The sequence below is a fragment of the Heterocephalus glaber genome, unplaced genomic scaffold (genome assembly GCF_053883595.1).
Source record: "Heterocephalus glaber isolate CG9 unplaced genomic scaffold, H.glaber_assembly_v1.0 deba00001461, whole genome shotgun sequence".
Taxonomy (NCBI): Eukaryota; Metazoa; Chordata; class Mammalia; order Rodentia; family Bathyergidae; genus Heterocephalus; species Heterocephalus glaber.
In genome coordinates, this window is record NW_028258308.1 from 43,692,938 (window position 1) to 43,757,437 (window position 64,500).

At 40.9% G+C, this 64,500-nt stretch overlaps 1 protein-coding gene and 1 pseudogene across 9 annotated transcripts; both read left to right on the forward strand.

The window, feature by feature from the left end:
* Positions 1-7,835: 7,835 nt before the first annotated feature.
* On the forward strand, positions 7,836-10,207 carry LOC101715268 (nucleolin-like; annotated as a pseudogene).
* A 6,142-nt stretch (positions 10,208-16,349) lies between these two features.
* On the forward strand, positions 16,350-30,148 carry Gins4 (GINS complex subunit 4). Of its 9 annotated transcripts, none has more exons than XM_004855305.4 (8): positions 16,350-16,465; positions 17,041-17,141; positions 23,128-23,214; positions 24,013-24,126; positions 26,966-27,063; positions 27,220-27,308; positions 29,561-29,651; positions 29,771-30,148. In XM_004855305.4, exons 2-8 carry the CDS (start codon positions 17,046-17,048, stop codon positions 29,865-29,867), a joined length of 672 nt encoding a protein of 223 aa, XP_004855362.1. In that variant the 5' UTR covers positions 16,350-16,465; positions 17,041-17,045; the 3' UTR covers positions 29,868-30,148. The 9 variants fall into 9 exon arrangements, with proteins under 9 accessions (XP_004855362.1, XP_021092429.1, XP_004855363.1 ...); XM_004855306.4 differs by having other exon boundaries at positions 16,395-16,490; XM_004855303.4 differs by having other exon boundaries at positions 16,443-16,902.
* The last annotated feature ends 34,352 nt before the right edge of the window (positions 30,149-64,500 follow it).

Below are 64,500 nucleotides of genomic sequence, written 5' to 3' on the forward strand. Positions count from 1 at the left end.
TTGTTTAAATAGTAATCAAGCAGTTTAGTATTTATTGCCCCTAGAAACAACGTAGTTAACTTTGTACTGTCACATTTACCTTGGAAGTAAATCTTAAATCTTCAGACTCACAAATCACCTTGTCATTGAAGAATTTGTTTTCCTTACCAAAAGTTTTTAAGTTACGTCACTGCGCTCTTTCGGTGGCCTGCTCTCACCCTCCAGAGTGTACCCTACCTGCTCTAATTGGCCATACTCACTCTACAGAGCAAACCTCTTTTCCTACTTTTAATAAATGTGAAACATCACTATCTTCTGTGCTTGTCTTGTCCAATTCTTTGTTCAGGACAGGAATCGGAAAAATCTCTAGAAGGAGCCCCCAGCACCCCAGACAGACCTCAGTAACAGTCTTGGTGAGCCCAGCCAGGAGGTAAGAGTGGTTGTTTTGTTTGCAGGTGAGAAAAGTGGCCCACGTCTGGCTACCTGCACCCTGCTGCATGTGCTGCTTGCCTCATACCTCTCCCCACCACCACCACCACACCTCGAAGGTAAGCTTGTGCCACTTCGTGCAGGGCTGGGCTCGTGCCCTGATAGCAAACCATGGGTGTTCTCCATGGTTGCACAGGTTGCAGGCTGCCAGAGAGCCTGGTATTAACCCAGTTGCAGAATGGGCCGTTCAGTTCCATGTGTGCGATCTAGGGCTTAGTATGCCTTTTTACCCTCATGTTTTTTCCTCCCTCGTACTTTGTTTAGCATTGTCACTTTTTTTTTTTTTTTAATGTACCGAGAATAGAACTCGGGCCCTTGCCCTTGCGCAGCAGGTGGCAAAACCACTGAGCTAAATCCCCGGCCCTAGCATTCTCACTCTTAAAGAATAGCTTTTGGTAACTTGGTCTCCTTCTTGAGTAGCCGTCTAGCTCAGCCTGCCCCTTTTTGTGCTCAGAGTCTCATCTGCACCAGGAAATCTCACCCTTAGAGATGAAAGCTAAAGCTTCTGCTTCCAGGAAACATGAGCCTCACCCCTCTTCTACTCCAGAATGGGTTAGATCCCTCCCTGTTCTAACTGAAATTGAGATAGTTTAGAAACATGCACCCGATGGCCTGAGTGGGGAACAGCCAGTGACAGTCAACTCAACCAGCAGTGAGTATACAAAAGTAGAGCTGGAATCAATAGATAACGACCCTGTCCCTGTACTTAGAACTTTTTAAAGGGTTTGGGTTTTTTGGATTTTGGGGGATTTTTACCTTTTTTTCACCTCATAAATGCTGGTGGGGGGAAAGGTTTCTACTTCTACTGCCTTGAAGTAGTTACCAAAGTTTCTATAATCAGGATAAATACCAGGGCTACTGTTTCTCAGATAGCCAGATGGAGCCCTGAGGCTCCACCCTTCCCATTAAAGAGTCCTATTGGGCTACCAGGTATGGAGAGTTCTCAGGAAAAAAAAAAAAAGGCACCTGTGCCGCCCACTTCATCAGAACTATCTGGTGGTAGAGTTGAGTCCCATGGAGGATGCTTCTGGGACTCAACAGGTCTGCATCCTTCAGCCCTCTGAAGGACCTGAGCCCTGATCTCTCTGTCCATAGGCTCCATGATGTGTGCCATGGGAAGCACCCTGCAGACCGTACAACCTCACCATTAGGCTGTCCTTAAAAATTGGAAAGAATTTCACTTTAATGATCTGCAAAAAGAACAACTTGTCTTCTATTGTAATACTGTTTGAGTCCAGTATAAACTTGAAAATGGTAAAAGATGAGTACAGAATGGCAATCTACATTACAGTACTATTCTTAAATTAGATCTTTCCTGCAAAAGATAAGGAAAGTAGTGTGAAATCCCTGTGTTCAGTCTTTTATGACTATCTCTGGAAAAGTCCAAGAACTATGGTACTTAAGTCTCCAAGAAAGAGGAAATCAATATCATTGATGAGCCTGTCCTCAGCTGCCCACCTGTCTCAGGGATGTGGGTCTTTCCTACCTGTTTAATGAAAACTACCATACTATGTGCCTCCTCAACCTCACCCTCCACCTAATAATCCTCTGGCCAGTAAATCAGTCCCATTCTCTTCAAGTGACTCAAACTCCACCAAAACCGGCTCCCCAGGGAGACCTAGTATTCTACAGCCCTCTCCCCATGTTCCTCAGATAGCTTTCAGCCCTGCAGGACATACACAAAGTGGAGTTTTTTATCCTGACTCATAGCTATCCTGCCCTAGAGGCTCACAGGAGTAGAGGGGACTACTCGTCCAGATTCCTTTTTCAGTGACTGGTACCCAACAATGCAAAAAGCAGGCCAATTTTTAGAAGATCCTGGTAAGTTTGCAGAGGGTTCCCCAGACCTCTAGGACCCAATAACTAAACTCAGCCTCTTCTATGTTCAACAGTCAGGATCTGGATGTGGATGAGAGAAGGGCTGAGAAAAAAAAAAGACCAAAATGTATGGCTTTCACAAATGGCAGTACTTTAAGCAAACTGAAGGGAAAGAAGTCAGCCATTCTCCTCGTGGCCACTATAAGCTACTTTCTCAATCAGAGAAAAGAGTTCCTGCTAATAAAAGAAAATTGGACACTGGGCAGGTGACTGTACACCTGGGCCCTGCTCCAGGTGCCCGGTGTCAGGTGGCTGATATACCTGAGGATTGACTCCTTACTCCCAGAGAGGCCAGACCAGCTAAAACCCTCACCTCCCACTCTGATGAAGAGGACTGAAGGGGCCCAGGGAAACCTACAGTGGCCCTGTCCACAGACATCTCCATCTCCTATGAGGAACCCCAGGTGACTCTGAATCTCATGGGATAAAGCCAGCCCCACCTGAATTATCTAAGGGAAAACGAGCACCCAAAAGAAGAAAGTTACTCCTGTGAACATCTGGAAGACCTGAGGCTCCTCTTCAAAAAGCAAGACCAGTACTGCCCCAAGTGCTGATAAATAGTCATGAATGACCCCTAACCCACCACAGCTTAAAAGGGTACTGTACTGGGACTTCTGCTTTTAATTGGATCCATAATGTGAGTAATCTTGCTAGGGCTATGACTCTCAGGTTCTTGGTAGTCTATCTAATATCCCTCTTTGCCATGCTTTCTCCTCCACAGGAAGTATGGAAATTCTAATTACTAGATTTGGCATAGTCCACCTTTTAAGACAAACAAAGAAATAATCTGACCTGCCCCTTCATATTTAGGCCCTGCATCCTCAACCTAATAGTAAAGTCTATCCATTCAAGGCTTCAGATAGTGATCCAGACTACAGCCCATGACTCTCCTGACAAATTCGTTAAGCTTTTGCCCATTTAACAGGCAGCTCAGTAGTTCATTTTTTAAACCCAGCCAGTGAGCCACAGCACCCCAAGGTATATGGGGGGCATATAATCTCCAGTAGGTAGGGCCTACAGCCCCTTCCAGATTGAAGTAGCTATAGAAGACAGAGACTTCCACTTCCTCAACAACCCATAAAGAATTATAGGAATCTATGTCTCAAGGGAATGAAGCAGATTAGGGCATAGACAGCCAGCTGGGCAAGTGGACATGACCTGTTAGTCACAGAGCTGTAGGACATACATGTAGAAAAAAAAAATAGTTCCCAAGCCCTGCAGCTGGGACCAATCAGAAAGTGCTATCTTCACTTCTGGTGCAAAATCAAGCACGTTTTTGATAGGATGGCCTAGATCTGGCATCAGAATCAGGGATACAAAAGATGTCGCCCACTGGATGGGCATGGTGGCACACACCTATAATCCCAGCACTTGGGAGGCTGAGGCAGCAGGATCAGTAAAAGTTCAAGGCCAGCCTGGGCTACATAACAAGACCCTGACAAAAAAAAAAAAAATGTCAGCCACTACCCTGGTGGCCTCTAAGTTCAAGGCCAGCCTAGGCTACATAGTAAGACCCTGACTCAAGAAACAAAAATTTTAAAAATGTCAGCCACTAACCTCGTGGCCTCTGTAAGCTCTTTCATTGGCTGCACTCACTCTACAATGCATACTTCTTTTCCTACCTTTAACAGATGTAAAGCCTTGCTATCTTTTTCTAAAAATCTTAATAATCCCTGGCTGCTAGATCTACTATTCTTTATCTTTACATTTCTGTTTATCTGTTGTGTTACCTCATATTTTCACAGACAGGATTACGTCCAGAAGAGAACATCATTTGTATTCAAAATGTTTAGACAATCACTTTTCTGGAAGCAACCCACTGCACAGAGCTCAGGTTCTGTGATGAACTCTCAGAAACACAGATGTACCCACTTCCCAAAGAGAAGACTGATGTGCACAGCTTTTCCACATCTGTATGTGTCATGTACACTGTGCAAAAGGTTGTTGCTTAGTCCAGTTTCTACTCTTACAGATGTTTGAAGGATTATGTGCTTGTAAAGCAGTATTAGTGTAGATACTGGTGCTGTGGTTTGAATTTGTTCCCCAAGAAGTGGATGTTAGAGACTTCATCCCTGAGGCGACAGTGTTGGGATGAGACCCAGTGGGGTAATCAGGTCCTGAGGATTCTGCTTCTGAATGGATTCATGCTGCTGTTCTTAGGAAAGAATGAGTGTCTCCTCCACTCTCTCCCCTCTGTCCTTCCTCTCTCTCCGCCTCAGGTGTCCTGTTACAGCAGAACAAAACAGACCAAGACACCTTGTCAAATTTTAAAATGAGTGCCTTGGTAACAATTAGAAAAAGAAAGACCAACCAGCATGTTTGGGGTACTTTTTATTTGAGCATTTTTAATATTGCAGAAAAGAACTTCACTTAATATCTAATTACATATATGGGCTACTTCAGTATAGGAAAAAAATCTTTTAAGTAACCAGAAGCCCAGCAGTAGCCATATTGTAATAGAAACTTTGCCAACTCCTTGCCATTGAGAGGAATAAATTTTAAGTAATCATATCCCTTGTAGAGACTAAGAAAATTCTGAAGAAATTTGTTGGGCACATTGTTTTATACTCTGAGGTACTATAGATTTTGAAGTGACCACAAGTTTTCTATAGAGCAGATGGGTGGTGTCAGAGTCTCTATAAAGGAAATATGTAGTATTCTATAAAAGAAGTGTGTGTTTATGTGTATGCAGCTGCATATTAACCCTGCAGAATTTAGAGGCAGAAAGTAAAAGTGCTTCTGAGATTTAAAAAGACATTTAGGCCCATAGGATAAAATTTAGTCTGATTTCTGATTAATTTGTTTACCGGCCATGGTAGTGCATGCCTGTAATCCCAGCACTCAGGAGGCTGAGGCAGGAGGATCATTGTGAGTTCAAGGCCAGCCTGGGCTACACAGTGAAACCCTGTCTCACAAAAAATAAACATTTTTTTTGTTCAACAGACGAGCTTGATTAGGAAAGTAGGAAGTGTGCTGGGGTTGTAGCTCAGTGGTAGTGCTTGCCTAGCTTGCATGAGACCCTGGATTCCAACCCCAGCACCAAAAACAACAACCATATTTGCCTGTCAAGGTCCCAACGATGATTTTAAAAATATTAAGGAGCTGTGCCTATAACTACGAAGATATATTTGAAAATTGAAGTAACTGAGAAGCGTGGAATTGATACAAAGACTCAGAGAATGGAACAGAATAGCGATAGAGACCTGGACAAAGACCCAGCCTTTTAAGGTGGCCTGGATAACCTGCCCCTGCCCCTGGGTCCTTTCTCTTGCTGTGTTCTCCTTATGTTCCAGAAGATTGACTGTACAGACTGCATCAACCTGGCTCCCTCATCCTGTGGGGCTTCCAGTAGGATTCAGCCAGAGGGAGCATCAGCAGGAGACCACAGCATGGACCACTGGTTTATGAGAGTGGCCACCTATTGAACAACTGCTGAAGGACCCACAGGACAAAACAGGAGGCATGCCTGCCAGACACCCTTCACTTCGGAGGGACCTCACTGATTTAATGCCCAGTCGGCTTCTCTGCCCAGCCTTCCGGGAGCTGGCTCTGTGAGACCATGGAAATGGCCATGGCAGCAAGGATGGAGTCTGCATTTGATCAGCAGCATGGACTTCCTCCATGAGGCTGACCTGGCTGCTGCCACTGCTAAAGGAGCCAGTGCTAAGCACCAGAAGGTACCATTCTCAGGAGGGGCTCTGATCATACCATAAAGCTGGGCATCTTAGTTTCTAAGTCAGGCAAGGCTGTGTTTTGGTACTTAAAGGGTTCCTTAAATGACAAGAAGAATCTTTTATCAACCAAGAGCAAGGGCAGAACTATCCTCAACAAATAAATGTAAAGAGGCAAAAATAAAGTTGTTTTATTGTATGTCATGAGTTATTCATAAATCTCACACATAGCTCTTATTATTAGGTTTTTGTGGAGCAGATGCAATAAGATATAAAAACATACCTGGGTGTGGTGGTGCATGCGTGTAATCCCAGCACTCGGGCTGAGGCAGGAGGATCACTGTGAATTCCAAGCCAGCCTGAGCACCCTTAACTACATAGTGGAGACCCTGTCTCAACAACAAAAAAGATAAAAGCATGTCCGGAAACAAACTCCAGGTTGAGGATAGTGGTGACCTCTGGCAAGGGAGGGAAAGGCAAGGGGTCAGAAAGAGGAGTACACAGGTCCTAGAAGAGCTTTGTAACATTGTCTTTTGCTTGCTTCTTTTTTTTTCAGTGCCATGCTGGGGGTGGAACCCAGGACCTTGTGTATGGTAGGTAGGCAAGCACTCTACCACTGAGCCTCATCCCCTAAGTTTGTAATGTTAAGTGGCTTTTCATTTTCCATACTTCTTCAAATGCCTAGAAAACATTACAACAAAACAATAACTTGTATGTGTCCATGTGGCTGGCCCTGTCCTAACCATCCTACACACAGTTGCAGTGTGCAGTACAGCAATGGGCTGTGACCGTCCGCAGTGACCACACTCCTGGGGTGTCACTCAGGCCCCTCTTCAGTCCCACTCCTCTGCAGCCTGTTTGCCTCAATCTCCTTAGTTATCAACAGATGCTACCCTCTGAGCTCAGCAAGTTCTAATTATAGGAAAAAGGAAAATATGGAAGAGTACTGTAACTTTTCCTTGCTTAGCAGTATGTAAGTAGACCTCTAAAATAAATGAATTGAACTTCCAGCCTAGAAACAGCACAAAGCCAAGGGTAAAGTTTAGAGTTGAATTTCTCAGGCTGAAGATGAAGCAAAGAGAGGGTGGCTAGAAAACTTAGGGTCTCCCTTTCAATAGGGAAATGTCCAAAGCAATTTCAGCCTTCACAGAACTCCAGGAGTAAGGTCCAAATCATAAGGGTTCTAACAAGTTGGAATGACAGCTGTTCACAGCAGTAACTGCTATAACAGGCCAAATGGCCCAGGGATTTAGCTCAGTGGTTCTGCTGCCTGCCTCGCAAGCGCAAGGTCCTGAGTTTGATCCCTAGTACCAAAAAAAAAAAAAAAAAACCTAACAATTTCATGGTCAGATTTCAGTATTTTCATAACTGAGTTAAAAATTACAACTGAAAAATGTAATAATTTCCATCACTGGGATAGTGGAAGTATAACCTTATCTATCCTGAGCTAATAGTAAAATGCCCTGAAAATGTATGTGATATAGAGCATAATCGTTCTGTGCTTTCTGATAAATAGGGGATGGATGTAATTAAGATGTTTACTTTTCACTAGTGACAGGCTGTACACAGTGGTGTTTGGTACTAGGAATTGGACACAGGACCTTGTGCTTTTTATCAAAGATGCCATGAGGGCCGGGGATTTAGCTCAGTGGCACTACACCTGCCTGGCAAGCACAAGCTCCTGAGTTCTATCCCCAGTACCAAAAAAAAAAAAAAAGATGTCCATGAATTTCTTAATGGTCAGGTCATATTTCTATTTGACTCTTACCCAGAATATCATTAGGGAAATGATTTTACTAAACCTTCTAATTGCTGTGTTGGCCACAGTGTTTCAGAGATAGATTTAATTTTTTAAAAGAAAATCAAGGTGACCCCAAGAAAATGCCACCTTCCCCAAAGGAGGTAGAAGAAGATAGCAATGAGGAGGAAATGTCAGAAGTTGACAGCAGTGGAGAGGAGGTTGTCATCCCTCAGAAAAAAGCAAGAAGGATACCACAACTCAAGCAAAAAAAATAGTACTTTCCCCAACCAAAAAGGTTGCAGTTGCTGCACCTGGCAAGAAAGCAGCTGTCTGGGATGGGGATTTAGCTCAGTGGTGCTGCCGCCTGCCTCAAAAGTGCAAGGTCCCAAGTTTGATCCCTGGTACCAAAAAAAAAGCAACTGTCACCCTAGGCAAAAGGGCACTGGCAGCCACACCAGCCAAAATGACAGTGACCCACCAAGGCAATCGCACCACTTGGCAAGAGGGGAGCCATATTGGGCAAAGCAATGGTAGCAGCTCCTGGTAAGAAGGGCACTGTTGCCCTAGCAAAGAGGACAAAGAACAGCAAAAATGCCAAAGAAGACAGTGAGGAGGAAGAAGATGAGGAATTTGAGGCAAAAGTGGTGCTCCCCCTGCCTCAAAGGACAAGGACAGTGATGAGAAGGAAGACAACGATGATGATGAAGAGGGAGAAAACTCTGAAGAAGCTGTGGAAACGAACCAACCAATGGAAAGAAGGCTCTAAAAGCCAAGAATGTGGCTGAGGAGGAGGATGAAGATGATGAGGACAAGAAAGAGGTGGAAGAACCTGTCAAGAAGTACCTGGAAAATGAAAGAAGGAAATGACCAAACAGAAGGCAGCTCCTGGAGTCAAGAAATAGAAAGTGGAAGGCACAGAACAAACTACAGCATTCAATCTCTTTGTTGGATATCTGAATTCTAACAAATCTCCTGAATTAAAAACTGGTATCAATAGTTTTTGCTAAAAATGATCTCATTACTATGGATGTCAGAATTGATACAAATTGGAAGTTTGGCTATGTAGACTGAATCTGCTGAAAACCTGGAAAAGGTCTTGGAACTCACAGGTTTAAACGTTTTTGGCAGTGAAATTAAACTAGAGAAACCCAAAGAAAAGACAGCAAGAAAGATTTAGTTGCAAGGACACTTTTGGCCAAAAATCTCCCTTCCAAAGTCACTCAAGATGAATTAAAAGAAATGTTTGAAGATACCACAGTGATCAGAGTAGTCATCAAGGACGGGAAGGTATATTGCTTAGATTGAATTTAAGATGGAAGCCGATGGAGTGAAAACCTTTGAAGAAAAGCAGAGAACAGAGATAGATGGGCGATCTGTTCCCCTCTGCTGCATTAGGAGAAAGATCAAAATCATGACTACAGAAGTGGACAGAACAGCAGCTGGAGTGCTCAAATCAAAAATTCCAGTTTTTTGTTGTTTGTTTATTTAATATGGGGATCGAACTCGGGTCCTTGTGCTTGCTCAGCAGGTGGTGAAACCACTGAGCTAAATCCCTGGGCCCAAAACTCCAGTTTTAAGCAACCTCTCCTACAGCGCAACAGAAGAAACTCTTCAGGAAGTATTTGAGAAGGCAACTTTTATCAAAGTGCTCCAGAACCAAAATAGCAGACCTAAAGAATACACATTTTTAGAATTTGCTTCATTTGAAGATGCTAAAGAAGCCTTACACTCCTGTAATAAAAGGGAAATTGAGGGCAGAACTATCAGACTGGGGCCGTAGAAGCCCAAGGGATCACTCAGTACAAAAAGCCAGCTGTCCAAAACAATGTTTGTCAAGGGTCTGTCTGAGGAAACCACCAGAGACCTTAAAGGAATCATTTGATGGCTCTATTTGAGCAAGGATAGTCACTGACTGGAAAACCAGCTCCTCCAAGGTGTTTGGTTTTGTAGACTTCACCAGTGAGGAAGATACCAAGGCTGCCAAGGAGGCTATGGAGGATGGTGAAATTGATAGAAACAAAGTCCTCTTGGACTGCCATGTGTAATGGCGCATGCCTGTAATCCCAGCACTCGGGAGACAGGCAGAAGAACCGAGGCCAGCTTGGGTGACATAATTCAAGGTCTGCCTGAACAACAAAGTGAAACCCTGTCTCAAAAAAAAAAAGTTACCTTGGTCTGGGCCAAGCCTAAGCATGAAGGTGGCTTCAGGGGCCCAGGAGGTGGCAGAGGCAGCCAAGGCAGATTTGGAGGCAGAGGACTGGGAGGCTCTGGAATTCAAGGAGGCTTCTGAAGTGGCAGGGAATGAGAAAAAAACCAAAAGCCACAAAGAAAGAAGACCAACTTTGAATAGTCCCTTCTGTCCTTGTCTTTGCCTGTTCTGTTGGAAAGAAAGGACTCAGGTTTTACTCTGTCACCTGTTCGATGACAGGGCCTTCTGAGGATATTTCAAGACTGCACCCTGTGTTCTACTTGGAAAGTGAGATGACATTTCAGGAGAGATATACTGTGTTGGTTTTGACTGGAGATTTATAAACTTTTTAGAGATGAGTCATAGAGTTAGCTCTTACCTCTAAGTATTGAGTTTATATTGTTTCGTCCCAGTACAAAACCATTTTTTCCTACACATAGTTTTTAAGGTGTGTGTTGGGGGTTTATAAAGAAAAGAAGAACATTTTACGATTTTTGCTTCAGTGATTTTAGGACAAATTAAAAATCCTAAACTCTGTAAAAAAGAAAAGAAAAATTCATGGTCATTGTATATTCTGCAGTGAGTAAATAGCAGGAGTTTTTGTTTTGAGAGGAGCTAAATCTGGAGAGAAGAAAGGATTAGGAATATCAAAAATAGCCCAGTGCCAGGATTTAGCTCAGTGGTTCCGGCACCTGCCTCGAAACCAGAAGGTCCCAAGTCCGATCCCCAGTACCAAAGAAAAAAAAAATAGCTGAGATTTTACATTTGTGAGGAAGACACAAACCTGACCCTTTTTTCTGAATTTCAGCATCTTACTCACACATGTAGGTATTAGGTTTTACCACTGGCCAGAAATATATTTACACATTCACCAGCCAATGCCTCTCCTTATGAAGCTAAAAGGAGACATTCAAAGGAGACTTACTGCCACCCATAAACATACAAGACATGATATTCCTACCCTTAGTGCAAATCTTCATTTGAAAAAACGGGAATAAAACTGCTCAAGCAACAACTCCCTAAACTTAATGCTTCAGTAGTAAGACCACAAGTATGATGGAATTCTGAGGAAGGAAACCGTGAGAAACAGCTGTTGAACACACAGGGAAAGGTGGTGGTGATTTGAAAAGAATAATGATGATATTACAACACCATCTTCCTCCAGAAAACTTACCAGGACTGTACACAGACATTATGTACTGTCATATACCCTTGGTTACTTTAAAAATTAGTTTCTTTCTTATGAATAAATGTTTCTGTAGCTATTGTGATGGTTGATTGATTGTGTCAACACCCAACTAAATTGGCTCAGCATAGTCCTGGGTGTCGAAGACCCACCCTAGGGAGGATTGTCTCCAGATGGTATAAAAGGGAAATGAAGAAGGAAGGATTGCTTCTGTTTTCTTCAGAGGAGCTCCAGTCTTCACCTTCACCTTGTGTCTCCTGGCTTCCAGTGAAGACTCTTCAGCCTCCAGCACTGACCCTTCAGCCTTCCATCCCAGACCTCTTGGCCTCCTGATATGGACTCCCACAGGACATTGCAGTGAGCTCCAGGCCTTGGGCTGGATCCTTCAGATCTCCAGTGTGCAGACAGAACCTCTTCACTCTTCCATGTCCAATTCTGTGGGCAGCCATTGTAAGCCCATCTGTAAATTCTTATATATTTGCATATCTTGTATTAAATGTTTTCTCCAGTAAGCACTGACTGACTGATGCAGCTATCAACAAATATTTTAGCTGTTCCTATTTGTTGTATCTGCAACAGATATTGTGAAGGAAAATGAATTAAGTTTAAGACTTCTAAAGTGGAACCAGGAGATTGTGACCATGTTGTACCTTCCCCCTGCTAAAGGTTAAACTACACAATGTCCCAATAGACTTGGATAAACTGAAGTCAGTATCCTGATTCACTGACCAATCAGAATGAGTTTTCAATTTGAAATTTCTGCCCAGCCAATGAACTGCCTCCAAAAACAAATTTTTGTGGGACTCTTCATTAAGAACCTGCCACAGGGCCGGGGATTTAGCTCAGTGGTTTCACCTCCTGCTGTGCAAGCGCAAAGACTGGAGTTTGATCCCTGATACCAAAAAAAAAACAAACAAAAAACCTGTCTTACCCTTGCCTTACAGGACATTATTCAGGACTGCCCTGATTGAGTGTACCAAATTGCAATTCTGTCACCAAACACAAAGGTTCACACATTGGTGAGTGCAAAGCCAATCATCCCAGCCTAAAGATAAAGGAGTGAAGAAAGGGTAATTGTACATGTAAGAAGACCCCTGGGAGAACTCCCAAAGCTGTGTCTTAAATACAGAAGAGAGGATTTTATTAAGGAAACCTGTATATTGATAACATTATAATGAACATAGGTTACTCTGGGTCACCTAGAAGAATGACTCAGCATAACCTGGCTATTTTCAGCTAGTTCCTTGTGTCTTTCTCTAAAGGGACTTATTCTATGAAATAAAATCTTTAAGAGATCTTAGCAGTCACTTAAAAAGAGAGCAGGTTCCCCCATCCCATGCAAGCATAGGTGCTTGCCCCTAAAAGCCTTACCTCGAAACTAATACTTCAAACCCTGTGTGCATCTTTTCTTTTAAGTTAATACTCTTAATGTCTTCATTAAGAAATATCTTGAAATGGCATTAACAACACTTTCTTTTGTATTAGATTATATTTTTTGTGTCCTCTTCACATTTAACCAATAACTTTTCTCTTGCTCTGCTTTTACCTTCATATCTCTAAATTTTTATTAGCATGTTCATCTTAGTCTTTCAATCCTCAAAGCTTGACTACAAATTCTGCCCTGCAGATACATTTATCATCATCTGACCTCCTCCTCCTGTTATCATAACTCTTGTAATTCTTTTTACATGATCATTTTAATGAACAGCATTCCATTTTATGATATTGTCTAGATAACTTGATAGAGTCTACATCAACCAGATATTCCTGATTTTCCTCAGTCTATATTCTGTAACATAAGGCATGTTCTCTCACCTTCCTAAGCTTTAGAGCACATGACAGTTTCACCATGTTTGTCTTCTTCCGCTTTTTTAATGTGTCTTTAATACTCTTTTCTTCTTCCTCCTCTTCTTCTTTTCCTCCTCCTCCTTATCCTCCTCTTCCCTCTTCCTCTTCTTCTCCCCCCCACCTTCATCTTCTCCTTCTGTTTCTTGTAGGGAACAAGGAAAAGGGACATTACTAGAACCTCTGCAGTAAGTCCTAGTCTTCTGTGAGCCATGACAGCACAAGGTGAATTAATTAATATATAGACAGAAATGAGACTTAGAGAAGAAGCTGGGCTTTGGACCTGATCAATGCTGCTCTGGACAGCAAAGACTAAAGACCTCAAGCTTGCTACACCTTTATTTGGTATATCGGGAGTAACAATGTAACAGATGACTCATAGGGCAGAAGCTGTGATAATCCTAGAACAATGAGGAACTATGCAGATGAAGATTTTGTTCCTCCCCAGGATGTCTTCAGCTGGTGTGATCCTGCCCTGGAGCATCACAGCATCACCGGACCATTGAGGTTTTAGCAGTGACCAGAGGTGAAAATGAAGTTATGTCATAACATGCCATAGCTGGCCTGTAGGCAGGAAAACTAGGCCTAATCATAATTTAATTGTGAAAGTTTTCCCCAAAGTTATGTAGAATTGCTCCCGACAATTTCAGTACTGGGGATTGAACACTGAGCTAAATCCCTACCCCCTTTTTTACATTGAGACAGAATCTCACTAAATTGCCCAGGTGAGACTTGAGATTTTGATCCTACCTAAGCCTCCTGTAATGCTGTGATTATGGATGTGGGCCAGCACATCCTGTGTAATATTCCTTCACATACTGGAAACATTCTTCTGCAAATGTATCTTCTAAATTATTTTTGTCTGAAGAATGTCAGCTGAAATCAAAGATCTTAGACATGAAAGTGATATAGGGTATATGATATGTGAACCTTTAAATAATCTAAATAAGGGAAATATAACTCCCACTTGTTAGATATCTGAAATGCCAACCTCATGTTCTCAAGAAATGAAGAATGAATTCTAGGAACAATGGAGGTTAAGAGTAGGAATATTTGAGGGAAAGACAGCTCCTGCCTGAGACAGGAGGGAACACCCAGAAAATGGGTTGTCTGTTGACCCTGCTTCTCAAGGGTGTTTTAAGCAAAGCCACGAGGTGAGGCAAGTTCAAGGTAGAACACAACTATAGTCAACTAATGAGTTGGGACACAACTAGGGTGAACCAATAAGATTACAACAAGTATAGTTGCTTAAGTAATATTAATCAAATGGGGATCAAATGGGAAAGCAAGTCATGAATCAAATGTATGTGGAATGAACAAGGTTTTTCCAGGAAGGAATGGGCTAGGAAGAGTTTGGTCTGCACCCAAGGTGACTGATACCTATTTAGAATATCAGTCACTGCTATTCATCCCTAGGACAAGTATGTGCATGTAGTAGCTCCTCTTTTTTGAATCCTGCCCTTTAGTAAACGTGCTTCAGTTGTTTTCTGTATTGGCTCCTTTGAGGGCCTGGCCCTGTCTGCCTATAATATATCCAACTAATTTAGCTGTCTACAATAAAAGGAGTCTCCCAAATTTCTCAATCTATCCTTCTATCTTCAGGTAAACACATTTTATTCTTACTTAATAAACAATGCCCAGAGAAGTGACTTGTTTAAGGTCATACCTGTAATAAATAATGATTCCTGCTCCTTAGCAGAGTGGGAGGGACTAGGTAGCAGGCAGTAGGTCCCAGAGAAGGGATAGTTTTGTGTGAAAATGTTATCTGTGCTTGAACTCTAATCTGTAACACTTAAGGAATGTTAATAAAGTCATTGGAAATGTTTGTGGTAATAAAAATTAGGGAAGAATGGAGCTGTGCTCCAACACCAGGGTTCAGTCATCTAACACTGCACAATAAACCACTCCAAGACTTAGGTCAGTAAAACAACCTTTGCTTTGCTCACAAGCAGGCAGTTGGGCTCCAACAGCTAATCTCTGCTCCCCTCATGGTTAAGTGGAATGGTTTAGTTTGAAAGGCAGAATCATCTGAAGCCTCACTCAATCCAGACATCTGAAGGATGAGGCTTCAGGCTCCCAGGCTATGGCTCTCTCTGGGTAACCATTCTACATGAGCTCCCCAGCAAGGCAGCTGCAAGGAAACCAGTCTTCCTACATTAGCTTAGGCTCCCAAGGGATGCAGCTCTTGGAAAAGAGCCAGGTGGAAGCCACAGCTTGTCAGGACTTAGTCCCAGAAGCCATGCAGCATTGTTGCTGCCAAATTCTCCTGGTCTGAGCAGCTGCAAAGGTATTTCCAGATTTAAAAGGCAAGGACAGGGCTGGAGGTGTAGCTTAGGAGTAGATCACTTGCCTAGCACTGAGGAAAAAAAGGCAAGCAGATACCACCTGATGAAAGAGTGTTGATGCCATTGTATTGTAAGAAGGGCATGTAGAACAAGATCTATATCAGAGCGCTATCTTTGAAAAATACAATCTGTCACAACTGAAAACTTTTGGGTAACAAAATCATTGGAGCACGAGGTTGAAAGGCACCTGAAAAGGCCATTTGCCATTCACAAAACACAATCTGAAAGACAGCTCAAATGCCCCTTCCCTTTGGAAATTCCTCTTTGACTTACCCCACTTTCACAGCTCTGTGTAAATGTGCTCACTCTCTCACTCGACGTTTCTGTTTTAATTTTTATACATGATTACAATCAGGCAGGCACTATCAGCCTGTCAATCAGCCAACTTGTTTTATTCTTGTCAATCAATTGGGCACAGGAAAAGTTCCCAGTCTTTGGATTGGCAGGGAAGAGACATCTAATCTAGGTAAGACAGAAGGGATATTTGCACAGAAAACAAAAGACAGCAGAAGCGAAACTCAGCAGCAACTCAGAGAAGAAACGCTGATCTCACCAAGTGGAAAGAATAGACAGAGTGGTAGATTTGCCTTTTCCCTACATGTCAGAATGACCTGGAGAGCCAGCGCTGAGAGACGCTGCCTCGAGGAGAACAGTGCTTCTCTAGTCTCCAGGATCAGCATCACCCGGAGGGTCTGGGGCTCCCACAGAGCTCTCAAGAACCCCATCTTCCCCAGGTGCTGGAGACGCTGTGGTCTGGTCCTGCGCTACGGGAACCACTAGTATGGAGGTTTTAGAACTACTAGGGCCCGCAGCTGAAGCCCTGGCAAAGACGAAGTAACCGAAAGGGCCACAAGAGGTGCAGGTGCAGGAGAGAGACATGGCCTGAGTAAACAGCCCATTTCTCCGCCGGCCCCGCAGCTCACCAGGGTGTAAAAGTGGACTCGGCCGGGTCAACTTGGTCGGGTCAGCCAGAACTGCACCCCAAGCCCCAGCCTTCTGGTAGGCGTGGCCAAGTAGGCGCCGGTCTCTTTTCCCCGGAGCGTGATTGGTGAGCGCCGACCGTGCGCGGTGACGTTGTGCCTGGCGGAAAGTTTCCGAGTGGAGCGCGGGACGGTCTGGTGGGTCCCAGGAGGTCCTCGCGAGGTTCGTTCCGGGAGCGCTGCTGTCGGTCCGTCTGTCCTTCGGCGCGCTCCCCGCCTCTCGGGAGCGGGTGTGGGGCGGGTGACAGGGTCGCGCGCGGCCTGGACCTCCCTCGCCACCGTCACGCCTCGTGGCTCCAGGAGGCCGGCCCCTGCTTAGTTCTCCCGCATCCCAAGTTCCTGCGTGAGGGAGGCCTGGCGGAACAGGGCATTGTGACCCCGCAACCCAGCAGTGCCGGGCCCTGAACACAGGCGTGGTCCACACTGTAACGGAGAGGAATTAGCCGCTGAGGTGAACGAAGACCAGAGAGTAAGCATTGTCCCGTGCGGTGGGCGCCCAGTTAGGATGGACGCTGTGCACACCGCCAGAGGGAGGCTTCTGAGAAATTGAAATCTGACCTCAGCCTGAAGCAAGAGGTAGAACACAAGAGTAGTCAGCCTGTGAGTTCCCTGGCCTCTGCCCTGGCCCCTACGGCCCAGTAAACTTTACCAAATACCTAGCAGCCTGTTCTTGCAGATTAATAGCAGACACCCAGCAGGGTATTGGTTCTTTTGTTTTCATTTGATTCCTGGTTTCAGTTACGATGACGGAGGAGCTGGACCTCGCTGGACCGGACTCCGATGCTGGGAGTGAGGAGGTGGTCCTGACACCCGCAGAGCTCATTGAGAGGCTGGAGCAGGTGAGCGGACCACATAGAATCTGATCTGCTCCTTGCTTGTCATTTACTGCATCTGTGCAAGTGTTGCAGCTCAAAAAATTAGGGAAATGGAATTCAAGGCTTATTTCGAGAGAAGAGAGATTGCATCTTAATGTCTACATAAAAGCAGGAAGTGGGGAAGACATTCTTTTAGAAACCTCACCCACACCGGCAGATGTTGAATCAGGAAGTGACAGCTTTGGACACTTTTAAGTAGAATGTTTCATGGAGCAAGGCTCTACCTCGTAATTTCAGGGACTATAAAGGTATAATGGAGATTGTGAGTTCTGTGCCTTAGTCCCTTGAATTAACTGCTATTTCCCCTTGGGGAATGCCTGAGTTAGCAAGAAAATGCTGAAATACTTTCTTTAAGGAAAAATCGGTCATATTCTTCCTTTTTGATTTTCTGTATATTTCCACTGTTTATCAAAACAAACACTTTTTCTGCCTTTTTTGTTAGTATATGTTTGTGGTACATAATAAATACATTCATCATAGGGAATTGCTATATAGCCATATCGCACATTGACCCTTTTTATTTCCCCTTCCTCTTCCTCCTGTCCCCCCCATTTCCATATCCCCTTCCCATCTCCACATAGTCTGTCTGTCTGTTCCCTGTTATCTTTTATTTTGCTCTTTAAATTATATTTTGGGTTTCTTATATAAGAGAAACCATGTGATATTTAACCTTCTGTTTGATTTATTTCACTTATCATTGTGTCAAGATGCATCCATTTTCCTATAAATGGCTCAAATTTATCCTTTAAGATCAAGTGATACTCCATTGTGTATATCTATGTCCATAGACATAGATAAAGACATTGTCTTTATCCATGTCCATTGGTGGACACATAGGCTGCTTCTAAGATTTAGCTATTGTGAATCATGCTGCTATAAGCATGGGTATGCGTTTATCACTGTAATATGATGACTTTAACTCTTTGGGAAAGATACCTAGAAGAGATATATCTGGGTCAATGGAATTTCTGTTTATTCATTTTTTGAGAAATCTCCATACTGATTTCCCTACTGGTTGTATTAGTTTATATTCCCACCAGCAATGTAGAAAGGTTCCTTTTCCCCCATAATCTCACCAGCATTTTTTGTTTTTAAGTTTTTGATGATAGCCATTCTTTCTGGAGTAAGATGGAAATCTCAGTATTTTGACTCGCATTTTTCTAATGGCCAAAGATGCTGAACATTTTTTCATGTACTTATTGGTCATTTGTATTTCCTCTTTTGAAAAGTGTCTGTTCATTTCAATTGCCCATTTTTTGATTGGGTCTTTTATTTGGAGGGGTATAATTTTTATAGATATTTTTATAGATATAAAGAACTATTATAGATACTAATTCTCTCTGGCAAAAATTTTTCCCATTCTATAGGTTTCTCATCACTCTGTTGGTGTTTCCTTTGCTGTGCAGAAACTTTTTAATTTGATATAATCCCATTTGTTGATTCTTCGTGTTACTTCTTGTTCCATTGAGGTTCTGGTCAGAAAGTCTTTGCCAGGTGTGGTAGCACATGCCCATGATCCCAGCATTCATTTCAGAGACTGACATAAGAGGATTGCCACAAGTTCAAGGCCAGCCTGAATTCCAGAGTGAGACTGTGTCTCAAAAAAAAAAAAAAAAAAAATTCTTACCTATGCCTGTGTCAAGAGTTTTACCTACTTTCCAGAAGTTAAAGTGTTTTTTTCCCTTTCTTTCTTTCTTTCCTTCTTTCTTTCTTTTATTTATTTATTTATTTATTTATTTTGTACCAGGGATTGAATTCAGGACCTTGCTCTTGCCAGGCAGGCGTGACAACTCTGAGCTACCCCCACAGCCCTTAAAGTATTTCTACTTTAATATCTAGATAGTTGATCCATTTTGACTTTATTTTAGTACAGAATGAGAGATATAGGTCCAGATCCATTCTTCTGCATATGTTCTGGATGAATGACCAGTTTCTCAGCACCATTTGTTAAAGAGGTTATCTTCTCCAGTGTATGTTTTTGGCCCCTTTGTTGAAGACGGGTTGTTTCTGCTTTCAGTTATTTCATTGATCATCATGTCTGTTTTTGTGCCACACAGTAATTTCTGAGATATTTCTCCTTTTAGTCATAATGGCAGTGAATTATTGAGTATTTTCTGTATGCCAGTAACTGTGTTACTGTTCTTTACTGTGATCTCCTGAAGCTTTGGTAGTTGAGTTTAGAATATATAGATTTAAATCTACTCCAAGCCATTTGTCTGTTTTTTGACTTTAAGCAATTTACATAGCTTGTCAACAAAGAGATAATAATAATGACAATTTCACAGAGCTGCTGTGAGGAATAACTGGGATAAATATGTGTAAAGTGCTTACAAGTTGTCTGACACATGATAAGCACTCACTGAAGGTAGCTATTAGTACTAATATTCCTTATCCTGTGGGGCAGGTACTGTTACCTCTGTTTTACAGATGTGAAAAGTAAAGCTTAGAGATGTAAAGTGCTTTGCTCAGGGTTACACAGTGGGAGCAGAGACAGGATGAACTCAGGTCCTTTTGATCCTAAAACGTGCTGGGGTTTGAATCCAGGGCTTTGCACATGCTGAGCACATATTCTACCACTGAGCCACACCCCTGTCCATGTGTGCTCTTAATTCACTACAACTGCTGCTTACTCTTGCTCTCTTCCTGTAACTTCTCCTTTCCAGAACTCTCTCATGGGTTCATTTCTCAGCATAGCAGAAAAGAAAAGTAGGGAGTATAAAATACAAGTTGCAGAAGAAACCATTCCTATAATGTTCACATGCTTGCAAGACTGTTATTCAGAGCTTTCATCCTTGGGTGACAGGATATACTGCTGTGCTACCAGTGCCTCAATTTTGAAACAGGGTCTTGCTGTGCAGTTTAGTTTGGCTTTGAACTCAGTATGTAGTCCAGGTTGGCCTCAGGCATGTACTGGGATTACTCACGCGCCACCACACCTGGCCCATGCCTCACAGTGTTGACCCTCTGCCCTGTGGGACAGCCAGAACCCCAGGCTGCTTGCTCTTCTTGGTTTTCAGGTGGCCTGAGGATGGAGGGGTCTGACAGTACAACACAAATCGGCAGTACATGACCATGAGATCCAAATGTGTCTTCTGCCCCATGCTCTTTCAATGGTCTGAGAGTAGCTGCAGAGGTGATCTGCCACTGCATAGCTCCCACGGCCAGACACAGGCTCCTGTGCCGTCTGGCACAGTGTGAGGAGCAGCCTGACAGGCAGCATGTGGACAGCACACTGTTGAAAGCCTGTGGGAGATGTTTAAAAGGTGTTACATGCAGTGCAAAGTCTCTCTTAATGATTTTGTTAGTTTGCTATGGCCATGTAGCAAAGTACCACAGGTTGGATGGTTTAACCAATAGAAGTTTATTTGCTCAACTCTAGAGATTAAGGTCAAGGCACCAGCCTTGGTTTCTTCTGAGATCTGTTTCCTAGACTTACAGGTGGCTGTCTTCTCCCTGTGTCTTCACATGGTTTTCCCTCTTGTGTGTGCCTGTGACAAAATTTCCTCTTTTTTCCTCTTCCAAGGACACAAGTCATTGTATTATGACCCATGCTAATTTCCTCATTTTAACTCAGATACCTCTGAAAAGACTGTATGTTATGGCTTCTGTTTTGATGTCCCCCCAAAGCCTCATGCAGATGAGGTGAGACTTTCTTTTTCAGAGGTGGGTGAATCTAGATTGTGTGGTGCTAGGATTAAGGGCATGTGATTACTAAACCCCTACATGTGAGGGATTGGTTGGACACTGCCCTAATCCTGGTAGTCTGGATGGGATAAAAGGGGCAGAAAAACACTGTTAAGGTCCCTTGGTTGTTTGGTTTTTCTGTCTTCTGCCACCATGAACTCTGCCACGTGCCAACCTACCTTGGAGCCAGCCGAAATCTCTGTAACTGAAACTGTTTGTAACTCTACAAACTGTGAGCTAAATAAACCTTTCCACCTTTTACTTTGGGTATCAGGTATTTCATCTCAGCAACGAGAGAAAAGTAACTAAGACACTCTATCTTCCAAATATCGTCACATTCTAAGGTACTAGGAGTCCAAACTTTTATATACAGAGTTTTCTTACTGTTTTATTTTGTTTTGTTTTTGCAGTTTTGGAATAGAACCCAGGACTTCCTGCATGCTAGGCAACCACTCCATCACTGAAGTATACACACCCAGCCAACATAGGGAGTTTTGGAGGGAGACACAGTTCAGTTCATAACAATGATAGGCTGTCATTAAAAATTCTGGTCATGGCTGGGAATGTAGCTCAGTGGTAGAGTGTTTGCCTGGCATGTATGAGACCCTGGGTTCAATCCCCTACCACCACCACCAAATTATTAGGAACCAAATGTAGCCACTTCAAGCATAGAATCTGATTTTGTGTGTGTGTGTGTGTGTGTGTGTGTGTGGTACTGGGGATCGAACTCAGGACCTTGTGCTTGCAAGGCAGGTGTGGTGCCACTCAGCTAAATCCCCAGCCCAAAATCTGATTTTTTTTTTTAATGATCATAAATTTAAATACAAGTTTCTTACTACAAATTTTTTTTTTTGGTACTGGGGATTGAACTTGGGACCTTGTGCTTGCGAGGCAGGCAGCGGAACCACTGAGCTAAATCCCCGGCCCACTTACTACAAATTTTGAAATTTTATACAAATAGAAAACTTTTCCTAATGTTGTATGACCATCATTTCATAGTATAAATGAAAGGTCTCCTGAAATCTACATCATTTTGTCCCACTGTGACACAGAAGCATTTTCATTATCTTCGAATGTCCTGTCATGAAAAGGTTGGGAACCATTGTGTAGAGATACAAACAAATGCATAAAACTATAAGAAAACTAAACCCTAAACTCAGACTGCTGAGAAAGGAGGGACACACAGGGACTTTTAAATAATAACAATATTCTTTAATGAAGTTGTATACACACAAATATTTGTATCAGTGGCTTCCAGAAAATTTGATCTACTGTATTCTCATTATAAAGGCTGCCTGTATAGCTTCAAGGTGGTGTGCAGCTCAGTAGTAGAAGACTTGCTTTCCCACGCAAGACTCTAGGTTCAGTCCCTAGCACCAAGAAATAGCAATACTATTACAGAAGCTCAAGCATTTGAAAATCAACTTTGTGATTATAGGAATACTCATTATTTAAAGATGTGTCATGATGACAATAATTAGGGAAGCAGAGATTCAAGGACATCAGAAAAAAATAAGATGAGCCTGATATAAATTCCCAGCTACGCTAAAACTCAGTTTCCTGTAATTGAAAGATAAGTATATCTCTCTTTAGTCACTTATGAGTATTTCAGTTTTCTAAATCTTGGTAATGTGCAAGAGATATGGAACTGGTGGGCCAGAGTCATAAATTACACATCTAACCTCAAGGTCCCACACCTTAAAAAGATAAATCTGTTTCTATTGTGATCCTGTATAATTGGAAGCCTTTAGAAAATTAACCTGGTTTTTCTCCATCTATAAGATAAGGATGCCTGTAGCCAGTTCTTCCCAAATGGTATAAAGATGAGTAGAAAAGATGAGGGGTAAATGGGCTTTAGGAATGAAGAGATGCGTAGATTCAGTGTTATGTTAGTTTCAGGATGGAAGCAGTGAGGGGCGCCCCCTGGAGGGAAGCAGCTGGTGAGGAAGTAGCTGGATGTTAATGTTACTGGGTGACAAGTAACTCTCCAAACACGAGGGGGCGTTACTCTCTAAATTACACTGACAACGATGTTTTGTTTTTAAATAACAGTTGAATAAATGATTGTGAACACATCCTCCTCACTAAAAGGTGTGGAAGAGCCATCAAAGAAGCATAGTTTGTCTTCACAGCATTCTCAGTATTTCCAGCTGGTGATCAGTTTTCTTTGCCACAATATCTATGATTTTTATGGGTTTAACTGACTTCCTGGATTGTTGTGATCCACCATCAAGTGATGCCTGTTTTCCTTGGTGGTGTTTTTTAGGCCTGGATGAATGAAAAGTTTGCCCCTGAGCTGTTAGAAAGCAAGCCTGAAATTGTAGAATGTGTCATGGAACAGCTGGATCATATGGTAAGAGTTGCTTGGTCACTAAAGAAGAGAAAGTTGAAGCATTTGGTCAGCATAGAGAGAGTTTGTCTGATAGCAAATCTGTTTTTGTTCAGCTTCACCCAGTACTTTTAAATATTATATGTTGTCTACATTTACAGAGCATTAGAGTTCCTGTAAATACCTCAATGTCACCCTCAGTGAAAAGTCTAAAGACCTGGCATCACTGACCCACATTTCCACATGGGAACAGTTGACCAGAGCAGGCCAAGGGCCACCCCTTTGTAGTGTTCTCTGTTCCCCAGAATCCCTGACTCTCCCTCAACACACACACACACTACATCATACCCCTTCACTACCTGGCCTGCAGACATTAAAATCTGTGGTCCTTAGCTTAGCTGATCTAGCCCTATGTCATTATCAACTTCAGAGTCTCTTAAAGTATTGGTATTCTAGTTTCTCAACTGGTTCTTTAATATTGCCTTTTAGGCCCCTTAGACATTTCTTCTCTGTGCTACACTATCTCCTGTACAATTGGATTGAAGCCCTTCTGGGCCCTTCAAGCTGACTGACCGCATTTAGATTCTATTCAAATGGTCATTTTCTAAAAGTAAATGAGTATTGCTTGAACTTTATCCTGTGAGATCATAGTCATATTTGTATAATTACAAAATTAAAAGAAAATGAATACTCTTGTATGATTAGTTTTTTTATTTTCCTTCAACTGAAATGGTCTTTGGATCCTCAACTTTGCCAGTGCTGATGGTCACTGGTCTTTTACCACCACTTTTTTTAAATAAGCTTTAATTTCTCTTTTAATAGGAAGAAAATCTCAAAAGAGCTAAAAAAGAGGATCTGAAGGTCAGTATCCATCGAATGGAGATGGAGAGGATCCGCTATGTCCTCAGCAGCTACTTGCGGTGTCGACTCATGAAGGTTTGACATAAAGATACCTGTGGGCATTAGGGCAGTGATGCTTCTAATGTAGACCAGATGTCCTAGGGAGAAGGTGGGCAGGGCCTGGAAGGGTTCAGGACCTGAAAATGCTGCTAATTACCCAGCGTTGTTATAGCCAGAATCAGGCAGCCAAGAGATTGTTCCTACAAGCCCAGTTGAAGCATAGGTTGTACTACCCTGGGGTACCTTCCAATTTATGGTCTGATTTTCTCTTACAATGATGCTGAGGATGGAGTCATTTACATTGGTTAAATAGGGAATATTGACTAGGAAGAGGTGTTAACAATTGTTTCTCATCTGTCAAAATGGAGCATGTTAACTTCACGTACTACTATAGCTCTGTGGCCCTCTAACTCATAAAAATGTAATTGTGATACATTCTTATTTTGTATGATATCTGTTTTAACCATGGAAAATTCTTACTTTGTTAAAGTTTCTGGTTTCCATTTTGTCTCTGTGGATATTACAAATCAAATACATAGCCCACACCTCTTATCCAAGTCTTCTCTCACTGAAACATTCCAACTCTTTGAATCCATTTACTCTCCTGATCTCTTGTCCAAAAAGGCTCTCGTTTATCACATCTTAGATTACACCACCTGGAACACAGTGCAGACTCCCAGGTATGGTTTGGCCACTTAGGTGAAACAAGATGATCACTTTTATTGCTTGGAAGTTAAAGCTGATGTGATGCCTTTCCATGTCACATTAGTATATTTGGTGGATTCATTACTCATTCATTGGTCATTTTGCACTCACCTTTAGCCCCTCCTGCAGTGTACAAGTTATAATTGCCCTATCCAGTCACCATCCTGGCTTTGTGTGGCTTAGATTTTGACCCCCAAGTGTAGAGCTTTGATATTTACACTTCTTTTTTTTTTTGGTACTGGGGATTGAACTCGGGCTTGCGCTTTCAAAGCAGGCAGCAGCACCACTGAGCTAAATCCCCGGCCCTACACTTCTTAAACTTTATCTTATTAAAAAGGGGCGTTTTCCTGATCTCTGAACCCTGGATCTTGTCGCATAATAGCCATCTCTTAACACTTTATTTCATCAGCAATTTTTGTGTCTTTTTTTTTTATAAGCAGCAGTTTTTATGTGTATGTCATAAAAATCATATCTGATTCATTAATAGGACTGAGCCAAAGCTAGGGTGTCACTCAGTGGAAAAGCACTTACTTAGTGTGTGAAAGGCCCTGGGTTCCATCCTCAGTAGCCTAAAAAAATAGGGCTGAGCCAACAATAAGAATATTTCATCAGCAGCTTTCCTGCAGACTGATCCCTAGCCACTGTATTCTTCTTCAACCATTTATGAACTTTCTAATTGCTACTATTGCCTAGCCCCAGGTTTAGTTCGTCCACAGCAATGTCACAAAGACATTATGAGATTTTTTTTAAAAGATACAAGAAAACTGTAAAAGAACAAAATGCAGGTGTGTGTGTTTGTGTGTGTGTGTATGTACTTAGGCAAGCACACAGAATTCCTCCTTAGCCCAACTACCAGGCCATTTACCTTTTCTTTACCCCCTCTCCCCCACTGGTCAGGTAAATCCTCTTCATATTAACTACTGTATCCTTTTATTTGGCTTCACAAGCCATCTTTTAAAACTACCTGTTCTAATATGTACCACTTATCAACATGAAGGCCACTGGTCTATATTAGAAGATGCACTGCCTTCTTTCCAATTTGGAAAACCAGGAGATTTACCTATGTCCAACTTTTCAACCCTCTTCTGATCTTAGTAATTCTTCCAAGATCATGAAACTACATATATTTTTCCTTATCCTTAGTTGTACACTAAGGATATAGTAGCAATTTACATATGACAGGAAAAAAACAACTCCTTATAAATGTTAATTTCTCCCAGGACATAATTGCTGCAAGCCAAAACAGGTGAGTGCTGCTGTTCCTCCGTGTCATTGTCATTTCCCCACAGCCAGAGAAGGGAAGTAACTTCAATGACTCTGCACAACAAGCTGATCCCTTCCTGGTTCCTTTTTGTAGCCCTTAACTTCTGTTTTGTCTGGCTAAGGTGTTTTGGGGGGTTCATGTTCTTGTTCGGGGGCTTTTGGTTGGTTGTTTTTAGTGCTTAAACATTTTTTCTAAGCTTCATCTCATTTCTGGTTTTATTATAATTAAATTACTACTAATTAATAATTAAATTAATTATTAATTAAATTAAATAATTACTGGGTATACTTGTATACTCTGTTTCCATCTTTCCAGCCTATTTCAGCGCATAGAGTACATCCTGTATGATTACATAAAATGTTCAATGATAACCCTTTTCTTTAGTATCTTTTATTTCTTTGATGAAAGCCTCCCATTTGGAACCATCTTCCTTTGTACACCTTTTACCTTTTATGAATTCTCAGAAATCTACCTTCTTGAAGTCCAGAGCATAGGTCTTATAATTAGAAAGGGTCTTAGCCATGAAAACATGCCATTTTGTCAAGTTTTAGTTTCTACTCGGGGAGAGGGCACAGGGTGTTAGGGATTGAACCTAGGGTCTGGCACATGTTACACTTGCACTGTGCTTCGGAGCTACAACCCTAGCCCCTTGCTTGATCTCTTTCAGAAAGTGAGCATGTTTGAAAGCTAAGTGTGGCAGCACATGCCTGTACTCCCAGCACTCAGGAGGCTGAGATGGTTGGGTTGCAAGTTGGAGACCAGCCGCATATGGAATTTCAGGCCAGCCCCACTATATAGTGAAACCCTGTCTGAAAAAAAAAACAAAATAGGGAAATGATGAGTATGTTTGACACTTGAATCCTGACAGCTGATAAATGTTTTCATGATTTTTATTTATTCTTACAGATAGAGAAGTTTTTCCCTCATGTCCTTGAGAAAGAGAAAACACGCCCTGAGGGGGAGCCTTCAAGCCTCTCTTCAGAGGAGTTTGCCTTCGCCAAGGAGTGAGTAAGCAAGATGTTGACACGGCCTCGGTCCTTGGCTGTGGGCATGCAGTTCCACGGTGATATCCACGCCCCCACGCCAGCTCCAGAGCCTCATCCGCAGTTGTCCATCTGCCAGCCCTGTATGCCACAGCAGTTTGCACTTCTGTGTTTCAGGTACATGGCTCACACAGAGACCTATCTGAAGAATGTCGCCTTAAAGCACATGCCTCCAAACTTACAGAAGGTGGACCTCCTGAGGGCAGGTAAGCAGACCTTCTTTTTAGGCCAAGCTCAGGAGATCACAAATATCGTCGGGTGCCTGAGAGTCGGATCTTCATCTTCATTCTTTTTTCTCAAATATGGAAAACTAAGTATGCAAATTAGCAGCGAAGAGAGGAGAGGAAGGGCTCTGGTGAACAAAAGAAAGAATTGACAGCAGAGGTAGCCATTGCAGCGTGGCTGTTGTGTTCTCCCAGAGAGGATGGACTCCTGAGGCTGCCACTGCAGATGCAGACACATTGGGTATGCAGCATCTAGCCCCTCAGCACTGTCTGCTGAGCAACTGTGAATGCTGGGCTCTCTTGAGTGCTGGGGACTCTGCCCATTCCCTCTGCTTGCAGGGGCTGGTTGTACACCTTGCAGATTCCAGGACACAGGGGGCTAGGAAACCTTCACAGGTCCCTGTTGCATCTAGTAAGGACTCCTCGTCTCCTGTGAGAAGTTTCTCTAGTTAGGAAAGATAGCGCAGGATTGAATATGGAGAAAAGAAACCAACTAGGGGAAGGATAGCTCATCTAAGCCGCTGCCTCAGCCCTCCTTTCACTGGCCCCTGAAGTTAAGGCAAGGAAGTTAGGAACCTCTGACCTTGGATGAAGCTGCAGGGCACGTGGCTTAGGGAGGTCTGCATTCCTCAGTCTTGCATAGCCTGCTACATCTGAGTGACACCTTGTCAGGCACAATTGCCAGACCAGCTCAGACAGTTTTCCAGGAGATGGGGCCTGCCTTGTTCACAAGTCAGCTCAGTGCAGAGGCTACAGGTCCTACTTGGCTTGGAGAATCATCTCTGCCCTCACCTGGGCCACGCTTGAAGCCCCAAGGGCTCACACAGTTACTTAGTCCATTTGAACTGCTCACAGTTCTGAAGGCTGGGAGGTCCAAGTTTGAGGCACCAGTAAATTTGGTGTCTGATACCTTCGATGGTTCCTCACATGGTAGAAAGGAAGAGATAAGTAAGCTTACTCGAGTAGTTCAGGCTGGCCTTGAACTCACCAGGTAGTCCAGGCTGGCCCAGTGATCCTCCTGCCTAAGCCTCCTGAGTGCTGGGATTACAGGTGTGCATCACCACACCCTGTGGAAATCTCTCTCATCAGATTGATTGTTCCTAAGTCACAGTGCTTGTGTTGAAGTACTCCTTACTAGTATCTGTTGCTGTGTCCCAGTGCCTGTGTCACTCCCCCAGGAGGCACTGTGTCATCTCACGTCGCCCCAAGGGTGAGCGTGAGCACTGCTCCATAAGACCTTTCCAAAGAGACGCATTCACATGACTTTTACAGCATCGTTACAACTGCTCTATTAACTGTTAATCTCTTACTGTGGCATACACACACACACACACACACACACACACACACACACACAGTAAGTCCCCAGCTTACTAATGAGTTCCGTTCCAGGAGAACTTTCATTAAGTTGGTTTTGTTCATAAGTCTGACAAAGTGAGCCTTATATACCTTTGACACAAATATACAATGTAAAGCATAAAAAACCAAACACTCACACAAAAACACTAAATTATTTTTATTTTTACAGTTACCTAAAAATGGTGGTACAGTACAGTAAAACAGTTGGCATATGGAGGATTGCATGGAGTGAACTGACAAGAGAATTACTAACTGGAGGAGGGAGGGGAAGGTAGAGTCATCTATGATGAGAAAAAAAGAGCCACTGCTCAGACATCACTGCCTTGTTTTTTTCAAAAAGCCTGTATAATCAACATCAAGTGTGAGCGAAATTCCGTCTTGCCCTCCCTCTCCTCTTGCTAATGATCCTTCAGCTCCACCATCATCCACCTACCCTTCCTTCTCCAGCTAGTATCTATCACACTGTACAGTGAGCACACAGCACAACTGTGACAGTGTCCGGCAGACACATGAGCTACTTGTGCAATTTGTTTGCATCTACGAATGTTTGTAAGGCGAGGTCCATTTGTATCTGTGAAAGTTTGAAACTCAAATGTTCATAAGTTGGGAATTTACACCATCCAGAGTTTCAGTCATCCGCTGGGGGTCTTGGGATGCTTCCCTCTCAGATCGGGGGTCCATTGTATGGCAGGATTCCCTGCACTTTGTAAGAACTCCTCAGTTGTTGCCTAAGTGGTTTCTGGAGGAGCTGGATCTTTCCTCATGTCACCCTCCCTAGCTGCTTTTATGTCACAGGCTCGTTGGTGCTAGATACCATTCAGCCTGGCAACTTTTCCTGCAAGTTTTCTGATTGCATTATTTTTTTTTTCTGGCAGTTCCCAAGCCAGACCTAGATTCATATGTATTTCTGAGAGTGAAAGAACGACAAGAAAACATACTGGTGGAACCTGAAGCAGATGAGCAGAAGTGAGTGACATCTGTGTTTCCCCATAGAAAATAACCCCCAGAAAAAAAAAGAAAAAGAAAATACCCCCAGCAGAGAGGCACCTGTGCTCTGCAGCTAAATTTTTTCCCTCCTTTTTCAGGGACTACGTGATTGACTTGGAGGAGGGCTCACAACACCTGATCCGGTACAGAACCATTGCACCTCTCGTTGCTTCTGGAGCAGTGCAGCTGATTTGAAACTAGAAATAAACAAGTGTGAAGATGTGGACTCAGAGGAAATATCAGAAGCACTTCCTCTCACTTGGAGCCTAAAAACAATAATGAAGCTGTTCTCTGGGCTGCAGACAGCTCAGCGATGCCGTGGATCAGTTGGGCACTGGAAAGGAATCAAGGCAGGATTCCTAACCTGCCATAAACAAACTGCCTCCTCACTTCCTGCCAACTCAGCCAGTGTCAGCAGAGAGGGCCATTGCTCTGTTCATGCTGTGCATCAGGAAAATAAAGATTCTCACTCTGTGCACCTTTCCCTTGATGGTATTTTTTGAGCTCAGAAAAGTGAGGCAAAGAGAGTTACAGAGGCAGCACTGCCTGTGATTGTGGGATATATTTAGTCCTAACCCAATGACAATCAGGCTGATTGTCTTAGATGTACCATCTGTAAATAAGGGAAAATTGGGTTTCAAAACCAAATGGAAAGGGAAATGATGTAGTTCAAGTGACACTGACTTTTAACATGTTTCATGGCATTAGTCTTTCATGGTCAAAACCTCACCACAGAAAGCAAGACAACATTTTCGTCAAATAATTACATCATCCTTTTCATAAGCCTGTCCCTATGCAACACAGCTGCTGGTTTCCCCAACAGAGTGCTCACCTGACAGCTGTATTCATACTATGCCCTGGCTTGGGAAGCTTTTGGAGTGAAATTTTAAGCAAACATGTTACATATTCTTGAGTTCTTTGTGTGTGTGTGTGAGTGTGTGTGTGTGCTTTAATTTTATTGGTACATTTTACATACACATAATAACATCACAGGGAATTTGTACCTGTTGATGATATATATATTTTTTCCTATTCCCCTCCCCTCTGTTCAACCCCTCTTCCCCTCCTTATTTATGAAAGCTTTGTTTCCATTTTTTTCTTTTATTCTTTTTTCTCTTGTCTCTCCTTTCCCTGCTGCCCCTTGGTCTTCCTCATTTGAACATTTTCTTCCCATTTCCCATTCTCTATTATGCATTTTAGTCCTTATTTCTACTTTTGGTTTCTCATACCAGAGAGACAATGCAGTATTTAAATATGTGTCCAGTTTATTTCACTTAAGAGTATGGCCTCAGGGGGTTTAGCTCAGTGGTTCCACCACCTGCCTCGAGCAAGATCCCGAGTTCAATCCCCGGTACCAAAAAAAAAAAAAAAGAATCTGCCCAATATTTTGGTCAGGGGAGTTAGCTCAGTGGTTCCAGCACCTGCCTCACAAGTGCAAGGTCCTGAGTTCAATCCCTAGTACCAAAAAAATAGAATATGGCCTCAAGCTGCATCCACTTACCTAGAAATATCTCAAGCTTATCCTTTATGGCAGAGTAGTACTCCATTGTATTAAACACATTTTTAAAATTAAGTTTATTGCTACATTTTAGGTATACATTATGATCACATTTATCATTGGAAATATATATGTACCTGTACATGATATATATTGGTTCTTCTTTTTTCCCCATTCCCCTTCAATCCCTCCACCCCTCCCTATTTACAGAAAACTTTCTGCTTTTTCCTTTTTTCTCATTTTTTTTTACCCTTTCCTCTCCCCTACCCCCCCCCACTTTCCCTTCCCCTTTAAACCTTTTCTTCTTATTTCACATTATCTATAATACATTTTGGTCCTCATTTGCACTCTCAATTTCTCACACCAGAGAAACTATTTGGCATTTACACATGTATGTCCTATTCACTTAAGAGTATGGCCTCGCAGTGCATCCATTTAGCTATGAAGGTCTCTATCATTCTTTATGGCTGAATAGTATTCCATTTTATTTTTAAAAAAACATCTTTATCCAGTCCCCAGTTGATGGACATTTGGACTGTTTTCAAGATTTAGTTATTACAAACTGGGCTGCTATAAACATGGGTGTGCATATATGGCTGTGGTATGATGCTTTTAATTCTTTTGAGAAGGTACCCAGCAGGGGAATAGCTCAGTCAAATGGAACCTCTAATCCTAGTTTTTTGAGGTATCTCCATACTGATATCCACAGTAGTTGCACCAGTCTACACTCCCACCAACAGTGGAGAAGTGTTCCTTTTCCCCCACAGCCCTGCCAGCATTTGTTATTGGTTGATTTCTTGATAGCCATTCTTTCTGGAGTGAGGTGGAATCTCAGCATTGTTTTCATTTGTATCTCTTGAATAACCAGAGATGTTGAAATTTTTTGTATGTTTATTTGCTGTTTCTACTTCTTAATTTGAGAAATGTTTATTCATTTCAGAAGCCCATTTTTTTGAGTGTTGTAGTTTTCAGAGTAGAGGCGTTTTACTTCATTAGATTGATTTCCTAGGTATTTCATTGTTTGGGGTGCTATTGTGAAAGGAGTTCTTCAGTTCCTCTCTCAGTGAGTCTGTTGTTCTTCTACAGGAAGGCTATTGATTTTTGAGTGTTGACCTTGTCTCTAGCTACTCTACTGAATTTGGCTATTAAGTCTAGAAGACTTTTGGTAGAATTCTTGGAGTCTTCTATATAGAGGAGTATCATGTCATCTGCAAATAGTGACAATTTAACTTCATTTGTTATTTTTATTCATTTTATTAATTTTTCTTGTCCAATTGCAGTGGGAAATATTACTAGAACTATATTGAACAGGAGTGGTGATAGTGGACATCCTTGTCTTGTTCCCGATTTTAGCATGAAAGATTTCAGGTTTTGACCAGTTAGTATGATGTTGGCCATTGGTTTTTCATATATGGTATTTTTTTTAAAACTCTATTTTATTTTATTTATTTATTTATTTATTTATTTGGTACCAGGGATCGAACTCAGGTCCTTGCGCTTGTGCAGCAGGTGGCGAAACCACTGAGCTAAATCCCCAGCCCATATATGGTTTTTATCAGGTTGAGATAAAGACCATCTATTCAAATTTTCTGTAGGGTTTTTAATCATGAATGGATGTTTGATTTTGTCAAACACTTTTTCTGAATCTATTGAGGTGTTCATATGGTTTTGTCCTTGGCTCTGTTAATACAGTGTATTACATTTACTGATTTATGTGGAACCATCCATGCATGCCTGGGATGAATCCTACTTGGTCAGGTTGTATGATCTTGATCCTCTGGATTCTATTTGCCAGTATTTCATTGAGGATTTCTGCATCTGTTTTCATTAGGGAAAGTGGCCTATAATTCTACTTTTTGGTTGAGTCTTTCTCTGCTTTTGGCATCAAAGTGATGCTTGGTTCCAGGAATGAATTTAGGAGTATTGCTCCCCTTTCAATTTCACTGAAGAGTTTAAACAGTAGTGGCAATAACTCTTCTCTAAATGTCTTGTAGAATTCAGCAGTAAAGCCATCAGGACCCGACCTTTTTTTTGTTGGTGGTGGTAAGTTTTTAATTACGTTTTCAATTTCATTGATTGACATTGGGTTGTTTAGAATTTTTATATCTCCTTGGTTCAACTTCGGTAATTCATATGTATCTAGAAATCTGTCTGTTTCTTCTGTTTTCTATCTTATTGGAGTACAGGTTCTCCAAGTAGGTATTGACGATCCTCTGGATTTCTGCTGGGTCTGTTGTAATTTCAGCCTTTTCATTCCTAATTGCATGGATTTGGGCCTTTTCTTTTTTTGTTTTGATAAGGTTGGCTAAGGGTTTGTCAATTTTGTTTATTCTTTCAAACAACCAACTCTTTGCTTCAGTGATTTTTTTTGTATTGCTCTCTTAGTCTCCATTGTATTGATTTCTGCTCTGACCTTTATAATTTCCTCCCTTGTATGAACTCTGAGTTTGTCCTGATCTTTTCTAGAAGCTTGAGGTTCAGCATCAGGTTGTTTATTTGAGCTCAGTCTGTTTTCCTAATATGAGCATTCATTGCTATGAATTTCCCTTATATGACTCCTTTCATTATGTCCCATAAATTCTGGTATGTTGTACAGGCATTATCATTAGATTGTAGAAACTGTCAAATTTCTTCTTTAATTTCCTCTGTGACACATTGGTTGTTCAGGAGGGTGTTATTCAATTTCCATGTGTTTGTGAAATTCTTGCAATTTCTTTTGCTATTGATCTCCAATTTCGTTGTGCTGTGTTTTGACAATGTGCAGGGTATCACTTCAATTTTTTTGCATTTACTTAAGCATGCTTTATGAGATAGCATGTGGTCTATTTTGGAGAATGACCCATGTGCACCTGAAAAGAATGTATATTCTGATTTTTAAAAATTCTTTACACATTCATCAGTTGATGGTCATTTGGGCTCTTTCCAAGATTTAGCTATTACAGACTGTGCCACTTTAAACATGGGTGTGCATATATCACTGTGGTATGATGTTCCTAATTCTTTTGAGAAGATACCAAGAAGTGGAATAGCTGGATTGAATGGAACCTTTAGTTTTAGTTTTTTAAAGAATCTCCACACTGATTTCCACAGTGGTTGCACCAGTCTACACTCCTTGCATCTCTGCAGAGCTAATATGAATCCTAGTTGGTCATGGTGTATAATCTTCTTGATAATTTGCTGTATTGTTTGCCAGGATCTTATTGAGGATTTTTGGGTCTAAATTCTTTAGGGAGATTGGCCTGTAATTCTATTTTTGGTTAGATCCTTCTCTGATTTTGGTATCAGTTTAATGCTTGTTGCTAAGAGTAACTTTGGGAGTATTGTTTCCCTTTCAATTTCATTAAAGAGTTTGAGAAGTAGAGGCATTAGGTCTTCTCTAAATTTCTTGTAGAATTCAGCAGTGATTCTGCCAGGTCCTGGGCTTTTCTTTTTTGGTATGTTTTTCATTACATCTTCAATTTCATTGACTGATATTGGTTTATTTAAAATTTTTATATCTTCTTGGTTCAGCTTTGGTAATTCATATATATCCAGGAATCTGTCCATTTTTTTCTGTGTTTTCCATCTTATTAGAATACTGGTTCTCAAAGTAAGTATTGATGATCTTCTGAATTTCTGCAGGATCTGTTGTGATTTCACCCTTTTCATTCCTAATTGCATGTATTTGAGTCTTTCCTTTTTCTGATAAAGTTGGCTAAGGGTTTGTCAATTTTATTTAATCTTTCAAAACACCAGCTCTTTGATTCATTGACTCTTTGTATTGTTTTCTTTTCTTCATTGCATTAATTTATGCTCTAATCTTTATAATTTCCTCCTTTGTATGAGTTTTGGGCTTGACTTGCTCTTCTTTTTCTAGAAGCTTGAGTTTCAACATTAGGTTGTTTATTGGAGTTCATTCTGTGTTTCTGATATGGGAATTCACTGCTAAATAAATTTCCCTCATAGTGTTGCAAAATATAACAGATTGGAGAGATCAATGAGTGAAACAGGAGGTATTATTTAGGTGGGCACCAGCTCAGGAGACTCAAATCCAAAGGCTGTGCCCAGAACAAAGGAAAAGTTCTAGTTTTACAAATGTTATTGAAGGGGAGTTGGCCTACCTAATGGTGCAAAACTTGTCTGGGGCAACAGAGCAAGTTTACAGAAGCAGAATAAAGGCAGTTTCTCAAACAGTAACAGTTTGCAACATAGCATACCTTGCTGGGGCTCTTATAAAAACAGAATCATGTGAAATTGTTTCTTTCCTTTTTTAATTTTTTTTAAATTCTTTTATTGGTACATTGTAGGTATACAACACAATTACATTTCTCATTAGGAATTGTACCTTTATATAATGCATCTTGGTTCTTATTTTTTCCCCATTCCTAGCCCTCCCTTCATGCCCTCCACCCTTCCCTATTTACAAAGACTTTATTTCCATTTTTTCCATTTCTCAGCATTTTTCCTTTCCCTTCTTTCCTTTCCCCTGCCCCTCCCACTACCTCTACCCCTTTGGACCTTTTCTTCCTATTTTGCATTATCGATTATACATTGTAATCATTGGTACATTTTAGGTATACAATATAGTGGCATTCATCATTGGAAATGTGCACCTTTACATAGTCTCTCTTGGTTCTTATTTTTCACCCTTGCCCAGCCCTCCCTTCAACCCCTCCAGTCCTCCCTATTTACAAAGATTTTGTTCCTATTTTTCCATTTTCTCATATTAATCCCATTCCCTTCTATCCTTTTCCCTAGACCTCCCACTTCCTTCCCCTTTGCTCCTTTTCTTCCTATTTCACATGACCTATTATACATTTAGTCCTTATTTACACTTTCAGTTTCTCACACCAGAGAAACTATTCGCTATTTACACATGTGTGTCCTATTTATTTCACTTAAGAGTATCAACTCAATGTGCATCCACATAGCTATAAATGTCTCTAATTTCTCATTTTTTATGGCTGAGTAGTACTCCATTTTACAAAAAAACCACATTGTCTTTATCCAGTCTCCAGTTGATGGGCATTTGGGCTGTTTCCAAGTTTTAGCTATTACAAACTGCACTGCTATGAACATGGGCACACATATATCACTGTAGTATGATTCTTTTAATTCTTTAGGGAAGATCCCCAGCAGTGGAATAGTGGGGTCAAATGGGACTCCCAGTCCTAGTTCTTTGAAGTATCTCCACACTGATTTCCACAGTGGTTGCACACAGCTCCCGGCCCCTGTCCCACCTCTCCCAGCTCAGAGGAGGTAATCCGTGCAGGCGCTAACAGCCCTCCGCCCCAGTCGAAATGAGAAAACACATAAATAAGTCTCAAAAACAGAATTCCAGATCACCTACAGCAACCCCAAAGGGAAATGAGATGGAACACTCTGATACTCAACTACCTGGATCCACTGAAGTGGCAACAAAAGGGGATCTGGAAAAAATGATATCAGAAATAATTTCTCAGATAACAAGAGAAATTTGCCCCTAGTGCAAGACATGATTAATAAATCTAGAGAGGAGCTGAGGAACATGATGGAATCCCAACATAAGAAACAAATGGAATCCATAAAACAGATGCAAATAGATTTCCAGGACATGAAAAACTCCATTGAAAGTCTACACAGCAGAATGAGCCAATGTGAGGACAGAATTTCAGATATAGAAGATAAGATTGCAATTAGTGACCAGGAAAAGAAAAATTGCTTCAAAATTATAAGGGAACATGAGAAATCAATCCAGCAGCTGCTAGATGATGCAAAGAAGAATAACATAAGACTGATTGGGCTCAATGAAGAAACAGGAGAGAGTGGAGATGACATAAAAAATCTCTTCACAGAAATAATGGCAGAAAACTTCCCAAGCAGGGGAAAAGAGCTTGACATACAGATAAGTGAGGCATATAGGACTCCAAATAGCCTTGATCAAAAAAAATCTACACATAGGCATAATAATTGTTAAGATTCCAGAAACCCAACAGAAGAACAAAGCTCTACAAGCAGTCAAAAAGAAACAAATCACATACAAAGGAAAGCCCATCAGAATCACAGCAGACTTCTCAACGCAAACCATCAAGGCAAGAAGAGCTTGGAGTGACATATTCCAAGCCCTAAAAGAAAACAGCCTCCAACCCAGATTGATGTACCCTGCAAAACTATCTTTCAAAATTGATGGAGAAATAAGATACTTTCATGACAAAGAGCACCTTAGGAACTTCGTGAATAACAAACCAGCACTTCAAAGAATTTTACACAATATCCTAGGAACAGACATTGAGAGTCACAACCCCAGGAAGCAAAGCAGAATGAACCTATCTGGCATGACAAGAAATTAAATGTAAAGGGGGAGAACCCAACAAAAAGAAAAAGTCATGGCACTGACAAGTCAATACATTTCAGTTATAACCATCAACGTTAATTGTCTAAATTCACCAATCAAAAGAAATAGACTGGCAGAATGGGTCAAATAGCAAAATCCAACAATATGCTGCATACAAGAAACACACTTCATTCAAAAGGAAACTCATAGACTGAAAGTTAAAGGGTGGAAAACAATACTCCATGTGACAAGAACCCGAAAAAAAGCAGGAGTAGCTATCCTCTTGGCAGATCAAGTAGATTTCAAACCAACACTGATTAAGAGAGGCAAAGAAGGACACTACATCCTTCTAAAGGGAAGAATCCAAGAAGAAAAGATGACAATCATAAATATCTATGCACCAAACACTAGTGCAACCAAGTATATAAAACAAATACTAACGGACATGAAAAGCCATATATGCACTAATACACTTGTAGTCGGGGACCTCAACACCCCACTGTCACAAATAGATAGATCAACTAGACTAAAAATAAGTAATGAAATACAAGAACTCAATAGAACTCTTGAACAAATGACTTAACAGATGTTTACAGAGTCTTCCACCCCACAAAATTAGAATACACATTCTTCTCAGCTGCACATGGGTCATTCTCAAAAATAGACCACATACTCACACATAGAACATGTTCAAGTAAGTGCAAAGGAATTGAAGTTATCCCCTGTATATTATCAGACCATAATGCAATGAAATTGGAGATCCACAGCAAAAGAAACTCAAAAAATTTCATAAACATGTGGAAATTGAACAACACACTTCTGAATAACCAATGGGTCACAGAGGAAATTAAAGAAGAAATCAGACAGTTCCTTCAATTAAATGACAATGACAATACAACATATCGGAATCTATGGGACACAATGAAAGCTGTCTTACGAGGGAAATTCATAGCAGTGAATACGTATATTAAGAAAACAGAACAAGCCCAATTAAACAACCTGATGCTGAACCTCAAGCTTCTAGAAAAAGAAGAACAGGACAACCCCAGAGCTCATTCAAGGGTGGAAATTATAAAGATCAGAGGAGAAATCAATGCAATGGTGACTAAGAGAATGATACAAAAAATCAATGAAGCCAGGAGTTGCTTCTTTGAAAGAATCAACAAAATTGACAAACCTTTAGCCAACCTTGTCAGAAAAAGGAAAGAAAAGGCCCAAATCCATGCAATTAGGAATGAAAAGGGTGAAATTACAACAGACCCAGCAGAAATCCACAGGGTCATCAATACCTACTTCCAGAACCTATATGCCAATAAAATGGACAACACAGAAGAAATGCACAGATCCCTACATACATATGAATTACCAAAGTTGAACAAAGAAGACCTAAAAATTCTGAACAACCCAATATCAACCAATGAAATTGAAAATGTAATTAAAAACTTATCAACTAAGAAAAGCGTGGGCCCTGACGGCTTCACTGCTGAATTCTACAAGACATTTAGAGAGGAACTGCTACCACTACTGTTTAAACTCTTCAATGAAATGGAAAGGGAAGCAATACTCTCAAATTCATTCCTGGAAGCAAGAATCACCTTGATCCCCAAAGCAGAGAAAGACCTAACTGAAAAAGAGAGCTATAGGCCAATCTCACTCATGAACACAGATGCAAAAATCCTTAATAAGATAATGGCAAACAGAATGCAGAAGATCATCAAGAAGATCATACACCCTGATCAAGTGGGATTCATCCCAGGGATGCAGGGATGGTTCAATACACGAAAATCAATCAATGTAATACACTCTAGTAACAGAGCCAAGGACAAAAACCATATAATCATCTCAATAGGTGCAGAAAAAGCATTTGACAAAATCCAACATGCATTTATGATAAAAACCCTACAAAAATTGGAATAGATGGTCTCTACCTCAAACTGATAGAAGCCATCTATGAAAAACCAACAGCCAATATCAGACTAAATGGTCAAAAACTGAAATCCTTCACACTAAAATCAGGAACAAGACAAGGATGTCCACTATCACCATTCCTGTTCAGTATAGTTCTGGAAACATTAGCCATGGCAATTAGACAAGAGAAAGAAATAAAAGGACTAAAGATAGGTAATGAAGTCAAATTGTCATTATTTGCAGATGACATGATACTCTATATAGAAGATCCCAAGAACTCTACCAAAAGTCTTCTAGACTTAATAGCCAAATTCACTCAAGTAGATGGTTACAAGGTCAACACACAAAAAATCAATAGCTTTCCTCTACACCAATGACAGACTCACTGAGAGAGAAATAGGGCAAATAATTCCTTTCACAATAGCATCCAAAAAACTGAAATACCTAGGAATCATCCTAATGAAAGAAATCAAAGACCTCTTCTCTGAAAACTATGGCACTCTGAAAAGAGAGATTGAAGATGATATCAGAAAATGGACAGACATCCCCTGCTCCTGGGTAGGAAGGATTAATATCGTGAAAATGGCCATACTTCCAAAACTGCTATGTAGATTTAATGCAATTCCAATTGAGATCCCAGCAGCATACTTCATAGACCTTGAGAAAACTATCCAAAAATTCATTTGGAACAAGAAGAGACCCAGAATAGCAAAAGCAATTCTAGGTAACAGAGACAGGGCAGGGGGTATCACAATCCCCAACCTGCAACTATACTGCAAAGCTACTGTGATAAAAACAGCACGGTACTGGTAAAGAAACAAACTTGAGGACCAGTGGAACAGATTAGAAGATGCAGAAACAACACCAGACACACTCAGCCATCTCATCTTCGATAAAGGAGCCAAACACCCTCACTGGAGGAAAGATAGCGTCTTTAATAAAGGGTGCTGGAAAAATTGGGTTTCAACTTGCCAAAGATTAAAACTAGACCTGTATCTCTCACCATGCACTAAACTAAAATCAAAATGGATTAAAGATCTAAATATAAAAATAGAAACTCTGAACCAGTTGTAACAGAGGTTAGGTAGAACCCTTGAAGACATCAGTATAGGAAAAGATTTTATGAACAAAACCTCAGTTGCCCGTGAACTAGCACAAACAATCAACAAATGGGATCTCTTCTTATTAAAAGGCTTCTGCACAGCAAGAGAATCCACCAGCAGTGTGAAGAGACAATCCACAATGTGGGAAAAAATCTTCACCTGCTCTTCCTCAGACAAAGGTCTACTATCTCGAATCTATAAAGAACTTAAAAAGATCAAACCTCCCAAATTTAAAGACCCAATCCAAAAATGGGCATCTGAAATGAACAGACATTTATCAGACAAAGAAGTAGAAATAGAAAATAAACATGAAATAATGCTCAACATCACTGGTCATTCAAGAGGTGCAAATGAAAACAACACTGAGATTCCACCTCACTCCAGAAAGAATGGCTGCTATCATGAAATCAACCAATAACAAATGCTGGCAGGGCTGTGGGGAAAGAGGAACCCTGCTCCACTGCTGGTGGGAGTGTAGACTGGTGCAACCACTGTGGAAATCAGTATGGAGATACTTCAAAGAACTAGGACTGGGAGTCCCATTTGACCCCACTATTCCACTGCTAGGGATCTTCCCCAAAGAATTAAAAGAATTATACTACAGTGATATATGTGTGCCCATGTTCATAGCAACACAGTTTGTAATATCTAAAACTTGGAAACAGCCCAAATGCCCATCAACTAGAGACTGGATAAAGACAATGTGGTTTTTTTGTAAAATGGAGTACTACTCAGCCATAAAAAATGAGAAATTAGAGACATTTATAGCTATGTGGATGCACATTGAGTTGATACTCTTAAGTGAAATAAATAGGACACACATGTGTAAATAGCGAATAGTTTCTCTGGTGTGAGAAACTGAAAGTGTAAATAAGGACTAAATGTATAATAGGTCATGTGAAATAGGAAGAAAAGGAGCAAAGGGGAAGGAAGTGGGAGGTCTAGGGAAAAGGATAGAAGGGAATGGGATTAATATGAGAAAATGGAAAAATAGGAACAAAATCTTTGTAAATAGGGAGGACTGGAGGGGTTGAAGGGAGGGCTGGGCAAGGGTGAAAAATAAGAACCAAGAGAGACTATGTAAAGGTGCAAATTTCCAATGATGAATGCCATTATATTGTATACCTAAAATGTACCAATGATTACAATGTATAATCGATAATGCAAAATAGGAAGAAAAGGTCCAAAGGGGTAGGGGTAGTGGGAGGGGCAGGGGAAAGGAAAAAAGGGAAAGGAAAAATGCTGAGAAATGGAAAAAATGGAAATAAAGTCTTTGTAAATAGGGAAGGGTGGAGGGCATGAAGGGAGGGCTAGGAATGGGGAAAAAATAAGAACCAAGATGCATTATATAAAGGTACAATTCCCAATGAGAAATGTAATTGTGTTGTATATCTACAATGTACCAATAAAAGAATTTAATTTAAAAAAATAAATTATAAAAAAGAAGTCAGATCTGGCAGTATGTACAAAGTGGTTTTATTATAGGGATGGCAGTGTTGGTTCCGCATTGGAAGATTCACCCCCAAAAGTCATCATTTTAACAGAGGAAAGGAAAAAGCCATATGATCCTGCCACTAGTTGGAGAAAAAGTATTGGACTAAATTCTACAGCTGTTCATGGTAAAAGCTATCAGGAGACTAGAAGTAGAACAGAACCTTCTCAACAGATCAAAGACATGTACTCCATACTTCCAGCAAAAATGCCTTATATGAATGGAGAAGATACAATGTTTTCTTCCTAAGGTGGGGAACAAGGGCAGATATGCTTACTCTTCATCTGTCCATTAAACTTTGAAACATAGGCCCCACCAAAATAGTCTGGCAATAAAATGACACAATTAGGATAGGATTGGCAAGGTAGAAGCAAAATCTTTATATGTAGATGAAAGGATCATCTACAGAGAAAATACTAAGAAATCTCTAGGAGCCCCTAGAACTTGTATTTGAATTTAGCAGGACTAGAAAACACAAGGTATATATAAAAATTCAGGTCTGTGTATACTTGCTCTAAATGAAGAATTGGATATTGAAATTTAAAAGTTATGTAGGAGTACAAAGGACCTAGAAAAGTAAAAACAAAAGAAAACAAAAACAAAAACAGTGTTGGAAGATGTTTAGTACCTAATTTTAAAACTTCTTCTAAAGCTACAGTAATCAAGGCAGTGTTGATGTAAGGAAAGACATATAGATCGTTTGAATAAAACAGAGAATCTAGAAATAGAACCACACATATATGGTCCACTGAGTTTTGAAAGATTATTTAACATTAGCATTTTATAGAATATAAACTCAATTCAAGAGCCGAGGAAGAGATGGTGTTTTCAGCAAATGGCACTAGAACACCTCGTATCTGTATATAAAAAGTTAACCTCAACCCTTTATGTCCATACATGAAAATAACTCGAAGGGATCTATGAACCTAAATATGAAAGCCTAAAAGTATAAAACTTTGAGAAGAAATTATAAGGGAAAATCTTTATGAATTCAGGGTAGGCAAGAACTACCTAGTATACAAAAGACATGATGTATAAAAGAAAAAAATTGATAAATGAGATTCCATTAAAATTTAGAACTTTAAATGACATCATTAAAATGAAAAGTAGTCCTTAAACAGACCATATTTACAATGCACATAACCTATAACAAGAATATATAGAGAATTCTTAGAGCTCATTAATAGACAACCCAATTAAAAAGTAGACGTAAGAAGATGATAAATAGCCAGTACAGCACAAGGAAAAGTGTGCAACTCTAGAATCAGAAAAATACTAACCAGTACAATAACAAGATTGAATTATACACTCATTAGGGCTATGAAATTAAAAGTTTTAAAAGCCTTTTCATGACTTTTTCTTTCTGTTGGATTCTCCCCCTTTGTGTTTAATTTGTCACGCCCAATGGATTCATTCTGCTGGGTTTCCTGGGGTTGTGATCCTCATTATTTTTTCCTAGGATATTGTCTAAAATTTTTTGGAGTGCCGGTTTGCTATTCATGAAGTTCCTGAGGTGCTCTTAATCATGAAAGTATCTTATTTCTCCATCCATTTTGAAAGATAGTTTTGCAGGGTACATCAATCTGGGTTGGAGGCTGTTTTCCTTTAGGGCTTGAAATACATCACTCCAAGTTCTTCTTCTCTTCTTGCCTTGAGGGTTTGCATTGAGAAGTCTGCTGTGATTCTGATGGGCTTTCCTTTGTATGTGATTTGTTTCTTTTCTCTCACTGCTTGTAGAATTTTGTTCTGTTGGGTTTCTGGAATCCTAACTATTATATGCCTATGTGTAGATTTTTTTTGATCAAGGCTAGTTGGAGTCCTATATGCCTCACTTATCTGTATGTCAAGTACTTTCCCCCTCCTTGGGAAGTTTTCTGCCATCACTTCTGTGAACAGTTTTTTTATGTTATCTGCACTCTCTCCTGTTTCTTCATTGACTCCAATCACTCTTATGTTATTCTTCTTTGCATCGTCCAGCAGCTGCTGGATTGATTTCTCATGGTCCCTTATAATTCTAAAGCAATTTTTCTTTTCCTGGTCACTAATTGCAATCTTATCTTCTATATCTGTGATAGGGAAAAGTTTTAGATAACTTAATAAATTGAATATTAAGGTAGTTGTAGAAGCAAAATAAGTAATGTGTTCTTTTAAGATTTGCTTTTCCCATAACTCCTTGTTTAAGGTGACAGTTATCTGACTCTTTAACCAGTAACTTCATTAACCTGACAGAGTCACAATGCCAGGGTGAATTTACAATGTATATGTGCCTATCTTGTGTCTGTGACTTGTAAATAGGTACTAGAATTATATTTACATATCAAAGACCGCTAGGGATGAGATAATGGCTAAAAAGGATATGAAAAGCGAAACGCTGAAAAAAGGGCACACAGATACTGACCAGACCTGTTTCTGGCATTCCCGCCTGCTCAAGAGGAGAAATTTTATCATTTTATCTGAATTTTGTGTCTCCATGTATTTCTTTCTGAGATTTCTGCAACATCTGAAATTCTGTCCTCACATTGGTTCATTCTGCTGCATAGACTTTTGATGGAGATTTTAATCTCCTGGAAATCTGTTGCATCTGTTTTATGGATTCCATTTGTTTCCTATATTGGGATTCCACCATGTTCCTAAGCTCCTCTATTTTTTTATATGTGTCCTCTCTAGATTTATTAATCATGTCTTGCACTATGGGCACAATCTCTGCTGTTATCTGAGAAATTATTTCTGATTTCATTTTTTCCAGATCCTCTTTTGTTGCCAGTTCAGGGAGTCCAGGTGGTTGAGTATCAGGTTGTTCCATCTCATTTCCCTTTGGGGTTGCTATAGATGATCTGGAAGTCTGTTTCTGAGGCTTGTTTACATGTCTTCTCATTTCCACAGGGGGGGGGCAGTGTGTGCTGCTCGCACCTGCGCGGCACCTCCTCTGCACTGGGAGTGGTGGAATGGCAGCACAGGACCCTCCTCCTGGGTGCTTGGATTGGCTCACCTCCTCTGCCCTGGGAGCAGTGGAATGGCAGCTGAGTATACTTTCAGTGGAATTTTTAATCTCCTGGATATCTGTTTGAACCTGTTTCAGGGATTCCATTTCTTTCCTATGTTGGGTGTTCATGGGTTTCAGCATTTTCCTAACCTCCTCTATATTTTTATGTGTATCTTCTCTAGAGTAACTAACCCTGGCTTTTATCATGATTACCATCTCTGTAGTTATCTGAAAAACTATTTCTGATTTGATCTTTCCTAGAGCTCAATTTACCTACTTTGTTACTTCCTCTGTCACCACTTCAGAGAGTCCAAGTGGATGGGTTCCAAATTGTTCCACCTCATTGCCCCCTGGGATTGCCTTTGGTTAGCTGAAAGTTTGGTGTTGTACCCTGCTTAAGTGTCTTCTCATTTTCTTTCTTTCCTTCTTTTTTTGTTAAATTTCTGGGTTGTTGCTTGTAAATTGTGTATGGCAAGTAGTTTTACTGCTAGTATTTAGAACACTTAGGAAATGATTACTTCTCAGACATGTTTTCTAGGTGAAAGTGGCCTTTAGGTTTTGAGTCTGTTGCAATTTCTTACCTCTTCAATTTATTGGGAATGAGAAGTTTCTGCCCATTTGGCCTAGCCCCTGTTTCTTTGGCATTAGTCTATACTATTGTTTATGACCCTTACTCAATCTCAGTCTTGGGATACCAGGAACAACAACTGACTAGAACAGTTATGTCACCTTGGCTAAAATAGTACAATCAGCAATAACAATAACATCAAACACAGCCTACAAAATGACAGGGGTAACTGTTCATTTGACACCTTTAAATGTATGAACTTTATTTGTGGTTATATAACAAAATCTAAAACAAAGCAGAACATTGTACACAGTATATATGCCATCAATCTGGCAATTTGGCCCTCAGGCGAGAAAAGTTTAAAGGGGCTAGGGGAAAAAATAGAGAAATAGAAGAAGAGAGAGATTAGGAACAAGGCTGGAAGACAGAGGAAGATTACACAAACTGAGAAACTGGTGAAGAGGACAGGAGGTAAAAAGAGAGAAGGAAGAAATAAAAACAAGAACAGAGCCACAACATAAAAACTAGAAACAATGTTCACACTCATATAAAATCATGAACAAACAAAAAAGAAAATAAAGGACAAAAAATCAAGAAAATAAATGTTCATTGGAGGGCATGTCTCTGCTGTTACTGGCAGACAGAATGAGCAGAGACAGCCCAAATTCATGCTGATTAATCCCAGCAAGCCAGGCATAGATTTATGGTGGGATACTGGATAATCCCAGCCAGCTTGCACCTTTAGTTTTAAAGCTCAGGCTGGTTTCTGGCTGTGAGGCTAGAACCCGATTTGTTCAGCCTGCAATTCTCCATGTGCCTCCTGCTGGCTTGAACTTGGCTGCTTGACCTCCTGCCAAGTTGAACTTGGTTCCGTCTCACCTGATGGAGGCAGCCTGCAGCTGCTCTGAGTCAGAGATCATTTGACCCTTCTCTGAGATTGGCTACTGGCCAATCACCTTCTCCTGGAGGATGTCTGAACCAAATAACTCACCAGCCACAGCAATCACTCCATCCACTGCTCTGTTCCACTGGTGCATTTCTCTGTCAAGGCCTCTGGGGTTGTTAGTAGTCACCATGCCTCTGCAGGTTTGAGCCACCCTTCCCATGCAGTGAGTGAGGGTTCAGGGAGAAAGTACCGCTTGCCACCCCCTCTTCATTGAAGTCTCTCTTCTTGTTCTCCCCATGGGCTCCAGTTCTTGCTTCACATCCTTGGTAGGCCCTGGGAACCTACTTTCCCCCTTCTTCTCATCCTCACATAGCTATACTCCAGCATCTGGACACCAAATCTCAAAAAGACTGCTTCTCTGCTGTTTAGCAGTCCACTATTTTTCAGGAAGTTCCTTCAACATACCCTTTATATAACGTTTTCAAGTAATTTATCTTGAAAATCTAAACCAAATATTTGGAACTCAATAATTGATTTTTTTAAAGTTTCTAATTAACAATCTATGGAACTATCATTATACTATCATCAAAAACTTTTTCTGCCCTGCTGGGGGTAGAACCCAAACAAAAAACAAAACAAAACAAAACAACAACAACAAAAACCTTGTTCTTTAAAAAGCAAAATCAGTATTCTATATTTCATAGATTTGGTTTCAGGTAACTTGACTCTTTCCAAAAAATTGGATATTCATTACAAGGCTGAACAACATCTGCTAGGGGTATTCAGAGGAGTATACTGTAGATTCCAAAGGCAATAATAATAGTGTGTGTGTATTCTGAATTAGGCTGTTGTATGCTTTAAGTAGATTAATTTTTCTTCCTTTTTTTTTTTTTGGTACTGGGGATTGAACTCGAGACCTTGTACTTGTGAGGTAGGTGGCGGAAACACTGAGCTAAATCCTAAGTAGATTAATTTTTAAATCTTCACAACAAAGCTTTGCAAAGAAAGTTTCAACAGTTTGGAATGGGACAAAGAGTTTAATGAGTATCTTTTCAGTGGATATATACAGTATGTATTGCTGTCTTTGAATGAGTTATAATGAGTTATTTCAAAATTCCATAGAGGTAGAATTTGATTTATAGGAAACTTAATGTGACTATTTCCTGTCTTGCTATACAAATGGTTTCTGTTCATGGAAATGCAAATAATTTTATCCTGTTTAGAATAAAGTCAAAATAATAGATTTTAATGCTTTTGTGGTTCTCTCATTGAATAGTTAAATAAACCCTGGTATGTGTTTCTTTTGTAGCTGTGTGAGAGTCATGAGTACATATCTACCCTATCGATGTCAACAAACAAATTTCAAAGTTCTTATATGGTATGTTTCTTTATAAGGTAGAGTTGATATCCCCATTTCATAGAGAAGAGACTCGTCTACTTAAGGAGCTCCTCAGTAGAGGAAGTGTGACTGGACACCCACAAGCCCAGAGCGCTCCAGAGTCCACCCTGCTGGTCATCTGCTCTGAGCTCAAAGTCCATCTTGCTGGTCATCTGCCCTGAGCGTGCGCGTGCTCGCGCTCTCTCTCTCTCTCTCTCTCTCTCTCTGTGCTTTGAGTAATGATAGTTTCATTGGAATGAGTTCTAGTCTTTCAAGAAGACTCAGTTGAGGGAAGAACTCCTGCCATTCATGTTACCTCATAGGAGGTAGCATTTTCTTAACAGAGAAGTATTTCTGCCCTAAGCAGGTCAAAGTCTACATGCCACAGTGCTTACAAATTCTACCTGACTCATTAGGTTATATTGTTCAAAATAACTGGAGTGCACAATTACCTAAATCTCACTTCTCATCGAGTTCTAATAAGTTAACAATTGCAAAATAAAAGTGAAAAGATGGAGAATATGGCTCAGTGGTATAGCACTTGCCTAGCATGTGTGAGGCCCAACACCACAAAAGGGGAGGGGGTATATTGTTTTCCCTTCAAGCATTGTACAATGAATCCTAAGAAGATCCTGTGGGCATAAACCTGAAAATAGAGTTTGGCTCACAAAACTTTGCTAAGAATGTTGAAAGGAACTGGGCCTGGTGACACTTGCCTGTAATCCCAGCACTCTGGAAAGCTGAGGCAGGAGGATCACAAGTTTGAGCCCACCCTGGGCAACTTGGTAACTTAGCATGACACTCTCAAAATAAAAATATAAAAGGAGCCAGAGACTACAAATACCTTGGATTCAATCCTGAGTATTACAAAAAAGGAAAAGAACAATGAAAGAAAATTATTTTCTTTCATTCAAAGCTTTGCATATGAAAGGAGTCTTTACCCTCTTCAGTAGGGGATCCATTGGCATCCAAATTTGTACCCAGTCAAAGAAAAATTATTTAAAACTTCAAATTGCTGCTTCTGTTACTTCTGAATTTATTATTTTCCTCAAATATAATATTGTTGTGTTTTGAGACAAGGTCTCACTATGTAGTTCAGGCTGACCTTGAACTCATTATGTAGCTCAGGCTGGCCTTGAACTCAAGATGATCCTCCTGTTTCAGCCTCCCGGGTGCTAGGATTACAGATGTGTGCCACCATGCCCTGCTATAGACAAAATTCTTACCATTTCATTGCCTTTCTTAAAAAGCTTCAGTGGTTACCCTTTGCCTGCAGAAAAGAAATGGGTGGAGATTAATATTTATTCAGCACCTGTGTCCTGGAAAATGGGCAGATTTTGCTCTACAGTGACTTTGTTTAATCTCTAACAATCCCTAAAGTAAGTGCTGTCTCACCAGTGGAACCCGGCTCCCTAGCCAAGTGGTCCTTTCTCTTCCTCCCTAGCCAAGTAGTCCTTTTTATACCTACAGTTCTACAATTCTAACTTATTAAAATACCACCAAATTGTTCAGAGAACTAAGATTCAGAATTTGATGTTAGTAACAGAAGAAAAGACGATGTGGCTGTGCACAGCTGGATGGCATGCCTGCAGTCTAACTTCCAGAGTAGTCATAAAAACAACCTGACACCGCCTGTCTTCACCTGTGAACAGATATGCATGTGCCAGCTAATTGTCCCCACAGGAAAGCCTGTCCTGAACTCCCAGATGGGTCCTGTAGCCTCAGACTGAGACTGTAGTCACCATCCTCATTTTCATAATTGGTCATCAGCTTTGTCGTCTTCCGACATCTATTACATTTTGTTTTCCAGTCCACAAGACATGTTCCTCTTCTGTGAGCTCAGCTGTGCATAGGCTGCTGACTACAGTGTCATCAACAGTTTGGTGCATTTATCAAACACGAGAGTTGTTCAGTCAGCCCATTTCACTTATATCTCCCTGTTTTATTTCTATCTCAGACTGGGTCCCAGGAGCCAGCAGTCCTGGGTTGATTGCTTTTAGGAATGAAACAACCTTGTGAATTCCATCTCCTTGCCTTCTGAAAATTACAGTTGAAGACACTCTCAATGCCACTATCCATTGTTTTCTGTATAAAGATTCACACAAAAAATGATTCTCAGAATGTAGTGCAAATAAGAGTTGGGCTGTTCAGTCTTTATGATTCATTTTACCAGGAAGATGAGTCCTGAAGGTTCCCCTTGCTGGCCAAGGTGCTCACTCCCTTACCCCTCCTCCTCAGAGCAAGCCCCAGTGTCTTTCCTTGCTTGGTTTCTGGGCCCCCTTTTCAGGTGTTTTGTTTTGTGCTGCTTCCAAGTGCACATATTGGGGCTCCCACGTGCTAGCCAAGTGCTTTGTCACTGAGTTACCCCTCAGCGCTCTCCTTTCGATAACTACAATTTTACTATTCCATCTGCCCTACTTTACAAGACCACCCCAGATGTGGGTAGAATTAAGTACAAGATTAATACCTGTTTCCCCCCAAATAAGACCCAGCCAGAAAATAATCAGCCTTGAAAACCAGAGATCAAAAATGCCAGCCCCAATCAACCTATCCTTGCCTTACCCACCTTACAGAGTAGCCACCAAGCAAGAGAATAGTGATGGCAGGTAAGGCAAGGATAGGCTGATTGGGGCTGGCTTTTCTTTCTTCTTCCCCTTTCCCTCCCCCTCCCCCCTCCTCCTCCCCCTTCTTCTCCTTTTCCTTCTCCTTCTCCTTCTCCTTCTCCTCCTTCTCCTTCTCCTTCTTCTTCTTCTTTTTTTTTTGAGACAGAGTCTCACTATGTAGTGCAGGCTGGCCTTGAACTCACTGTGTAGCCCAGGCTGGCCTAAAACTCGAGGCAATCCACCTGCCTCAGCTTTCTGAGTGCTGGGAATACAGGCATGGGCTACTACACGAGCCTAGGGGCTGGCATTTTTGATCTCTAGTCTGATTTCAAGGCTGATTATTTACCAGCTGGGTCTTTTTTTCGGAGAAACACCATAAGTACATGTTAGTATCTTGGATGTATACTAGTAACTGAAGTTCTCATTTTGTATGTATGGGGACAGTGATTCAAAAGCCATGTCACAGAAACCGAGTCCTAAGAGAGGAACCTCAGCAAAAGCAGCAGTTGAAGGAAGGCCACAGTGTCCTGTTGTTCTGCCTCTTATTTGGGAAGAGTGAATAGGTCCCGTGAGGACCCAGTAAAAACAGCAGGATGCTGAGCACAGAGGGTTGTACCTTGTGCTATGTGTGCAGGTAGGAAAGGCAGATGCCACACTTGTCCTTGCCCACCATAAGAGTCACAGCCCACACCCCTGTAGCAAAAGACAGGTTAATAAGAGGAAAGTGGGCTGGAGTGTAGCTCAGTGGTAGAGCACTTGCCTGTATGAGACTCTGGGTTTGAACCCCAGCACAAGAAGGGTGGGGGAGACACATCTAATGTATTTAATCGAAGTTTTAAACCAGGAATGATGGCACACATCTGTGATCCCAGCATTTGAGAGCCTGAGACAGAAGGATCACCATAAGTTCAAGGCCAGCCTGGGCTACACTGAGTTCAAGGCCAGCCTGAACTACACAGTGAGAGCCTGTCTCAAAGAACAAAATTTACATGAAATGAGAGCCTTCAGCGATGAAGACCCAACCCCCAGGGAAAGGTTCTCTGCTTCCTTTGGATGAAGGATGGCCAGTCACCTGGAAATGTGCTAGGACAAAGGGGAACCTGGCGGGGCCTGTCTGTCCAGATTCTCCTTGGGCTCTCTGGGTGGCATTCCTTCCTCCCAGGCCTGGGGCAGGACTTCTTTGTAATGAGGGCCTTTGAGGGAGAAAGCAGAGTGATATGGTGGATTTTATAGCTGCTTTGAAAGACAGTTTCTAGTTTCTATGTCCAGAGGGCAGAAGAAGGTCAGAAGCCTTGCTTCTGGGACTGCTTCTGAAGACTTTCTGCCTCCTCTAGTTCAAAGTATTAGCAGACCAGGCTCTCATATTCAGGGGGTATCATTCTGAGACCCACCATGGCATCCAGAGAAGAAAGCCTCTGGCTTCTGACAGAGCCCAAATCCCAGTGCTGTGTGATAGGAAGGGACATGGGGCATCATGAAAGAGCAAAGACTCTTTCAAAGCCTGCAGGGGTCATGAAAGGGCTCCAGGTGAGGTGGCTCAAGAAAAGAGGCTTGAAACTCTGGAGAAGTCAGGCCAAGAAGGGAAGAGGGAAATGGCTATTTGCGACTGAGGCTCAGAAACCACAAGGCACTCCAAGCCTCCAAGAGTAGGGACTGGCAGGAACAGGGCTGAGACTGCAGTGTGGGAGGACAGGCAGTGTCACCTTGTACTGGAGTCTCATGGGAGACAAAGATAAGTTTTAGAGGAGTCTGATTTACCATGCTGAGAATGTTGAAGTTTGCACTATATCATTTGGGATCCTTTGAAAGACTTTAAGCTAAGACCTGATAGAACAACAACAACAACAACAACAAAATATATATATAATATATTATACTATATAATATATATTATATATAAGATAGATAGACCGGGGGCCGGGGATTTAGCTCAGCGGTTTCGCTGCCTGCTGCACAAGTGCAAAGACCCAAGTTCGATCCCCAGTATCAAAAAATAGATAGATAGATAGATAGATAGATAATGTGATAATGTACTGGGAATTGAACCCAGAGCTTTCACACTAAGCTAAATCCCTAGTCCTTTTTTATTTTTATTTTGAGACAGGGTCTGGCTAAGAACTAAGTTGTCTGGGTTGGGCTTGAATTGGGATCCTCCTGCCTCGGCCTCTCAGAGTGCTGGGATTTGCAGCATGTACCACCACACATGAATCAAATTTATATTTTTAAAGACCTCATTTACATTTAGAAAAATTCCTCTGGTGACTATGGAGAGTGGAGGTCAGGCTAGGGGTCAGCAGCCAGGGGCTGTGCAGGCGAACCCAAGAAAAGCAGCAAGGGCCTCACTGTACTTTATACAGGTCGGGAATATATGGCGGTGAGCAGGGGTTCTGCTCCCTGTAGTGATGCACCTGGTAATTTGGATGAACGCTCACTGAGGAGGATTAGAAGATGGATGAACTATAAAGAGCATTCTTCTTTCTTTCTTTCTTTCTTTCTTTCTTTCTTTCTTTCTCTCTTTCCTTCCTTCCTTCCTTCCTTCCTTCCTTCCTTCCGTCTTTCCTTCCTTTTGTCCTCTCTTTTTTTGAGGCAGGGTCTTGCTATGCAGTTCAGGCTGGCCTTGAACTCACTAGGCAGACCAGGCTGGTCTCCCAGTGATCCCTCTGCCTCAGCCTTCCCAGGGCTGGGACTATTAGGCATGCACCACCACACCCCAGCTAAGAGCATTTTTCTGAAGACATCAAAGGGCTAATGGGCTAGTAAGGAAGTACTGCACCAAGATACAGAAGACAAAGCTAGAGAGGCCAGGACAGCATTTCCAAGAGAAGTGTTAGCAGAGAGACCAGGCAGCACTTCCAACAGCTGGGGCTTGTGGATCTCGGAATCAAGGTACGAATGGACTTGGGTGAGGAGCAATTACATCAGACTGGAAATGTGGCTCACTGTGTGCCTTTCACAGCATCACCAAAGAAAGGAAAAGGATTATATCTTTCTTTGTATTAATCACTAAGTGAAGCTTAGACCTCCCTTCTATTATGAGTCTAACCAACACATCATGGTAACATGATCAGTACTTGTCACTGTCACCAACAGATAATTCTATATAAAACAAAAAGTAACTCATCCCAGCTTTCTTCAATATAATAAATTCAATTTATTAGGCATGATTGTTATTTATAACATCCATGCCACCTAAACATATTGATATAAAATGCTATTGAGACAATTTACTTACATGAATTTGTTATTTGCAGTGCTGGGGATCAAACTTGGGGCCTCAAGCATACTAGGGAGTGTTCTACCATTGAACCATCCCCACATCTGGGTTACATACTGGATATTTAAATACACTTGACAGAATCTGATGTTGTTTAATTTCAAAATTAAGAAAATTTAGAGCAATTTTCTTATCTATTCTTGATTAAATCATTTATCATAGAATGGAAGGATTTCATATTTAGTGGCAGATTTATAAGTTAGTGGTAATAAAAGACAAATGACTTGTTAAGGCTGAGGAACAAAAAAGAAAAATGTTCAACTACTTAAAAGTTTCCACTAGGAGGCTAGTATAATGGCACATACCTGTATTTCTAGCAATTTGGAAGGCTGAGGCAGGAAGATTATAAGTTCAAGACTAGCCTGAGCAATTTAGTGAGACCCAGTCAAAAAATTTAAATATATATATTTTTAAAGTCTGGGATTGTAGATCAGCAGCAGAGCATTCCTTAGCATGTGTGAAGCCCTGGGTTCAATCTCCAATACTGCAAAGGAAAAAAAAGTTTCTGTTAGCTCCTAGTATCCTAGTTTTGAAATCATGTGGACTACTCTAAACATCTTAAACTTATAATTAGATTAAAGCTGTCCAGGTTGCTAGTAACTCCAGGCATCTCCTCAATATCTGTTGGAATCTGTTTCATGGATTCCATTTCTTTGCTATGTTGGGCAATCATAGTTTCCATCATTTTCTTAAGCGCCTCTATTTTTTTTATGTGTATCTGCTCTAGAAAGACGAACCCTGTCTTTCATTATAATTACCATCTCTGTAGATATCTGAGAAATTATTTCTGGTTTGATTTTTTTCTAAAGCCTCATTTATCTGCTTTGTTACTTTTGCTGTCACCTTTTCAGAGAGTCCAGGTGGATGGTTTTCAGACTGTTCCACCTTATTGCCCCTTACAATTGCCTTTGGTGAGCTGGAAGTCTGGGTTTTCATCTTGTTTAAGTATCTTCTCATTATAAATATATATATATATATATACATATATATATATACACATATATATATATATATTTTTTTTTTTAGTTTAATTCCTGGATTGATGCTTGTAAATTGCTTATGGCAAATAGTTTTACTAGGAAATGACAACTTCTCAGAGATGTCTTCCAGGTGTAGCTGGCTTTTGAATTTTGAGTCTGTTACAAGATCTTACCTCTTCAATTTATTGGGAATGAGAAGTTTCTGCCCATTTGGCAGAATGTTTCTTTGGCACTGGCCTATACTATTGTTTATGACCCTTAGGCAATCTCAGTCTTGAGATACCAGGAACAACAACTGACTAGAACAATTATGTCACCTTGGCTAACGGAGTACAATCAGCAATAACAATGGCATTAAACACAGCATAGAAAATGACAAATTGGTAACTATTAATTTGCCATCTTTAATTATGTAAACTAGATTTGCAGTTTTATACTAAAATCTAAAATAAACCAGAAAATTGTATACAGTAAATATGCCCTCAATATGGTGATTTTACCCTCAGGGGAGGAAATTCAAAAGGGTTTAGAGGAAAAAATAGAGAAATTAGAAGAAGAGGAAGAGATCAGAAGCAAGGGTGGAAGACAAAGGAAGATTACACAAACTTTGGGAAACTGGTGAAAAAGACAGGAGGGAAAGAGAAGGAAGAAATAAAAACAAGAACAGAACAGAACAACAACCAAAAAAACCCCTAGAAACAATGTTCACACTTATAAAAACAATAGCAAGCAATCAAGGAAAAGCAAAACAAAGCAAAAGAAAAAGAAAATAAGAAAAAAAGTGTCCACTTAAAGGTGTGTCTCTGCTATCACCTGTAGTCAATTTAGGCACACAGAGGCCAGATCCATGTTGATTAATTCCAGCAACCCAGCCATAGATTTATGGAAGGGAGTGGATAGTCCCAGCAAGCCTGCACCCCTAGCTCCACTGAAGTTCCAGCTAGTTTCTGGCTGTGAAGTGGGAACCTGATTTTTTCAGCCCATATGCCCCTGTGAGCTTGAACTCAGCTGCCTGCCAGCTTTAACTCAGATCCTTGACCTCTTGCTGACTTGAATTTGGTTCCACTTCACCCTGACACTGGGAGCTGCTAGATGGAGCTAGCTCACAGCTTCTCTGAGTTCTAAGCTCATTTGGCCCCTCTCCAAGATGGCTATTGGCCAACTGCCCTCTGGGGGGTGGGGGATGGTGTCTGAACCCAAATAATTCACCAACCTCTGCAGTCTACTATGTCCATTGCTCCGTTCCACTGATGCATTTCTCTATGAAGGGCACTGGGGTCACCAGTAGTCACTGTCCATCTGCAGGTTCATGCTGCCCCTCTCACACAGTGAGGGTTAAGAGAGGAAGCACTGCTTGCTACCTACTTCTTCTTCATTGAAGTCTCTCTCCTTGCTCTCCCCATGGGCTTCAATTTTCACTTCAGATCTTTGTTGGGTCCTGGGGACCCACTTCTCTCCCTCTTCTCTTCCTCATGTTGCTATATTCCAGAGTCTGGACACCAAATCTCAAGGAGGCTATTTCTCTGCTGTTCACCACTTTTCCATCTTCCTGGAAGTCCCCTCCAGGCATCTGGCAGAAGTAAATTAAACTTATCTCTGAGGATAGATGATAACTTTCAAATACAACCTCTAGTGTAAAGCCAACTAGGCACATAAGAAAAAATAATGTGAAGGATAACTAAAAGAAGTAGCAGAATCAGGTACTACAGCTAATGGAGTTAATAGATAGGCTGTAAAACAAGCCAGCATATGAGATAAAAGATTAATTCAAATTTCAGCCAAGAACTAAACACAATGGAAAGAAACAGGCTGGGGTGTAGCTCAGTAGTAGAGCACTTGCTAACTTACACAAGGCCCTGGAGTTTGATCCCTAGCATAAAAAAAGAGAGTGGGGGGAAAAGGGGGACAGAGGAGAGTGAGAGGAGAAAGTGAGAAGAAAGAGGAGAGACAACAACACACTCACCCCACATTTCAGATTTGAAAAAGACATTGGCAATAGACAAGTCTGAGAGGAAGAGATAACCATTTCAATCAGAAATGGGTGAGAAATTAAAGTTAGGGTGAGAAGAGTCTAGCAAGATATCTGATCTGGATAACTAAAAACAATACATTACATTAGTGAGTGGGAGTGTGTAGAAAATAAGATGTTGGTGGAGTGAAGAAAATGGCAAGTTCTGTCATGGACATACTCAGCTTGTGTACTTTTGGAACACAAAGTGGAGATGCTTGCAGGAGCTTGGATGTCTGGAGCTCAGGAATGAGGTCAGGTCATGCCTATGACCTTGAATTCCTAAGTACTCAGCAGATAGTGAAGTCCTGGGGCTGGATGAGAGGCCAAAGGACAAATGTGTGTGTGTGGAATGTGAATAGAGTCTTGTGGGCCTGGGATTCTTGTGCAAGCAATGAACCTCAACCTGAAACAGTTTCAGGGTAAAGGAGAGGGCTGGGGATGGCTCAGTGCTGAGCACCTACCTAGTATTCAGAAGGTTCTGGGTTCCATCTCCAGCAGCAAAAAGAAAAAAAGATTAACTGGCTCCTAAAACTGAAAATGGCACCTGGCCTGGGATGATCAGATGGGGCCACAGATTCTCTCCTGTCTTGGAGAGAGATGTGCATCCTGGTGTGTGCATCTTCTGCACACCATCTCACCTCCTACCTGTCCATGCCCTATGTCTTCCTTCTCTCCTTCAAGTGTGACTTCTCCTCATGACAGGAAAGAGGGCTGCAGGCAACTTCTCAGCTACTCCACCTTAGCGTGGTCCCAGTGACCGCCCCTGGAACCAGTCAGCATTATCAAGGTTAAGGGCCCATACATGTTACAGAAATGCAGATGGAAAGAAGGCACAGCAGGCCGAGACAACAGCCACACAGCCCTAAGGAACTGCTTGTACTTTTTGTAAGGTTGGATCCAGTGGGATTGGTAGTTATCATCACTGGCTTCCTCTACTGAACCAGGATTTCAGAGGACTAGATTTCCCCAACCTTACTGACCATTAATGGGAACTGTGTAACTAGAGTCCCCATCAGACTAGACTAGACTAGACTAGACTAGACTAGACGAGTCTGCCATCATGGAACAACTCCTAAGCCTCATAGAAACCACTCTGTTCACTTCTCCTATCATTTGATAATCAATTCCTGGGCCATATGATACTCACTAGACTTCAGCAAGTGATTCTCTGACTCTGTGGAACAGAGAAAATTAGTAATTCACAATAATTTGGTATCATCTTTATTTTTTATTATAAAATATTTCAAACACATTGAAAAGCACAGAGAATATATAAGACCTTTTTAAAAATGTCTCATAGTCATTCTGGAAATCTTTCATTTGGGTACAAAGATAATGTCTTAGATCTCTTTTTCAGTTACATAGAATCTCACTGGCTAGATATACCATGGTTTATTAGCCCACCTTCCCAGGAGATGACTACTTGGATTGGTCCAAACTTCTGCTACTACAATCATTGCAGCATTGAGTATCTTTGTATATATGTCATTTCAAAGGAATATCTGTAGGATGAAGTAGGATTTTAGTAATATGTCTGTACTAGTCAGGTTTCCAACACTGTGACAAAATACCTCAGATGATCAACTTAAAAGGAGGAAAATTTTATTTTACATATGGTTTCAGAGGTATCAGTACATAGCTAATTGAACATCATGGTGTGAACACATGGTAGAGCAAAGCTGCTCACCCCATGGCAGCCAGGAAGCAAAGAGAGAGAGGAAGAGGCCAGGGTCCCAATACCCCTTTCAAGGGCATGGCCCTGATGACTTAACTTCCTTTCTGCTAAGCCCCAGTGCTGAAAGGTTCCCCTATCACCTGATAGCACCACAGGCTGGTGACCAAACCTTCAACCAGTGGCTTTTGGGGGACATTTAGGATTCAAAGCCTAACAACACCTTATATAATGTGCCCATGAATCCTTTGTTGGTCATATGTATTGCAGATATATCTTCTACTAGAATGTGTTGTGTCTTTTAGCTTTTCTTACTCTGTCCTTTATCACGCACAAGTCATCAATTAAATGCAGTCAATATCGGTATGGTGTGTGGTTTCTAGGCACTATTTCAGGAGTCTCTTTCTATTTGTTACCAAGAATATAAACATATTTTCCAATATTTTCTTCAAAAATTTTAATGTGTTTCTTTTCACAATTAGGTAATCCAACTAAAATTAATTTGGGGGACATGGTGTGATATAGGAATTGAAACCCTTTTCATTATTGACCCAGTATCTTGGGATTTGGATTCAGAAAACTAAGTTCAAGTCCAGAACTTGCATTTCTATTAACCTGGGAACACTGGAGAAATCTCTTCCTTATCTATAAAATAGGGATAATTATAATACTAGCGTAACATGGTTGGCATAAGGAAAAACTTAGATGAAGGTATTAAAAGGTTTTTGAGAACTGTGAAATATTATACATCTACACATCATTGTTTTCATCTACTTTACCTCAATAGTTATTCCCTTTGTAGATGTAAAAGCTTCATCTTTTCATATACAGCAGTAGGCAGTATGGCCAAGCTTGCAATCTAGTACTTTTGACTCAGAAAGTCAGTTACCCTTCCCTGGCCCCATGTTGTTGATCAAGCAAAAATACATTCTGGCCTTGAGCTCTCCAGATACACTTACAAAGAACTGGCCCAATTTGCCACCTGCCCAATTTCCCTATTTCCAGCTGTGGTAAATAATAAGGTTACTAGTTAGATCTTTCCCAATTCTAACTTTGGTTAAAAATGTTCTTCCAGGGGCCAAAGATGTAGCTCTGTGGTTCTGTGCCTGCCTGGCAAGCACAAGGTCCTGAATTCAATTCCCAGTACCAGGAAAAAAGAGATGTGATTAAGTATATAGAATATTTATTTTAAAAAATCTTCTTCCAACTCAAGGTCTATTTGTGGGTAAAAGGTTTTTAGAAACTTTGAAATTTCTATGTGTTCATGCATGTGTGTATTTGTGTGTTTAACCAGATTTGAAAGGTGGATTAGTCAGCTTCCTGTCACTGTGACAAAATACCAGAGATAATTAAATTTTAAGGAGGAAAGATTTCTTTTGGCTCATGGTACCAGGGATTTCAGTCCATGGTCACTGGGCCCAGCACTGTGAGCCTATGATGAGGCAGCACAACATGGTGGGGAGTGTGTGTGGGAACAAAGCTGGGCAAATATCAAGGAGTTTTTGAAAAATTAGGAAAATACTATGCTTAGCTTCATATTAACAAAAAAGCTAGATAAAATGGATGTCTTTAAAAGCAAATATAAATAATCAAAACTGAAAAAAAAAAAGGAAACAAAGTCTATGTAAATAGGGAAGGGTGGTGGGGGTGAAGGGTGCATAGGTAATGGGGGAAAAAATAAGAACTAAGATACATCATGTTCAAGTACAAGCACCCAATGATAAATGTAATTGTATTGTATACCTAAAATGTACCAATTAACATATAAATAATAAAAAAAACCAATCAAAACTGTCTCATAAAATAACAGCATCTTGGTTGATCAAATACTTTACACACACTTCTTTTTTTTATTTACAGTACAGCAGATTGAACCCAAGACCGTCACACATTCCTTTTTATTTTTTTATCTTGCTAAATTGCTCAGGTGGGACCCTGTATCAGTTGGTGCTTACTAGAGAGACAGATTTAATGCAAGATATATAAATTTATAAGAATTTACAAGATTGGTTTACAATGGCCGCCCACAGAGTCAGGTAAAAGAGCATAAAAGGGCTCTCTGTGTGCTGGAGATCTGAAGGATCCAGTCAAAGGCCTAGAGCCCACTGTAGTGTCTTGTGTGAGATGGTATCAGGAGGATGAAGACTCTGTGATGGAAGGCTGAAGGGTCTGTTCCAGAAACTGAAGAGTCTGAGCTGGAAGCCAGGAGCCAGTGTCCCAGGTGAAGAAGACTGGAGCTCCTCCAAAGAAACTGAAGTAAGCATTTCTTCTTCATTTCCCCTTTATACCATTCAGGTGACAAGCTGCCCCAGGGTGGGTCCTCTGTCTTCAATAAATTCCCTCAGCTACACTCAGAGCTATGCTGATCCAATTTAGTTTGGCATTTATTTCTCAAGATGACACAATCAATTAACTATCACAGACTAACTTGTAATTCTCCTGCATCAGCCTCCCAAAGGGCTCCTAGGCTTGCACCACAACATCCAGCTAGAAACACATTTTCCAAGACTTTTGTTTCTGTGTTTATTTTGCTTATGGAGCCTTTAGCTATACCAAATTTCTCCTATCCCCAAATTATGAAAATTTTCTCATATAATTCTGCCTTAAAATTCACAGTTTATTTATTTTTGCTGAGGACAGAACCCAGGAGCTTGAGCATGCTAAACACATGCTTCAGATGGCAGATGTAGCACATGCTTAGTATGTGCAATGCCCTGTGTTTAATCTCAAGCACTTGGACAAAAAAAAATCTAGTCAGAGTTGGCTTCTCAGGTCTGTAGTCCTAGCCTTTTGGGAGGCCAAGGCAGAAGAATCACTTAAGCCAGGAGTTCAAGATCAGCCTGGGAAAGATAGCAAGATCTCATCTCAAAAAAAACACAACAAATTAAATAAAGGCACTTTGGGAAGCTGAGACAGAAGATTACAAGTTTAAGTCCCACCTGGGAAATTTTCCAAGATCTTGTCTCAAAATAAAAACTAAAAAAGGGGCTGGAGATGTAGCTCACTATGTAGGCCCTGAGTTCAATCCCCAGTATCAAAAAGAAAAGGGAAAAAAAGTACCTAAACACACATCCTACCACTGAGATACACTCCCAAATGTATGCTTTGATACCAGGCTCAACAAAGCTGTCTGGCCAAAGGAAAAATGAATGTTCCATATAGTGTCCTTGGTAAATATTCTCAATTAAGATTCTTGCAAATAGAATCTAACAACACATGAAGAAGATCATACACCAGGATTAAATTGGTTCCATCCCAGGAATTCGAGATGGTTCAATATACATGAACCAATAAATATAATATACCATATAAATAGAATCAAGGATAAAAATCAAATTCAGCAAAGTGACAGGATACAAAATTGACACACAAAATTCAATAGGATTCCTGTATACCAATTATGAACCTGGTGAGAAAGAAAACAGGAAAACAATTCCATTGACAATAGCTTCAAAAAATAAATACTAGAAATAAACCTAACCAAGGAGGTAAGAGACTTCTACAAAGGAAAATTTCAGGATACTGAAGAAGTTAGGGAAGACAGTAGAAGATGGTAAGACACCTCATCATCATGGATCAGCAGAACTAGTGTTGTTAAAAATGGCCATATTACTGAAAGTCACCTACAGATTCAATGCAATCCCCAACAAAATCCCAATGACATTCTTCGCAGAACTAAAAAAACAATCCTAAAGTTCATGTGGAAATACAAAAGACTAAAAATAGTCAATCTTGAGCAAAAGGAGCAGAGCTGGAGAGATCACATTCCCAATTTCAAAATATACTATAAAGCCATAGGAACAGGATGGTACTGACACAAAAACAGACATGGAGGGCCAGGGATTTAGTTCAGTGGCACTGTGCCTGCCTTGCAAGCGCAAGGTCCTGAGTTCGATCCCTGGTACCAAAAAAACCAAAAAAAACAAAAACAAAAACAAACAGACATGGAGACCACTGGAATACAATAGAGGACATAGAAACAAGCACAGCCATCTGATTCTTGACACAGGAGCCAAAAATATATGTTGGAGAAAGGACAACCTGTTTAAAAATTGGTGCCAGGAAAAAAACGGATATCCACATGTAGAAGACTGAAACTATATCTTTATCTCTGCCCTTACAAAAAAAATTCATGTATAAATGGATATAAGACCTGAAACTTTGAAATGGCTAGAAGTACACATAGAGGAAATATTTGGCTCCATAAACACAGACAAAGACTTTCTGAATAGGACTTCAATAGTACAGGAAATGACTTCCAGGTAGATGGCAGAGCAATGAATAGCAGAGAAACAACCTCCCTGACACTTGGTGTCAAAATGCTGGAATATAGCAACATAAGGAAGAGAAGAAGGAGGGAAGTGATCAGCAAGGATCTGAAGTGAAAATTGAAGCCCAAGGGGAGATCAAGGAGAGAGACTTCAATGAAGAAGAAAGAGATGACAAGTGGTACTTTCTCTCTGAGCCCTGACTCACTGTATAGGAGGGTCAGCATGAACCTGCAGATGGGCGGTAACTACTGGTGACCCCAGAGGCCTCCGCAGAGAAATGTACCAGTAGAAGAGAGCAGGAAATGCAGCAAACTGAAGTAGCTGCTGAGTTATTCAGATTCAGACATCTTCCAGGAGAGGCTGATTGGCTGGTAGATATCTTAGAGAGGGGCCAAATGAGCTTGAAACTCAGAGCAGCTGCAGCCTGGCTCCATCAGGGTAAGAAGGAACCGAGTTCAATTTGGCAGGAAGTCAAGGAGCCAAGTTCAAGCCGGCAGGAGGTGCATGGAGTGTTGCAGGCTGATCAAATCAGGTTCCAGCCTCAAAGCCAGAAACCAGCCTGAGCTTTAGAGCTAAAGGTGCAGGCTTGCTGGAATTACCCACTATCCCATCATAAATCTATGGCTGGCTTGCTGGGATTAATCAGAATGGATATGGGCTCTCTCTGCTCACTCTGTCTACCAGTAAAGGCAGAAACATGCCCTTAAGTGGACTTTTTTTTCTTCTTTTTGTTGTTTTTTAAATTTTTTGCTGGATTGTTTGTTCTTGTTTTTATTTCTTCCTTTTCTTTCCCTCCTGTCTCCTTCACCAAAGTTTAAGTAATCTTCCTCTGTCCTCCAGCCTTGCTTCTAATCTCTTTCTCTTCTATTTCTCTATTTTTCCCCCAACCTCTTTTACATTTATTCCCCTGAGGGTAAAATCACCACACTGAGGGCATATTTACTGTGTACAATTTTCTGGTTTGTTTTTGATTTTGGTATAAAACCACAAATCTAGTTCACACAGTTAAAGGTGGCAAATGAATAGTTACTACTGTTTGTCATTTTCTACGCTGTGTTTGATGCTATTGTTATTGCTAATTGTACTACATTAGCCAAGGTGACATCATTGTTCTAGTCAGTTGTTGTTCCTGGTATCCCAAGACTGAGATTGCCTAAGGGTCATAAACAATACTATAGGCCAGTGCCAAAGAAACAGGGGCTGAGCCAAATAGGCAGCAACTTCTTGTCCACAATAAATTGAAGAGGTAAGATCTTGCAACAGACTCAAAACCCAAAAGCCAGCTTCACTTGGAAGACATTTCCAAGAAGTAGTCATTTCCTAAGGGCTCTAAATACTAGCAATAAAGCTACTTGCCATAAGCAATTAATATGCAACAACCCCGGGGGCCAGGGATTTAGCTCAGTGGCACCGTGCCTGCCTCACAAGCTCAAGGTCCTGATTTGGATCCCTGGTACCAAAAAATAAGTAAATAAATAAGCATCAACCCCAGAATTAAACTAACAAATGAAAGAAAGAAAGAGAGAGAGAGAGAAAATGAGAAGACACTTAAGCAGGGTACAACACCAAACTTTCAGCTAACCAAAGGCAATCCCAGGGGGCAATGAGGTAGAACAATTTGGAACCCACCCACCTGGAGACTCTGAAGTGATGACAGAAGAAGTAACAAAGTAGGTAAATTAAGCTCTAGGAAAGATCAAATCAGAAATAGTTTTTCAGACAATTGCAGAGATGGTGATCATAATGAAAGACAGGGTTAGTTACTCTAGAGCAGATCACATAAAAAAAATGACATTAGGAAAATGCTGAAACCCATGAGCACCCAACATAGGAAAGAAATGGAATCCATGAAACAGGTTCAAACAGATATCCAGGAAATTAAAAACTCCATTGAAAGTATACTCAGCAA

What these genes read in the sequence shown, in the direction of transcription:
- Gins4 (XM_004855305.4), top strand. Translation starts at nt 17,046, where the DNA reads ATGACGGAGGAGCTGGACCTCGCTGGACCGGACTCCGATGCTGGGAGT. An exon ending in GAGTTTGCCTTCGCCAAGGA is followed by an intron (nt 27,064 to 27,219) that starts GTGAGTAAGCAA and finishes TCTGTGTTTCAG; the next exon opens with GTACATGGCTCACACAGAGA. An exon ending in CCTGAAGCAGATGAGCAGAA is followed by an intron (nt 29,652 to 29,770) that starts GTGAGTGACATC and finishes CTCCTTTTTCAG; the next exon opens with GGACTACGTGATTGACTTGG.